The following is a 72,089-nucleotide window of genomic DNA, read 5'->3' as shown; positions in this document are numbered from 1 at the left end:
CCCGGAGACTATGTTGTTGACAGGTACCTTTAAACTTTAAGTTATTATTTGAATTTCGTGTTTTGGGAATAAGGATTAAGATTGAACTTAGAACTGTGATAGGATTGCATGCTCTACTCAGTAGTATTTTGGAGATTTAAGTTAGAAGAACTTTGACCATTGCATGTCTATAAGTTTAGTTCTTGTAGCTACTGGATTCAACTTAGAGCTCCGCTCTTTCAGGGAGAATTTTTATATCTGGTTCCGCTACAAAGGCCTTGATAGATTCAGGGGCCACTCACTCGTTTATTTCGGAGGTCTTTGCAAACTTTCTCAAGATCAAGACCATTGGGCTAGACATAGCCTTTTCAGTAGTGTTGCCGTCAGGCGAGGAGATGGCAGCCACCAATGTTATCCGAGATATAGACCTTGAGCTGCACGGTAATCTTGTTTATGTGGATCTGATTGTGCTACCGATGCCGGAATTTGACATCATCCTAGGGATGGACTGGCTATTGAGGAACAGAGTGTTGATAGACTTCCAGCGGAGATCTGTTCTTGTCCGACCACCTGGAATGGAGCAGTTCTTATTTGAGCCGGACAGGTACTTTCCTTTACCGCGCATTATTCCTTATGTTCAGGCCAGGAAGCTCATGCATAGAGGGTGTCGGGCATTTCTAGCGACCTTTTTATCTGTCCCCGAGGAACCCAGCCAGTCAGCCTCAGATGTTCCGATTGTCAGAGATTTCTTAGACGTTTTTCCCGAAGATGTCTCTGGTATGCCACCCGAGAGAGAGGTGGAGTTTTCCATTGAGCTTATGCCAGGTACGACTCCGATATCCAAAGCGCCGTACCGACTAGCACCGACAGAGATGGCAGAGCTTAAGAAGCAGATACAGGAACTTCTGGACAAGGAGTTCATTCGCCCTAGCTTCTCACCTTGGGGCGCGCCAGTCTTGTTTATTAAGAAGAATGATGGCTCTATGAGACTTTGCATTGACTATCGGGAGTTGAACAGGGTTACAGTGAAGAATAAATACCCACTTTCGAGGATTGAGGATCTGTTTGACCAGTTGCAGGGAGCTTCGATTTTCTCCAAGATTGATCTGCGCTCTGGTTATCACCAGTTGAGGGTGAGAGATACTGATGTTTCCAAGACTGCTTTTAGGACTCGTTATGGCCACTACGAGTTCTTTGTGATGCCGTTCGGACTGACGAATGCGCCAGCGATCTTCATGGATCTCATGAATCGCGTATTTCAGCCATACCTCGACCAGTTTGTGATAGTGTTCATAGATGACATTCTCGTCTACTCCAAGAGTCGGGAGGAGCACAGCAGACATCTGACCACAGTGTTGCAGACATTGCAGAAGCACAAATTATTCGCAAAGTTCAGTAAATGCGAATTCTGGTTAGAGAAGGTGGCGTTCTTAGGCCACATCGTTTCTAGCAGTGGTATTGAGGTAGACCCAGCAAAAGTTGCAGCAGTCAGAGATTGGGTTGTGCCTCAGAATGCATCAGAGATCCACAGTTTTCTTGGGTTGGCAGGATATTACAGGAAGTTCATTCAGGGATTCTCATCCATTGCCGTTCCCTCACAGCACTGACCAAGAAGAATGTGAAATTTGTTTGGAGCGAGGAGTGTCAGAAGAGCTTCGATACTTTGAAGCAAGCTCTTATCTCAGCACCAGTTTTGGCCGTGCCGTCAGGGTCCGGTGAGTTTGTACTGTATACCAATGCTTCGAAGCTCGGTCTTGGCGCCGTATTGATGCAGCATGGGAAGGTAATAGCTTATGCTTCTAGACAGTTGAAGACTCATGAGAAGAACTACCCTACCCATGATCTAGAATTGGCGACCGTAGTTTTTGCCTTGAAGATTTGGAGGCATTATCTGTATGGAGAGAAATTCCAGATCTTTATCGACCACAAGAGCCTCAAGTATTTCTTTACGCAGAAGGAGCTGAACATGCATCAGAGGCGTTGGTTGGAGCTTGTGAAAGAATACGATTGTGACATTAGCTACCACCCGGGTAAAGCTAATGTAGTTGCGGATGCATTGAGGAGAAAAGTCGCAGTGATGGCTCATTTGACGATTTAGAAACCTCTTCAGTTTGAGATACAGAGGTTTGATCTCGAGACTTATCCTCGAGGTAGAGTTCCTCGTCTATCTACCTTGACCATTCAGTCTTCCCTTTTGGACCGTATTCGCAGTGGTCAGGCAGCAGATGAGCAGTTAGCACAGTGGAAGAAGAGAGATGAAGCCAAGGGCAGTGTCTTGTATACAGTCAGCGACGGTATTGTGAGATACCGAGATAGGATATGGGTTCCTAGCAGTGATTCTATCTGAGCAGACATCTTATCAGAGGCCCATACGTCCCCGTACTCCATTCACCCTGGGAGTACGAAGATGTACAAAGATCTGCAGCTATTGTATTGGTGGCCAGGGATGAAGAAGGACATCAGGCGTTTTGTATCCGAGTGCCTGACTTGCCAGTTAGTGAAGGCCGAGCATCAGAGACCAGCAGGTTTGCTCAAGCCTCTTCCTATTCCCGAGTGGAAGTGGGAGAACATTACCATGGATTTTGTGACCGGTTTGCCGAAGTCAGCCAGAGGATCGAATGCCATCTGGGTGATTGTAGATCGTCTTACCAAATCAGCACACTTCTTGCCTATTAAGACGACTTTCACCATGGTTCAGTATGCAGAGTTGTATAACCGGGAGATAGTCCGACTTCATGGTATTCCAGTTTCTATCGTATCCGACAGAGATCCCAGATTCACTTCCTCATTTTGGAAGAGTTTGCATTCGACTTTGGGTACGAAGTTGCTGTTTAGCACAGCTTTCCATCCGCAGACGGATGGGCAGTCGGAGCGAGTTATTCAGATTTTGGAGGATCTTCTTCGCGCTTGCGTCATCGATTTCTCAAGGAGTTGGGAGACGAACTTGCCACTGGTTGAGTTCACCTATAACAACAGTTTCCAGTCTTCTATAGGTATGGCTCCGTATGAAGCACTGTATGGCCACAAGTGTAGATCTCCTGTTCATTGGGATGAGGTAGGAGAGAGAGCAGAGTTGGGTCCAGAGATTTTCCAGCAGGCAGCAGAGGTAGTAGTCAAGATCCGTGATAGGATGAGGACTGCTCAGAGCCGACAGAAGAGTTATGCCGATCAGCGGAGGAGAGATTTAGAGTTTGCAGTGGGAGATCATGTCTTTGTGAAAGTGGCACCTATGAAGGGTGTCATGAGGTTTGGCAAGAAAGGGAAGCTCAGTCCGAGATTCATTGGACCGTTTGAGATCCTTGACAGAGTTGGGACGCTAGCTTATCGTGTGGCTCTTCCGCCGAATCTGGCCGGAGTACACAATGTCTTTCACGTCTCCATGCTGAGGAAGTATATGGCAAATCCTTCGCATGTGCTGAATTTCGAGCCGTTGCAGCTTACTCCAAACTTGTCTTATGAGGAGAGACCGGTGCAGATCCTAGACCGGCAGGAGAAGAAACTTCGGAACAAGTTGGTTAAGCGAGTCAAAGTCAAATGGCTCAACCATTCTGAGGAGGAAGCTACGTGGGAGTCTGAGCCGGAGATGAGAGATTGATACCCCGAGTTATTCGGTGAGTTCTAATTTCGAGGACGAAATTTATTTTTAAGGGGGGAAGGATTGTAGAACCAGTAAATCAGTAGACGTATAAGCCATGCATAATTCTAAATTTTTAAAATTTAGTTGACTTCATTGCATGATTATTTTAAATGCATTTGTTTGAAGTTAATTATTTTATTATTTCAGTTCAGTAGCTTGATTTTTAGCATTTCAGTTATTTCATTGAGGCCGGACTGGAGTTGGAGTTTTGAGATAGAATTTAAGATTTGAGAAATATTTCCAGAAGTTAATTTAGCTAGCAAGTAAGTTCATTTAAGTTAAAAAGAAGTTTAAGAAATTATTTAAGTTAGTTGAGGATTTAATTTAATTATTTGAGGTGATTAAGAAATAAGCTCATTTAAGTTACTTAATTAAGGGTTTTATTCAATAAATTATTTGAGGGATTAGTGAAGCTTTTAAGAGTTATTAATTATCAACTAGATAGCAATATTTCCCCTTCATTTTATTTGTAGATTTTCGGCCACACCCCTAGAAGAACAAACTAGGACTTGCCAACTCACCTTTGACCCATTCTTGGTTGATTAGCATGCTAATTCTTTTAGCTATTTTTCCACCTTAATTATTTAATACTAGACCACTATCCTAACCCTTGATTGGCATGATAAAATCGGCCACTATACTCTAGAATCACCCAAGAGATCATTTGATAGCAATTCAAATTCAAAATTCAAATGCATGAAGACTTGGTCTTGATATGATCCTTATTTCTTGCACCATCCTCCTCACCCCTCATAACCACTCAATCACACTCCCTCCTCCCCACCGAAATCAGACCCCTTTTCAGTAGAAAAAACGTGAATAATAGCTAGGGAGAAAGGGAGAAAAATCGAGAACTAGAAAGAACAAGAGAAGCGCAACACCTCCTCCGTGCCGCGTCGTTGTGGTTTCGCTCGTTTCTATTTCAAACGATAACCAGGCATGTCTAGATCTCTTTCAAACCTCAATCAAGTCATATTATTAATTATTTTTCAGTACATGATCAGATTTTATTTCAAAAACCGAAATTTTCAGCAAAACAAGAAAGAAAATTTTGCACAGATTTTGTCAACTTTCATGCTTAACGTTTGGGTATGTTCCTTTTTGATTTCAGGGATGGATCGTTCCAGGGGCTCGAGGCTACTTATAGACATGTACTAGGACATGTTAGGGCCATGATAGATCATGAGTTTCAGTTCCATACATGCTGGAACGAGCACATGACAGCAACCTCCCCATTAGTGCAGAATCTTGTTCAAAAAAAAAAAAAAAATTCAGTTTGTTGTCATGGAGGAAGGATCTGATCTTGGCTGCCCCAAGGGCCTATAGCCATGGTTGGATCACTCCCCTAGCAAGTCTAAGACGTGACTAAGTCGCCCTTTTGGTGGCTTGGTCCATGGCTCCTCGGTTTTAATAAAAACATCACAACAGCCCCATGTCCCTTCGGCCCCTTCAAATTTCAGCATATGCATTTCGGTTTTGGGTTGCTTGGTATGGATCTTGGTTGGCCTATGGCCCATAGCCACGGTTCATACAATGCTCTTAGATGTCTAGATCGTGCCATGGTCAATCAAATGGCCACTAGAACGACGCAAGACATCGATCAAAGCAAAACACTACACACGCATGCACATTGGTTCTCGGTTGGAGTTTCGGTTGAGTTATGGTGTGATGCGGATTGTGGCTGGCCTAGGGCCCTTAGCCGTGGTTCAAATAACTCCTTGGGATGTTGGTAAGAGTCTATGGTCAGTGGTTCACGCCTCCAATGACCGGTAGTCTCGAAAACAACACAAGTTACGCAATGGTACAGTTGCTGGAATTTTACAGCAAGTTGCTGTGTCGGTTCGGTGGCTCGTTCGAGTTCTCGGTTGGCTTTTAGCCTATGGCCTTAAACTGGACAGTGCCCCTTTGAGTTGGGAAGGTCGTGTTTTTGACCATTCGTGATTCGGATCATTTTTGAGGTTGTACGAGAATTTACGGTACGATGTGCCAAATTGACTTTTTGTGGGGACCCGGACGCTAATCAAGTTCTTAATCATCATTGGGACTAATTAATCAATTATAAAATAGGGTCTAAATTTTTTTTTAAAATACAAAGTGGAAACGTAATGTAATTCAATTCAAATTACATATTAAACATAAAAATATAAATCTTGTACTATCTACAAGAATTCAACTAGGTTCAACTATATCTCAGTGTTGAATCCTAAGTTGCTTCGAAGCCCGGATCTCCACGCTATCTAGTCCAGCCTCGTTCTCTTCTTGACCCTGATCCTATCCCACCTGTTGCCATGCAAACATACAAACAAGACAACAGCCGGATAACTCCGGTGAGAATTACATTCTCAGTATAAATCATGTATACATGCAATCATAAAAACAATGTAACCGCATATAACAGATATGTCTAACATGTATTCAAATCAGAATATAAATCCATATCAAGAATAAATCCTATTCTAAACATGTACCATCATCATGAACATAAATCAATATGTACCATATTCAGGAACATAATCATTATGAATCAATATAACTGTCAATTAGACTCATGACATCACATTTAAGACTAGACTCAATCCTAGTCTAGGGATCCCGGTTTTCAAATGTGGTATTCCTATATCGAATTCCGTAATAGAAGGAACTCTGTTCCTATTACTCGATATAACCAAATATGGTGTTCCTATATCGAATTCCGTAATAGAAGAATTCCAATCCTATTACTCGATATAACCAACATCCGGTGTCCTGACCTATCCGTCATGGACCGTAGCTCTATCGCTAATATCCCATCTTGAGACATCGTGCAATGTGCCCGTGGCGATCCCGCCACTGTCAGGCACTTCCGTCCCAAGATGTCTACACTATCCTGTAACATCGTGCAATGTGCCCGTGGCGATCCCACCACTATCAGGCACTTCTGTCACAAGATTCTCGTCTAATACCTGCTATCTATCAATCAAAAGAACAAGTATATCAATCAAATCAATACAATAAGGTAAAGTATGTGATTTAGGGAAACTCGAGCCAAACCTCACTCGAGTTGTGCAATCCCAACTCAACATTAATTTATACCTTTATCTTCTCGCTCTGACGAAGACGAAATCCTGAATTCAACTCTGTCCATTCTCAATCTGGTAATAACAATATCGAACAGACACAATATCAATATATAACTCAATTCAGAACATGTTCTGATCAATACTCAAATCAATATACTATCTGATCAATGTCAATCGACATACAGTACCACAATACAATCTCAGTCAATCGTAAATCTGATCAATATCAATTTACGGATGTTTCGACGGTATAATAATACAGTCTCGATAACCGCGTCAATTCCAACACCACAGATATAATACCATAACTCATAATCAATTATCGGTGCAACTCATAATTTCAATAACAACACAAATCTGATATCGAATCTCAATTAATCAATTCCAAAAATCATAACAATTACATAACCAGTCTGTTCTTTATTCTGACTTCGATTATACGATGTCCACTATATCAGAAACACCATATATGATTCCTATTCAATTCTGACAACATCATAATTTCAAATCATATCTAAACGTAACAAAACTTACGTCCTGTAGAAGCCTGCGTCGATAGGAACACAGTACTGAAGTCGGATTCAAAATCAGACAGGCAGATCGATATATAAAGGCGTAAGGATTTTTCAGCCGTTTCTCTCTTCCCTTTCCTCGTTTCATATGTTGGAAATGAAGTATATATGTATATATATATATATATCTTAAGTTGCATGTAAAGATACGTGTCAACATTCTCTATGATTTTCAGTCGGCGCTCGGGCGGTCGCAAGTTACCGCTCGGGCGCGGAGCCTTCTGCCCGATACATATCTTTGTTAAACATTGGCGCTCAGGCGGTTAAAGATTGCCGCTCGGGCGCCAGACTTTCTTCCCAAACTCCAATCTTGCGATGCATTGGCGCTCGGGCGGTCACAAACTACCGCTCGGGCGCCGCATCCTCTGCCCAAAACATGCTCCTGTTGACCATTGGCGCTCGGGCGGTTATTTTCTACCGCTCGGGCGCCAATAGTTCTGTCTAAAAATTGCACCCTTCATATGTTTTGGCCAATCTGGTCTCGTAATAGCCCGTCTATAATTATATCAATTCATAATCAATAATCTCATATTAACAGAATCAAAATCTCGGGAATTACATTTCTCCCCCTCTAAGGTCTGATTTCGTCCCCGAAATCACAAGCAATCAATTCATATCAGAAGAAATGTATAATAGAAGCTACTCAGAAACTCACATCAGTGAAATAACTCTGGGAATCTCTGTCTCATATCAGACTCAGTCTCCCAGGTAGCTTCTTCGATATTCTAACTACTCTATTATACTTTCAACAACAGAATAGTCTTCATTCTGAATTATCTTTCTTTTTTTGATTCTGATCCCCGACTAGAGGAGTCATTTAAGAAGTATAATATCAAGATTCTGTTCAAAATAACATGTGATAGAATCAATCACAGCTATTGGCTATACAACATCCGTATATACTAATCAACAACTCGATAGCAAATTAATATCATTATCTGCTAACCCTATTCAAGGATATATTCAATCTTCGGCCTTCCATACCAACAGTCCTCATCCGACGTTGGCTTATTTCATATCCATTTCCGAGCTATCTTCATTTGCTTCTGAATCAGTTTCATTTTCTTTACCAGATCTCTGATCCTATCAAATCCAATCTCAGATATCACCGTAATATCATTCTCATTCCGAGAAAATCCGCAGTACTCATTGTACAACGTCTTATCTGTTGCTATCTCAATACTCATTTGATAGCTATCATTATACAATAATTCATAAAGTGACAAGACATCAGGTCACTAGTGCTAAAATCCAGCACTACAGCTCCTGGATAGCCTCCAGTATCTAGATAGTTCGCTCCGACTATCCGTCAATCTATAACCCATAGATAAAAATCATGCTATACATTCTGCCAAAAGTATAAAATCAACCAAAATCACGGTATGATATGCTTAACTCTGGCATTCAATAAAATCTGACCCCCTGTTCTGACTATCGTAATCAAGTTCTGAACAATCTGATCACTGTCTCAACTGTGCTACAACCAATCAATATACTATCTTCAGATATCACAGACTCTGAATACAATCTGTTGCAATCTAAATTCATAGCCGAACCATTCTGTATACAACAATCTCAGTTCCCAGAATATTCAATACAAATTTCAACTGTTCGATTCAATCAATCATACGCTGCGAATATATCAAAATATCATAGATAAAACGAGCATAAGGTCATCAGAACACTTCGGAACACAGGATTTATCAACCCATACACAGAACTGAAATATTCCTCAGAGAAACACATAATCAGATGTAACTCTAATTCTCAGGCAGTAAATCTTCTAACTGACATTTCAATTCTTTCAATTCAATCAATATCATTCTGTACAGAAGCCTAAAATGAAATTCATACCTGATATCAAATCAAGGCTGAAATCGCTCTCTCGGATATAAGACAAACCCGGAATTTCATCTGGAACGACTATAGCAATTCTCCTGCTACTAACAAATCATTTCCAGATAGGCTCAACTTCAGTAATCAACTGAATACATAAGAAATTACTCCATTCTTTTCGAAAATCATCGAATCATACATAATACGGATATCAAGAAATTCAAAATCGAGAATCCTTACCGTATATCATTCGTTCATTGGCCATTTCAGGTCCGAATCTTAACATCTCCTGGCAAGAATCTATAATAGTTCTGTACTTGTTAGCATATCAATATCAGTAATGTAGTCAGAATCAGACAACACAAGTACAACATAATCTAATTCAATCTCATTCCCTTTTTACTGTAGTATACAATATCACAGAATTCACTGATATCAATTCCTCTCCCCAAAAGGTACAAAGATCAATACTACAGTAATACAGACCCAGCAGATACAACATATATCAATACAACTCAGTCAAAGATAATTGTAGGGAATGCATTAGTATATATCAATATATATGCAATATAATCATAACAGATTATTACCTGCCACTATATCATCACATGTGTCCTGGGTCTGTTCCTCGATCACTATCACCAGATGATTCTGTTCCCTGAAATCTTCGGGAACCTTTCTGTGGACAGACTCTAGCAAAGTGTCCTTGCTGTTTACAGATATTGCACCGACCAGTCACTCCCTGGCACTGCTCCATTGGATGTCTCCCTCCGCAAGTCCTGCAATAAACTCCAGTATAACTCGGGCTAGAACCACTGGAGCTAGATGAACCAATCGTTCCACTTCCTAACTTCTTAAACTGTTTCTTTCGAGCTTTCAATTGTTCTTGCTTTCCACCACTGCTGTTGCCAATCTCGAGTCTGGACGGCAGTAGTTGTGGTATCGATGTGGGAAGAACATATGAAACTTCTTTTTGTCTTATCAGAACGGTTTCTGCTCTTCTGGCTCGATTCAGAGTATCAGCAAAATTACTCGGTGGTTTCACATTCACCAATGTGCGTATCTCCGGATTCAATCCCTGGATAAACTGATTAGATACAGCTGTATCATTTCTAGCCACTTGAGGAGCAAAATGTAGTAAGGTGAAAAACTGGGCCAAATACTCATCGACATTCAACTGACCCTGTTTTAAATTTGTAAACTCTGCACCTTTATCCTCTCTGTATGATAGAGGTACAAATCTTTGATAAAATTCGACCTTGAAAATTTTCCACGTAATCATGGAACCACGCTGTGCTAGGGCTTCCCTAGTTACCAGCCACCAACTCCTAGCGGCTTCCCGTAGTTGATTCCCAACCAGTTTAACTCTAAAATCATCTGTGAACCCCAGAAATTCAAATAACATTTCTATATCCTCCAGCCAATTCTCACAATCGCCTGGCACCTCAATACCTCTCAGAATCGGCGGTTGAAATGACTGAAATCTCATCAACTGTGTTTCCATCAGAGTTTCTGATACATCCATCAGATCAGTCGAAGTACTATCTCGTTCTCGTACTCTTCGAGGAGGAATATCTGATAATCACAGATGTTAGTGGTAACAGGAGACAAATCCGTCTCAATCCCAATCCTGATCAGCTTACCTCTGATCAAGAATTGGTTCTGATCCAGTTTCAACTAATACATATTACCAAATCAACTCAGATATTCAGGTAACATGTAGCTTAATAGCCAGTAAAAACATACTGAAATCTTAGCATATACAATGTAATTTCAACATTATATTCAATCATATGCTATATAAATCCATGCAGTAAAATATAATATCATACTAGCATACACAATGTAAATCAACATTATAAGTAAATCACATGCTAGCAATCACATGCAGGAAAGATAACTCAATCTACCCCGCTCACTTTATTCTACCTCAGTCTCAAGAACCTACAGTTCTAGAACCTACTGTTTTGGAACCTAATGCTCTGATACCACCTGTTGTGGGGACCCGGACGCTAATCAAGTTCTTAATCATCATTGGGACTAATTAATCAATTATAAAACAGGGTCTAAATTTTTTTTTAAAATACAAAGCGGAAACGTAATATAATTCAATTCAAATTACATATTAAACATAAAAATATAAATCTTGTACTATCTACAAGAATTCAACTAGGTTCAACTATATCTCAGTGTTGAATCCTAAGTTGCTTCGAAGCCCGGATCTCCACGCTATCTAGTCCAGCCTCGTTCTCTTCTTGACCCTGATCCTATCCCACCTGTTGCCATGCACACATACAAACAAGACAACAGCCGGATAACTCCGGTGAGAATTACATTCTCAGTATAAATCATGTATACATGCAATCATAAAAACAATGTAACCGCATATAACAGATATGTCTAACATGTATTCAAATCAGAATATAAATCCATATGATGAATAAATCCTATTCTAAACATGTACCATCATCAGGAACATAAATCAATATGTACCATATTCAGGAACATAATCAACATGAATCAATATAACTGTCAATTAGACTCATTACGTCACATTTAAGACTAGACTCAATCCTAGTCTAGGGATCCCGGTTTTCAAATGTGGTATTCCTATATCGAATTCCGTAATAGAAGGAACTCTGTTCCTATTACTCGATATAACCAAATATGGTGTTCCTATATCGAATTCCGTAATAGAAGAATTCCAATCCTATTACTCGATATAACCAACATCCGGTGTCCTGACCTATCCGTCATGGACCGTAGCTCTATCGCTAATATCCCATCTTGAGACATCGTGCAATGTGCCCGTGGCGATCCCGCCACTGTCAGGCACTTCCGTCCCAAGATGTCTACACTATCCTGTAACATCGTGCAATGTGCCCGTGGCGATCCCACCACTATCAGGCACTTCTGTCACAAGATTCTCGTCTAATACCTGCTATCTATCAATCAAGAGAACAAGTATATCAATCAAATCAATACAATAAGGTAAAGTATGTGATTTAGGGAAACTCGAGCCAAACCTCACTCGAGTTGTGCAATCTCAACTCAACATTAATTTATACCTTTATCTTCTCGCTCTGACGAAGACGAAATCCTGAATTCAACTCTGTCCATTCTCAATCTGGTAATAACAATATCGAACAGACACAATATCAATATATAACTCAATTCAGAACATGTTCTGATCAATACTCAAATCAATATACTATCTGATCAATGTCAATCGACATACAGTACCACAATACAATCTCAGTCAATCGTAAATCTGATCAATATCGATTTACGGATGTTTCGACGGTATAACAATACAGTCTCGATAACCGCGTCAATTCCAACACCACAGATATAATACCATAACTCATAATCAATTATCGGTGCAACTCATAATTTCAATAACAACACAAATCTGATATCGAATCTCAATTAATCAATTCCAAAAATCATAACAATTACATAACCAGTCTGTTCTTTATTCTGACTTCGATTATACGATGTCCACTATATCAGAAACACCATATATGATTCCTATTCAATTCTGACAACATCATAATTTTAAATCATATCTAAACGTAACAAAACTTACGTCCTGTAGAAGCCTGCGTCGATAGGAACACAGTACTGAAGTCGGATTCAAAATCAGACAGGCAGATCGATATATAAAGGCGTAAGGATTTTTCAGCCGTTTCTCTCTTCCCTTTCCTCGTTTCATATGTTGGAAATGAAGTATATATGTATATATATATATCTTAAGTTGCATGTAAAGATACGTGTCAACATTCTCTATGATTTTCAGTCGGCGCTCGGGCGGTCGCAAGTTACCGCTCGGGCGCGGAGCCTTCTGCCCGATACATATCTTTGTTAAACATTGGCGCTCGGGCGGTTAAAGATTGCCGCTCGGGCACCAGACTTTCTGCCCAAACTCCAATCTTGCGATGCATTGGCGCTCGGGCGGTCACAAACTACCGCTCGGGCGCCGCATCCTCTGCCCAAAACATGCTCCTGTTGACCATTGGCGCTCAGGCGGTTATTTTCTACCGCTCGGGCGCCAATAGTTCTGTCTAAAAATTGCACCCTTCATATGTTTTGGTCAATCTGGTCTCGTAATAGCCCGTCTATAATTATATCAATTCATAATCAATAATCTCATATTAACAGAATCAAAATCTCGGGCATTACACTCTCGAAAGAGCGTTTCATGTTTTGGCCTCCATTTCACCTAGATTTTGACCCTCATCATTTTAGGAGCGTTAGTTCATAATTTTAAACGTATTTTAATCATGACTATACTTCGGTTCAGTGTTGGTTCGGGTTGGTTCGGAGTCATGATTAAATACGAAGTCGGTAGACGTAATTGTCGCATTTTCAAACGTAAATTGCATAGTTGGTCAAGTTTAAGCTATTGCATATTCTTCATGACAGTTAGGTTGCAGCGAGCCTGGGGACGATCCAATCCAATCCAGTTGGTAAAATTACAGGATTTTTCATTATGCCAATTAATTATATTACGTGCATGAAAATAGAAAATACTTATTTTTTTTGAGATTTATGCGATATGGCTTGTGGTCAATTCACTATTATGGGAGCATTATTTTATACGGTCGCCAGTGACCGCTCAGTTCAGTTTGGTACCACCCGATCGCCAGTGACCGGCCAGCTCAGTTCAGTTTGATACTCCCCGGTAGCCAGTTACCGATCAGTTCAGTTCAGTGCAGGGGCCACAGGCGTAGACCATAATCTCAACAGAAAATTTTTACCAGTTATTTCAGTACAGGGCTCCAAGGAGCAAACATTTTTACTATGATTTTAGTTCAGTTATGCACGTATTATAATTGCTCAGTACAAGTTATTTTCAGTATGCCTCATGACATGATATTTTATCCCATGCACATTTTACTTCAGTATTTACTCGTTACCTACGATATTTGCATGTTGAGTCTTTAGGCTCACTAGACTTGATTGTTGTAGGTACTGATGAGGCCAGGGCCGAGGGCGGAGACCAGTGAGCCAGCTTGGGTCGGCAGTAGTGGCACCCGAGGACCTCAGTTTCAGCACTTGCCACTTTTTATGCTCAGACATTTTATCAGCTGTTGAATATTTTTAAATTGTTATTTTCGGCAAACTTTATTTTCTTCCGCTGCTATATTTTAAACATTGAACTTGAGTTATCAGTTGATTTTATGAATGAGGCACTCCATTTATTTTTAAAAAGAAAATTTTTAATTTTCCGCAAATTTTCAAGCAAGGAGTTTTAGGGCCTTTGCATAATTAGGCTGCAAATTTTATACCGCTGTAATCCTATACAAGTTTAGTTTGCAACGCAAAAAGCGGTTTGTTATTTGGACACTCGAGCAAGGAGATATGTAATTTTAACCACGATCACTGCAAGCTGCGCAAAAATTCAGTTTTACATATATATGTTTAAAGATCTGAAATTTTCGAATTTTAAACATCAAAATCAGTTTCAATGATCTTTGAAGAACAACCCTCTCTGATACCAATTATAGGACCGAGCGCTTGCTGCTTTACCAAAAGCTATAGCTAGTGGTAATGGTGCAACTCAAATCTTTTAAACCACACAACAGCTCAAGCATCACGGTTCGATAGCTCTACCAAGCAGGGACAATTATTGCACCCAACAATCTCCCTCCCAATAATTTCACTCTTTGCAATCAATGAGAATCGAACTCGTGACCTTGGCTCTTTTACCAATTGTAGGATCGATTAGGGGGTAATCGTTAAGCTACAATAGCTCGGTTCTTGAAATATTGAACACCGATGAATTAAATCGAGTTAGGTGTTCAAACCAAGCGGAAAATACTTGAAATAATCATTCTAGAAACCGATTAAATATTTTGTAAACCATTTAAAATATATTCAAGTTGAATGAGTAAAAATATTTTAGTTGAAGTATTTTATCAAACACTTATGCAATATTTTGGTATTTGAAGAACACATAAAATGCTTCAACAATGCTTCTTTAAAACTATGAAAATGATTAGTAAATGTAATAAACAAATAGACACGAATTTGTTTATGGATGTTTGGAGACTTCAAATGCTCCTACGTCACCCATTCTTCCCCTTGGGAAGGATATTTACTAAAAGACTTTGATTTATACAACTTTTTGTACAAACTCACTCAGCTAGGACTTACCCACTGCCTAAACTGAACTCCTAGCACTCAAAATTGTAGGCAGCACCTCACAATCAGCATATTGTTTAATGTCTCATATGCAAAGACTACATACACAAGTTTATTGTCTTTTTGCAAAACTCACTCAACTAAACTTTGAAGTTCAACTCTCTTATATATGTGTGAGTGATTGTGTGTGAGGAATTTATCATTTACAGTGTACATCTCAAATGTATCCTCGCACAAGGGCTTGTGCTCTCAACTAGCTGATTTCTTCATGCTAAGTGCCCATGCTTTGAGTCCACTTCAAAAGCTCTTGTTTGATCTTCAATATGTTATATTTATAAGCCCCAACAATGATATATACGTTAGACAAAAGAATATAACCGCTTGGAAAGTTTCTGTACTGTTTCTGAAATTGCAACGGTCAAATTCCTCTTGCTGGGCATTTTCCCGACTGGTCAACTCAACTGGTCGTTCAGTTCAACTGGTCAGCATCTGGTTCAGTTCAGTTCAGTTGGTTAGCAACTGGTTGGGTTCAGTTCAGCTGATTCAGTTGGTCTGGTTCAATTCAACTAGTTCGGTTCAGTTCAACTGGTTTGGTTCAACTGGTCTTCAGCTGGTCTTGTTCAGTTCAACTGGATTGGTTAAGTTCAGTTTCAGCTGGTGTGCTGAAATCAGCCTAGCTGATTTCAGTTTGTGCATAACCAGTAACTTCATTGTCATTTATCAGCATCTTAAGCTTCGATTCAGAATTTGACTTCTGAAGATGATTTGTAGATCATTGTCTTATCTTTTTAACGCATACTGAATCGCTTCATTTCAATAAACGAGCTGAGAGATATGACTAAAATACGGCAACTCCTCATACCCAATTGATTGCTGTTTTCGTGCAATCAGTTCGGTAATTCAGCGATCCGTTAGACCATGGTAAAATCCGAATTTTCCCAATTGACGTGCACTACGACTTGTTCCAAATTGAGTTTTCTGATCATTCGAGTTGGCGGATTGTCATTTGGATCATCTAGCTGGGAGATATCATCAAAACACCGAAGCTCGCCAGAAATACAATTTGTGCAGAATTCGGTTTCAATTTGCTTCTTGTGTTAACAACTTCACACTTGAGTAAATATGTTAGAAACACAATAACAGGTTTTGTTAACATCAAAATCAAGATTGCGAACTTGAAAAGTTCCAACACAATTCCTTCGTATATTTGGTCTGACTGATAAAGATACCAGTCTCCAGTTGCTTCACTTGCAGACCGAGGAAAAATGTCAGTTCACCCATCATACTCGTCTCGAATTTTTCCTGTATTAAGTTGGCAAATTTCTCACATAATTTGGGGTTAATTGACCCAAAAATAATATCATCAACATATATTTGCACAAATAAATTGTGATCATTTTTAGTGAATTTGAACAGAGTCTTATCAACTAATTCAACAGTAAAATCATGATCAGTTAGGAATTTTAAAAGAGTTTCATACCAAGCCCTTGGAGCTTGTTTAAGACCATATAAGGCTTTGTTCAAATGATAGACATGATCAGGAAGAGAGTGATTAATAAAACCTGGTGGTTGTTCAACATATACTTCTTCCTGCAACTGGTCATTCAGAAATGCATTCTTCATGTAAGGTCCAAAATTAAGACGACGTAATCCAACTGCATGCAAATCTAGGAAATAATGGAAAATGAGTAATTAACTGATTTTAATTGCTATTTGATTATGTGACAGACATGCTTACATGTTAAATATAATTTAATTATCATCATGCATAAAATTGTATTTTTAAGGAATATCCAAGTTGCGATCGAGGAACGGAGACCGAAGGCTGAAAAACGTAAAATATTTTTATTAAATAATTGTTTTTAATTATTTAAAATATAGTTGATGGCTTTTCATAATTTTGAAAATAAGGGTTTTTGAGGTGATTTTATACGCCGCTACGTAAATTTTATCGATGTTGGTTTTTCAACTAAAATGCGAGCTTTTTGGCAACCCGGCTGATAAATTCACAAATTTAATTAAACAAAAACTTTGTTAATATTTTATTAAATCCTAATTAAAACTAATGGACTTAGTTTAAAGGCTTAATAGGCCTAAGGCCTAGTTAGTAATTTAATTAGTGTATTTAATATATATAAAACACCTAAAACCCTACACAAGCCACTCATTCTCACGGCCACCCACTCTTTTAATTTCTGAAAACTCTCCCCAACTCTCACAAACACACGGCAGCACACATACATATCACATCCAAGGGGTTTTTTTCGAAGGTTGAAGGGAAACAAAGCCAAGGTTGCGTCCCGTTCTTCGTCGTCAACAGATTTTTGTGCGTATATAACGCAAAGGCACGCCATACATCTCCTTTTCTCATCCATCATATCATATTATTGTTTGAATTTATTTTTGCATGAAGAACATGAAATATCTTTCAGAATTTTCGGAACATTGCATGTATGCATGAGGAAAGATGACTTTTGATTCAAATAACTTGTTCTTTGCATGAGAAGGGGCTGCCATGATGTCTAGTTATGTTTAAGTAAAACTTTTATGTGAATTAAAGTCCCTCACACTCACCTAAATCACGGTAGAATCGAAGAAACAAGCAGGAACCGTAAAACTTGCTGTCACAGGGGTTGGGGTGATCGGGTTCCTTGTTCAAGGGTGAGGCACGGTCTTGGCTTGGTCCAGGGCACGGCCAGGGGCTGTCATGAGTCAGGGTGAGGGTCCTAGCCAAGCTAGGACTCGAGTAGGGGCTGGGAAAAGAGTCCTAGCCATGCTAGGACTCTACCCGAGAAGCTGTTCAGGAAGTGCGCAGGGTTCGCGCTGCTTCCAGGGGTTTGGGGCTCGGTCTAGGGTACAAGAGCCGGGTCAAGGTGATGCACTAGAGTCCTAGGAGGGTGCTCGGGTGGTTGGTTCAAGGGCTGGGCTCGTTGGTAAGGGTTGGGAAGCAAATCAAGGAGTCCTAGTTCCGTAAGGATTCTCGGCCAGCTTAGGGGCTGTTTGGGGTTGCTCGTTTTGTTGTTTGGGTTGGGTTCTTAGTGGTCTAAGGGTCCAGTAGGGTACTTTAGGATGTTGGTCAAGTTTTGGATCAAGTTGGCTCGGGGTCGAAGTTTAAGTGACAAAATAGGGTTTTTAACTAAGAAAAATTGAAAAACGGCTCACGGGGGTCGAGTCGTGGTTCATAAGGGCTAAAATAATATAAAAAGACTAAATTTTGGAATTTGGGAATTTTATATTAAGGTTTTGTTTAATTCGGGATTAAAACGTGTTAATATATCTCATTTAAATATTAATTTAAAAGTCATCGAATTAAGCTAAATAAAAATACGGGGAAATTCATGTAAGCTTCAATAATTAATTAGAACATGTTAGAGTCAATGAATTCAAGAAAAAGTCAAAATCGGGAAGTTTTACATCTAGGGCTAAAACGGTCTTTTTACACCTAAAAATTAGTAAACGTCATGGCAGTACCTTGAATGCTATTTTATGTACTAATATGATTATTTTCTATAGTTATGGATGTTTATGGAGTTTTATATTAAAATGATATTTTAAATGTTTAGGGAATTTTATATGTTTATGATTTAATATGTCAAAATGTTATTGGAAATGTTTTGAGGTTAAAATGTCATTTTACATGTTTATGAAATATTCATAATTAAATTATGATTTTTAAATGTCTATGAGGTGTTTATTATTTAAGGAAGATATTTAAAAGACATGTTGCATGCTTGGTTTCAAAAACAAAATTTTATGTAATGCATGATTTTTATAAGTGATAAGAATAAGAAACGTTGAAGGAAGTGAAGTAATTGTAACTATTACGTGGTTACATTGGTGATATCGTGAGGGTGAGGGTTATTGTCCCAGTGGGAGCCCGACGATCGTACTTCCCTTGTTACCATTAAGGATATGAGGTTTGATGTAAGAATGGGAATATCGTGAGGGGTGAAGGCCCCATAAGGAGCCCATTTATGGGAGAAGGCCCCAGAGGGAGCCCCGACGATCGTATTTCTATTCGAAAGAGGATAGGCCAAGGCTCAATTGACGGATGAGAGTGTCGCTGATGTCCCCGTCGCCCAGTACTGTGGTTACATGTAGATGGATCCATCGACTTTCGAGGTTTGAGGAAAGTCACAATTAACGATCTGAATTCAACAAAGGAAAATGTTTATGATCATGTTAAAAAGGTTTTATGTTATGTCATTTTGAGGAAAAAAGAAAGGAAAAATGTTGCGGTTTATGTAATGCATGTCATGAAAATGTTTATGTTTAAAGTTGATGCATCATTATGAAAATATTTCTATTTAAAGTTCATGCATCATAAAAAGGTTTACAAAAATGTTCATGTTTGAAGTTTATGCATCTTTATGAAAATGATATTTTAAGTACAAGTATTTTTCACTGTTATATGTTGACTGTATTACGTATTACTTGCTATAAAGATGATGGTGTGTTGAGTCTTTAGACTCACTAGGTGTGATGGATGCAGGTGAGTTTGAGGGAGGACTTGACGAATGATTTGACTGGACTGAAGGCGCACACAACCCGAGGACCAGCGCTTCTATTTTTTGGCATTTACGATTATGACTTATGATTTATGCTAAAGATTTTATGACTATTTATTTATGTTTTGAGAGATTTTTGAGAGGTTTAGTATGGGCTATACTTTTCAACTATTATTGCTTTTTAGGTTTGGTAAACCAGTTGACGATTTTATTCTTATGACTATTTCACTTGATTTTTAAAGTGCTAGTTGGATGATGTTTTATTTTAAAGGGTAAAATATTTTATAAAAATATTTTCATGAGGTTTATGTGTATGGCCGAAAATTGAGTGTTTATGTAAAAAAAAATTTCTAGTACTTTTAAATTAATAAAAAAGGTAGACGTTTCAGTTGGTATCAGAGCAAAGTTCCTGTAAAGGGTTGTGCCACCATCAGCGCCGGAAGGATCAGTCGTCAAGCCTCAAAGTTGTAAGTTTTTACATGCTTTATATGATTCAATATGATGTTACCTGCATGATGACATGAATATTATGTTTATGCTACATGTTTACTAGCTTTTTGAGTATTTATGCTTTGCATGCTTAAATTGCTAAATGAGATAGGATATGTCACATGATTAGAGAAATTATATTTAAATGCATGTTGGTTACGTTAGAATTTGGAAAACGTTCAGATAAAATGCCTCCTAGACGTGCCCCTGTCAATGAGAACCAAGGAGAGAACAGTGTTAATCGTCGAGGGAATAGTCAAGGGAATGGACCTCCACCACCACCAGATGCCGCTACTCGTGCTTTGGAAGGGATGGCTCGTCTCTTCGAGCAGCAGATACAGCAGCAGCAGCTACAGCAGCAGTTACAACAGATGCAACATCAGCAGTTGCAGCAGGCGCCTAGGCCAAATCACGACATTTATGATCAGTTCCGAAGGCTAGGGCCGAAGGAATTTTCTTGCATTACCGACCCTTTTGCTGCAGAGGGATGGATTCGTTCTCTTGAGGTACACTTTCGCTATTTAGATATGGGAGATGCGGACTGTGTGAGGTGTACCACTTATCTGTTGAGGGATGACGCTTTTTTATCGTGGGAAGGAGCTGAGCAGGGTGTTGACCTAGCTACACTTACTTGGGATCAGTTCAAAACGATATTCTATGGGAAGTATTTTACTGCTGATGTTAGAGGACGGTTGAAGAGAGAGTTTATGAGCCTCCGACATGGAGACTCGACTGTTGCTGAGTTTGTCAAGAAATTTGATAGGGGTTGTCACTTTGTACCCCTTATTGCCAGGGATGCTGAAGAGAAGTTTAGACACTTTATGGATGGTCTGCGGCCTACCATACGAGATAAGGTTATGATGATGCGTCCTGTGGATCATGCTACAGCAGTTACCTATGCATATCAGGCTGAGCAATCCTTGAAGGACATTGACTTTGAGCTACAGCGCAAGAGGCAACTACACCAAAGTAACAATCAGTCGAATAAGAAACCATATACGGGTCCTCCTAGACCTCAAGGGCCTCAAAAGCCCCAAGGTCCAGTCAAGAAGCCAGCACCACCAAAGCCACAAAATCCTGGAGCACCAAAGCCTGCGGAGAGGCAACCATGCAAAGAGTGCAACCGTCTACATCTGGGAAAATGTGAATGGGGATCATTCAAATTTTTCTACTGCAAGGAGGCTGGACACAAAGTTAACGATTGCCCAAAGAGAAAAGCGGCTACTACGGCACGAGCTTATGTTATGAATGCCGAAGAAGCTGAGGAACAGGCAGACACTACACTCATCACGGGTAACCTAGTCATTTAACATTTTTATATTGCTTATTATTGCATGAAATGTTAAATTGGTTATTAGAATTGATTTGGGAACAAGACCTAAACTAGTGAAAATTAGGTTGCATGTTCTACTTAGTTGAATTTAAGTTATGATATTAGAAGCCATAGGAAATCATGTTAGTTTTGTGCCTTATTTTATGTAAAGGATGGTTTAATTCCAAATAAAAAGTTTTACGGCCAAAATTTAAAGAACATCATATTAAAGGGGATTTGGGAGAATTTCGAAATTTTTGGGGATTTAAATGATAATTTTCCAATGTTAAGGGACCAAAATGCAATTACCAAATTTTTAAAGGACCAGGATTGTGATTTCCGAAATCTTCAAGGACTAAAATAGAAAATTTTCAAATATATAAGGGCCTTAATGCAAATATCGGAAATTTGAAGGGCTAAAATGCAATTTTTTCAAGAAATTTTTAGGTTCGACACGCAATCTACACATAACTTTGGGAATTAATGATAGTAAAATCATTAAGTTTCAACACGAAAAGATTTAATGGACATCTTTCACCGCAGGGAGGATCATCATTCTAGGTGTAGCTACCTACGCATTGCTAGATTTGGGAGCTACACATTCATTTATATCTGAAACCTTCATCAAAAGACTGAATATTACTCCTCAAGTTATGGGTTTGGGTTTCAAAGTTTCTATTCCATCCGGTGATCTTATGCTCACGTCTAAAATTGTCAAAAATCTGGAGCTTCATTTATTCAAAGATGTGGTTCGGGCAGACCTTATTGTGCTTTCTATGCCCGAATTCGATATTATACTTGGGATGGATTGGCTATCAGCAAATGGAGCTTCGATTGATTTTCGTCAGCGATCAGTATCTATTAGACCACCTAGTGGTAGGCGGCAAGGAACAAGCAAATGCCGCACATCATCTCTTGTCTATGTGCGAGGAAACTTATTAAGCGGGGATGCCAAGCTTTTCTAGCATGCGTCACCACCACACATGCATCTATCAGTCAGAAGTTAGAAGATGTTGATATTGTGAGAGATTTTCCTAGCGTCTTTCCAGAAGATGTTTCTGGCATTCCGCCCGATCGTGAAGTGGAATTCTCTATTGATCTAATGCCGAGCACAGTTCCTATATCAAAAGCACCTTATCGTCTAGCACCTGCTGAAATGAAAGAGCTAAAAGATCAAATCCAAGAATTGCTAGACAAGGGTTTTATTCGCCCTAGTTATTCTTCATGAGGCGCACCGGTATTATTTGTGAAGAAGAATGATGGTAGTATGCGTCTTTGCATTGATTATCGAGAGCTCAATAGGGCCACCATCAAGAATAAGTATCCACTGCCTAGAATTGAATATTTGTTTGATCAATTGCAAGGAGCATCGATATTTTCTAAGATTGATCTACGATCTGGATACCATCAGTTAAAGGTAAAAGAGTCAGATGTCCATAAGACAGCATTTCGCACAAGATATGGGCACTATGAGTTTATGGTCATGCCATTCGGGTTGACCAATGCGCCAGCGACCTTCATGGATCTCATGAATCGCGTATTTCAGCCATATCTGGATCAGTTTATTATTGTCTTCATTGATGACATATTGATCTATTCCAAGAGCAGAGAGGAGCATAGTCGCCATTTGAGGACAGCACTGCAAGTACTGCAAGATCGAAAGCTTTATGCAAAGTTCAGTAAGTGCGAGTTTTGGCTTGATAGAGTGGCGTTCTTAGGCCACATCATTTCTAGTGATGGCGTGGAAGTTGATCCGAGTAAAGTGGAAGCAGTGAAAGAGTGGCCAGTACCGAAGAGTGTTACCGAGATTCGCAGTTTCTTGGGACTAACTGGCTATTATCGCAAATTCATCAAGGGATTCTCATCTATCGCAGTGCCTTTGACATCCTTGATGAAGAAAAATGCAAAGTTTATTTGGGGATCCGAGTGTCAAGACAGTTTTGATAAGCTGAAGCAGGCCTTGATTACAGCGCCAGTGTTATCTATGCCATCAGGGCAAGGGGAGTATGTTCTTTATACCGACGCATCTAACTTGGTTTGGGCGCAGTTCTAATGCAAAACGACCGAGTTATCGCCTATGCATCAAGGCAACTGAAAATTCACGAAAAAAACTACTCTACTCATGATCTTGAGCTTGCAGCAGTAGTCTTTGCACTAAAATCTAGAGACATTACCTTTATGGGGAGAAGTGCAAGATATTCACCGATCATAAAAGTTTGAAATACTTCTTCACCCAAAAGGAGTTGAATATGAGACAACGCAGATGGCTTGAGTTAGTGAAGGACTATGATTGTGACATTAGCTACCATCCGGGAAAAGGTAATGTAGTGGCAGACGTGTTGAGCAGAAAGGCAGCAATTATCACTCCAAAAATCGTTGCAGTCCGAGGTACAGCGGTTTGACCTTACAGTGTATGCTAGGGTCGAGGCCCCAAATCTTGCCACATTATCAGTCCAGTCGACTTTGAGAGATAGAATTCGAGATGGACAGTCCACTGATGAGCAGTTGCAAAAGTGGAGAGCTAGGGATGAAGCCAAGGGCCGGAATTTATATTCAGTGGTGGATGGTTTAGTTTGCTATCGAGATCGTCTATGGGTTCCTAGTGACGATTCCTTGAGAGATCTTATTATGAAGGAAGCCCATGACACACCTTACTCCATCCATTCGGGAAGTACAAAGATATACAAAGATTTGCAGTTGTTATATTGGTGGCCAGGGATGAAGAGGGACATTTTGAGATTCGTATCCGAGCGTTTGACTTGTCAGCAAGTCAAAGCAGAGCATCAAAGACCAGCGGGGAAATTGAAGCCACTCCCTATTCCCGAGTGAAAATGGGAAAATGTCACCATGAACTTTGTTGTGGGATTGCCAAAGACAGTTAAAGGATTCAATGCTATATGGGTGATAGTTGATCGTCTTACCAAATCAGCGCGTTTTCTACCTATTAAGACGACTTTCACCATGATTCAGTACGCCGACTTATATATTCGAGAGATAGTTTGTCTGCATGGAATTCCTGTATCTGTTGTTTCTGACAGGGATCCGAGATTCACGTCATCTTTTTGGAAAAGTCTGCATGCAGCGATGGGGACCAAGTTATTGTTCAGTACACCGTTCCATCCTCAAACCGATGGTCAGTCAGAAAGAGTGATACAGATTTTGGAAGATCTACTGCGAGCATGTGTTATTGATTTCCAAGGCAGTTGGGAACCAAAGTTACCTCTAGGGGAGTTCACCTACAACAATAGTTTCCAGTCATCAATCGGGATGGCTCCTTTTGAGGCACTTTATGGAAGAAAATTTAGATCTCCTATTCATTGGGACGAGGTTGGGAAAGAAGAGAGATTGGTCCGGATGTAATTGAGGAGACTGCCGAGTTTGTAGTCAAAATTCGATATAGAATGAAGACTGCACAAAGCCGACAGAAGAGTTATGTGGAAAAGAGATGAAGGGACTTGGAGTTTGCAGTGGGAGATCACGTATTTGTGAAAATAGCACCTATGAAGGGTGTTATGCGATTTGGCAAGAAAGACAAACTTAGTCCAATATTTATTGGTCCATTTGAGAATTTGGAGAGAATTGGGACACTAGCTTATAAAGTGGCATTGCCACCAGCGCTTTCAAGAGTTCACAATGTGTTCCACATTTCAATGCTGCGGAAGTACATGTCGAATCCGTCACATGTACTAAACTATGAACCTCTTCAATTAACTCCAAATATGACTTATGAAGAAAGACCTGTCCAGATCTTAGCAAGGCAAGAAAGAAGATTGCGAAACAAAGTCATTCCAATGGTCAAGGTCAAGTGGTTGAATCACTCGGAAGAGGAAGCTACTTGGGAAACCGAGAGGGACTTGAAGGGTCGCTATCCAGAACTATTTGGTAAGTTCTAATTTCGAGGACGAAATTCTAATTAAGGGGGGGAGGAATTGTAAGGTCCAAAATTAAGACGACGTAATCCAACTGCATGCAAATCTAGGAAATAATGGAAAATGAGTAATTAACTGATTTTAATTGCTATTTGATTATGTGACATACATGCTTACATGTTAAATATGATTTTATTATCATCATGCATAAAATTGTATTTTTAAGAAATATCCAAGTTGCGATCGAGGAACGGAGACCGAAGGCTGAAAAACGTAAAATGTTTTTATTAAATAATTGTTTTTAATTATTTAAAATATAGTTCATGGTTTTTCATATTTTTGAAAATAAGGGGTTTTGAGGTGATTTTATACGCCGGGATGTAAATTTTATCGGTGTTGATTTTTCAACTAAAATGCGAGTTTTTTGGCAACCCGGCTAATAAATTCACAAATTTATTTAAACAAAAACTTTGTTAATATTTTATGAAATCCTAATTAAAACTAATGGGCTTAATTTAAAGGCTTAATAGGCCTAAGGCCTAGTTAGTAATTTAATTAGTGTATTTAATATATATAAAACACCTAAAACCCTACACAAGCCACTCATTCTCACGGCCACCCACTCTTTTAATTTCTGAAAACTCTCCCCAACTCTCACAAACACACGGCAGCACACATACATATCACATCCAAGGGGTTTTTTTCGAAGGTTGAAGGGAAACAAAGCCAAGGTTGCGTCCCGTTCTTCGTCGTCAACGGATTTTGTGCGTATATAAAGCAAAGGCACGCCATACATCTCCTTTTCTCATCCATCATATCATATTATTGTTTGCATTATTGTTTGCATGAAGAACATGAAATATCTTTCAGAATTTTCGGAACATTGCATGTATGCATGATGAAAGATGACTTTTGATTCAAATAACTTGTTCTTTGCATGAGTAGGGGCTGCCATGATGTCTAGTTATGTTTAAGTAATACTTTTATGTGAATTAAAGTCCCTCACACTCACCTAAATCACGGCAGAATCGAAGAAACAAGCAGGAACCGTAAAACTTGCTGTCAAAGGGGTTGGGGTGATCGGGTTCCTCGTTCAAGGGTGAGGCACGATCTTGGCTTTGGTCAGGGCACGGCTAGGGGCTGTCATGAGTCAGGGTGAGAGTCCTAGCCAAGATAGGACTCAAGTAGGGGCTGGGGAAAGAGTCCTAGCCATGCTAGGACTCTACTCGAGAATCTGTCCAGGAAGTGCGTAGGGTTCGCGCTGCTTCCAGTGGTTTGGGGCTCGGTCTGGGGTTCAAGGGCCGGGTCAAGGTGATGCACTAGAGTCCTAGGAGGTTGCTTTTTTTTTGTTCAAGGGATGGGCTCGTTGGTAAGGGTTGGGAAGCAAATCAAGGAGTCCTAGTTCCATAAGGATTCTCGGCCAGCTTAGGGGCTGTTTGGGGTTGCTCGTTTTGTTGTTTGGGTTGGGTTCTTAGTGGTCTAAGGGTCCAGTAGGGTACTTTAGGATGCTGGTCAAGTTTTGGATCAAGTTGGCTCGGGGTCGAAGTTTAAGTGTCAAAATAGGGTTTTTAACTAAGAAAAATTGAAAAACGGCTCACGGGGGTCGAGTCGTGGTTCATAAGGGCTAAAATAATATAAAAAGACTAAATTTTGGAAGTTATGAATTTTATATTAAGGTTTGGTTTAATTCGAGATTAAAACGTGTTAATATGTCTCATTTAAAGATTAATTTAAAAGTCATCGAATTAAGCTAAATAAAAATACGGGGAAATTCATGTAAGCTTAAATAATTAATTGGGACATGTTAGAGTCAATGAATTCAAGAAAAAGTCAAAATCGGAAAGTTTTACGTCTAGGGGTAAAACTGTCTTTGTACACCTAAAAATTAGTAAACGTCATGGCAGTGCCCTGAATGCTGTTTTATGTACTAATATGATTATTTTATATAGTTATGGATGTTTGTGGAATTTTTATGTTAAAAAGATATTTTAAATGTTTAGGGAATTTTATATGTTTATGATTTAATATGTCAAAATGTTATTGGAAATGTTTTGAGGTTAAAATGTCATTTTACATGTTTATGAAATATTCATAATTAAATTATGATTTTTAAATGTCTATGGAGTGTTTATTATTTAAGGAAGACATTTAAAAGACATGCATGCTTGGTTTCAAAAACAAAATTTTATGTAATGCATGCTTTTTATAAGTGATGAGAATAAGAAACATTGAAGGAAGTGAAGTAATTGTGATTATTACATGGATATATTGGAGATATCATGAGGGTGAGGGTTATGGTCACAGTGGGAGCCTGACGATCGTACTTCCCTTGTTACCATTGAGGATATGAGGATATGAGGTTTGAGGTAAGAATGGGAATATCGTGAGGGGAGAAGGCCCCAGAGAGAGCCCATTTATGGGAGAAGGCCCCAGAGGGAGCCCCGACGATCGTATTTCTATTCGAAAGAGGATAGGCCAAGGCTCAGTTGATGGGTGAGAGTGTCGCTGATGTCCCCGCCGCCCAGTACTGTGGTTACATGTAGATGGATCCATCGACTTTTGAGGTTTGAGGAAAGTCATATTTAACGATCAGAATTCAACAAAGGAAAAAGGAATAGGAAAATTTTTATGATCATGTTAAAAATGTTTTATGTTATGTCATGTTGAGGAAAAAAGAAAGGAAAAATGTTGAGGTTTATGTGATGCATGTATTGAAAATATTTATGCTTAAAGTTGATGCATCATTATGAAAATATTTTTATTTAAAGTTTATGCATCATAAAAAGGTTTACGAAAATGTTCATGTTTGAAGTTTATGCATCTTCATGAAAACGATAATTTAAGTACAAGTATTTTTCACAGTTATATGTTGACTGTATTACGTATTACTTGCTATAAAGATGATGGTGTTGTAAGGCCTGAGAATTTTATGCTATTAATCTGAAATGATTTGGGGATAATTGATATGATTATAGACGGAAAGGATCGGACCGGGAAAAACGAGATAATGCATGAAAATGTGCGAGGAACAGTAACCCTCGCGCATATGCGCGGCACAGATGCGCGGATATGCGCGACATGGGCAGAGGACCTCGCGCATATGCGCGAAGTGAGTCGCGCATATGCGCGAGACTGTACAAGCGAAGTCCAGAGGACCTCGCGCATATGCGCGGAGATGAGTCGCGCATATGCGCGAGCTGCCAAGAAGCCGAGCACCGAGACCAGTAGGTCTCGCGCATATGCGCGAGACGTGTAATAGGCGGAATGAGCCACTCGTCATCTTGCATGTACGTGGATGTATATATATATATATACACGAATCCTTCTCCCTTCAGAAGAGACGAATCGAGAAAAAGGTTTCTGAAAAAGGGTTGAAAATCCTTACGCCTTTTGTGAGAAATCCGTCTATCTGATTTTGAATCCGACTTCAGTATTGAGTTCCTATTGACGTAGGCTACAACTAGATGTAAGTCTTACTACGTTTTGATATGATTTGAAATTATGGTATTGTCAGAATCTGATACGATTCTTATATGATGTTCTGGTCATGTTAGACATCGTATAATCGAAACCAGACTGAAGAATAAATACCATATGGAATTGTTATGATTTTCGGAGTTGTTTTGGAATCGATTTGATATCAGAATTGAATTGTTATCAAATATGAGATGTTAGAATTGATATCTGACTGATATGATATTGCTGGGTATATTGAGACTATGACGTTGTGCTGTTGAATCAGAATTTGATTGAATTCTGATTATATCCAGTATTGTTTGAGTGGTGTATTGATACCGTACCCTCAATATTGTTATTGTCAGATTGAGTATTGACAGGCTTTGAGTTCAAGACTTCGACATAGTCAGAGTATCAGAAAGAAATGTATAAATTAATGTTGAGTTGGGATTGCACAACTCGAGTGAGGTTTGACTCGAGTTTCCCTAAATCACATACTTAGTTTATTACATTGATATTTGTAATTGATGAGATTGATGTTTATAGTCTATTGATTTATAGCCACTGCATGTATTGACTACTGATTCGTTTAGTCATTGGCTGATTCGCCTAGTCACCGACTGATTCGTCTGGTTATTGGCTGATTCGTCTAGTTATCGACTGATTCGTCTAAACTTTGGCTGATTCGCTTAATTACTGACTGATTCGTCTAATTATTGGCTGATTCGCTTAATCCTTGACTGATTCGTCAATTCTGTGGCTGTTTCGCCCAGACACTGGATATATGAATTATATCGATACCGTTTAGGGTTTATTCATTCCTATCGACTGAGATTCGATATAATTATCAATATCCAGACATTGGGATCCCTAGGTTAGAGTTGAGTCGAGTCTGAGACGACGCGTTGTTTGAGTCGAGTCTGTGATGACTAGTTGATTTACAGTTTTGATATCATACATGTTTGTTGATTGGCTGCATGTGAATGATATTTGATATATGCTTTTGTATATGTTTTTATATGATTGCATGTTTACATTGTTTATACTGGGATTTATTCTCACCGGAGTTATCCGGCTGTTGTCTTGTTTTGTATGTGTGCATGACAACAGGTGGGACAGGTTCAGGGTCGAGGAGATGAGGAAAGATCGTGATTAGAGTGGAGGCTCCGGACTTGGATTAGAGATAGGGTTGGACACTTGATATTAGCTGTTAAACCTTAGTTGAATAAATGTATGTAGTACAGGACTTGTACTTTTATACTGAGATGTATATATGTTTTATTTCACTACGTTCCGCATTTTAAAAAAAAATTTAGACCCTGTTTTATAATTGATTAATTAGTCCCAATTATGATTAAGAACATGATTAGCGTCCGGGTCCCCACAACAGGTGGTATCAGAGCGATAGATCCTTTAGACTGAGGTAGAAGCTAGTGGGCGGGGTAGATTGAGTTTTCTTTCTTTGCTTGTGATTGCTAGCATGCTTTACTGCTTTATATAATACATGTTACTTGACTTATCTGATTTGATTGTGTAATATGTATTATTAGGAATGAATTTGAACCGATTCTCGATCAGCAGTAAGATGATCGGAGGAGGAAACTGAAGTGAAACAGGTTTATTGGATTGGGGTACTAATCCATTTGATTATCAGATATGCCTCCTCGAAGAATACCAGAACAAGGTAGCACATCGAATCCTCCAATGGATGTAACAGCAACTCCGATGGAAACGTTATTGAAAAGGTTTCAGTCATTCAAACCACCGACTCTGAAGGGTACTGAGACATCAGTTGAGTGTGAAAGTTGGTTAGATAACATTGAGATGTTGTTTGATTCACTGGAGTAGAGTGATGAGCGCCGAATTAAATTGATTGGGCACCAGTTGCTTGATGTTGCAAAGAACTGGTGGATTACGATGAAGAGGGCCTTGGAACAGCGAGGTACGACTATTACTTGGGATGTATTTAAAACTGAGTTTTATCAAAGATTTTTCCCAGTGTCGTACAGGAAAGACAAGGGGGCGGAGTTTGCCAATTTGAGACAGGGTCAGCTGAACATTGAAGAATATGTGACCAAGTTCTCTACCTTATTGAAGTTTGCTCCCCATGTGGCTAGAAATGACGAAACCGTTGCTGATCAGTTCATCAATGGCTTGAATCCCGATATCTTTACATTAGTAAACACAGGGCGACCGAATAACTTTGCTGATGCCATGAATAGAGCAAAGGGCGCGGAAGCGGACCTGATAAGGCAGAGAGGAGCTGCAGAAATTCCTCCCGCACCGAGACCACAGCAACCACATCCCTGATTTGAGAGTGATAGTAGCAGTGGTGGAAAGAAATATTTTCTGAAGGCTAGAGGAAAGCAGTTTAAGAAGTTTGGCGGCAGTTCTTCTAGCTCCAGTGGTTCCAAACAGAGTTATACCGGAACTTACTGCGGAAATTGTGGAGGGAGACATTCCACTGAGCAATGCCAAGGAGTACTTGGTAGTTGCCACTTCTGCAAACAAGAAGGACATTTTGCCAGAGTGTGTCCACAGAAGGGTTCTCAAGGATCCTAGAGAGCCGAAGCATCTGGATCAGCAGCACCGTGGAGTAGACGATCAGCTGCTGTTCATTCATTTCAGCCAGCACCATCTCAGTCACAGCAGAGGCCAGGAGGAAGTCAGACAGTTGGCCAGCCTCCTAGAAAGCAGGCCAGAGCATTTGCTTTGACTGAGGAGCAGGCTCAGGAAGCACCAGATGATGATGTTGCAGGTAACTGTTCTTGATATAGTTATCCTGCTTTTGTATTGATGAATACGGATGCTTCCCATATTTTATTTTTGAACGATTTGCATTGAGTCATGCATTACCTGTTGAGTTTTTATCTACTGTAGTATATCTCTTTACTGGTTCGGGAGAGTTTTTATAGCAGTGAATTCTGTAAAATATCGTATACTACAATAGGATGAGAATGAGATTGAGTTAGATCATTTGGTAGCTGGTATTGTACTAGTGTTGTCTGATTTTGGGACTGCATTACTGATATTGATATGTTGACCAAGTACAGAGCTACCCTAGATTAGTTCTAGAAGATGGTGAGAATCGGACCTGAAATGGCCAAGGGATGAATAGTGTACGATAAGGATTCTAGATTGAGAATTCCTTTGATAATTCGTACTATCTATAACTTGATTATTACAGAAAGGAACAGAGGGATTTCTTATGTATTCAGTTGATTTACTGAAGTTGAGTCTATCATTGGATGATTTACCAGTGATAAGAAAGTTAATAATGTTTTCCCCGATAAGACTTTAGATTTGATTCCAATCAGAGAGATTGATTTTAGCTTTGATTTGATATCTGAAACAGATTGCATCCTGATTGAGACAGATTACATTCAGGGTGTTTTATATCTGAAGATGATATATCTGTTGAATTTAGCAGAATTAAGTCGGTATTAGTAGGCCGAGGTGGATATCAGTGTCAAACATTTGCGGTTTATGAGTTTGGCAGATCAGTACCGATGAGTGATGTTTTGAATCTGATTGAAGCTTGCTGTTGTTTTGAATCCGTGTTTGAATCAGCTAAGTAATACTGTATTGTATATGAATAACCAATCTGTTGTTCCAGATGTTCCGAATTTAAAATGATAAATATTGCCAGACAGTGTGCAATAATCTATGCGGTATGCATTTTGATAGCTGAAAAGGTGTTGATAGAATGCTTGAATCTGCATATATTAGGTGTACATGATGATGTACAGATAAGATCAGAAGATCAAGAGTTATGTCAGAAGAGTGATTAGACTGCATTGAATGCCAAAATTGACTATATCATACCATGATTTTCGGTTGATTTTGTATTTTTGGCAGAATATATTATATACTCCTTCACCAACTGTCTATAGATTGACGGATAGTCGGAGCAAACTATCTAGATACTGGAGAATATCCAAGAACTGTAGTGCTGGATTTTAGCACTAGTTGACATGATTTATTGTCATTTATGAATTATCGTACAACCACAGCTATCAGACGAGTATTGAAATGACTTCTTTCGAAGCGTTGTACGGAATGAAATGTTGATCCCCTCGTTATTGGGATGATATCTCTGAGGTTCCTGAGATTGGACCTGGCATGATCAGAGATATGATTGAAAAAGTGAAACTGATTCAGAAGAGAATGAAAACAGCTCAGAATAAATAGACTGAATATGTCAACGTCGGATGATGACTGTTGATAATTTAAGTTGGAAATTGAATATAATCCTGATGTAAATTATCAGATTGATAGGAGATGATAGTATTGAGGTATTATGAGCTATTTTGAAAAGACGATTTAGATTCTTGATCGGAAGGAAAAGTAGCTCAGAACGACGACTATTTCACTTGTGAAAGTTCAGTGGAATTAACATGGCATTGAAAAAGCTACTTGGGAAACTGAGTCAGATGTGAGACAGAAGTTTCCAGAGTTATTTCACTGATGTGTGTTCTTCGATTTAGCTTCTTCTATATACCTTCTTATAATATGATTGATTGCCTGTGATTTCGTGGACGAAATTATATCTTAGGGGGGAGAAATGTAAGGCCCGAGAATTTTATCCTATTAATCTGAAATGATTTGGGGATAATTGATATGATTATAGACGGAAAGGATCGGACCGGGAAAAACGAGATAATGCATGAAAATGTGCGAGGAACAGTAACCCTCGCGCATATGCGCGGCACAGATGCGCGGATATGCGCGACATGGGCAGAGGACCTCGCGCATATGCGCGAAGTGAGTCGCGCATATGCGCGAGACTGTACAAGCGAAGTCCAGAGGACCTCGCGCATATGCGCGGAGATGAGTCGCGCATATGCGCGAGCTGCCAAGAAGCCGAGCACCGAGACCAGTAGGTCTCGCGCATATGCGCGAGACGTGTAATAGGCGGAATGAGCCACTCATCATCTTGCATGTACGTGGATGTATATATATATATATACACGAATCCTTCTCCCTTCAGAAGAGAAGAATCGAGAAAAAGGTTTCTGAAAAAGGGTTGAAAATCCTTACGCCTTTTGTGAGAAATCCGTCTATCTGATTTTGAATCCGACTTCAGTATTGAGTTCCTATCGACGTAGGCTACAACTGGACGTAAGTTTTACTACGTTTTGATATGATTTGAAATTATGGTATATTCAGAATCTGATACGATTCTTATATGATGTTCTGGTCATGTTAGACATCGTATAATCGAAACCAGACTGAAGAATAAATACCATATGGAATTGTTATGATTTTCGGAGTTGTTTTGGAATCGATTTGATATCAGAATTGAATTGTTATCAAATATGAGATGTTAGAATTGATATCTGACTGATATGATATTGCTGGGTATATTGAGACTATGACGTTGTGCTGTTGAATCAGAATTTGATTGAATTCTGATTATATCCAGTATTGTTTGAGTGGTGTATTGATACCGTACCCTCAATATTGTTATTGTCAGATTGAGTATTGACAGGCTTTGAGTTCAAGACTTCGACATAGTCAGAGTATTAGAAAGAAAGGTATAAATTAATGTTGAGTTGGGATTGCACAACTCGAGTGAGGTTTGACTCGAGTTTCCCTAAATCACATACTTAGTTTATTACATTGATATTTGTAATTGATGAGATTGATGTTTATAGTCTATTGATTTATAGCCACTGCATGTATTGACTACTGATTCGTTTAGTCATTGGCTGATTCGCCTAGTCACCGACTGATTCGTCTGGTTATTGGCTGATTCGTCTAGTTATCGACTGATTCGTCTAAACTTTGGCTGATTCGCTTAATTACTGACTGATTCGTCTAATTATTGGCTGATTCGCTTAATCCTTGACTGATTCGTCAATTCTGTGGCTGTTTCGCCCAGACACTGGATATATGAATTATATCGATACCGTTTAGGGTTTATTCATTTCTATCGACTGAGATTCGATATAATTATCAATATCCAGACATTGGGATCCCTAGGTTAGAGTTGAGTCGAGTCTGAGACGACGCGTTGTTTGAGTCGAGTCTGTGATGACTAGTTAATTTACAGTTTTGATATCATACATGTTTGTTGATTGGCTGCATGTGAATGATATTTGATATATGCTTTTGTATATGTTTTTATATGATTGCATGTTTACATTGTTTATACTGGGATTTATTCTCACCGGAGTTATCCGGCTGTTGTCTTGTTTTGTATGTGTGCATGACAACAGGTGGGACAGGTTCAGGGTCGAGGAGATGAGGAAAGATCGTGATTAGAGTGGAGGCTCCGGACTTAGATTTGAGATAGGGTTGGACACTTGATATTAGCTGTTAAACCTTAGTTGAATAAATGTATGTAGTACAGGACTTGTACTTTTATACTGAGATGTATATATGTTTTATTTCACTACGTTCCGCATTTTAAAAAAAAATTTAGACCCTGTTTTATAATTGATTAATTAGTCCCAATTATGATTAAGAACATGATTAGCGTCCGGGTCCCCACAGGTGTGTTGAGTCTTTAGACTCATTAGGTGAGATGGATGCAGGTGAGTTTGATGAAGGACTTGACGGATGATTTGACTGGACTGAAGGCGCACACAACCCGATGACCAGCGCTTCTATTTTTCCGCATTTACGATTATGACTTTATGATTTATGCTAAAGATTTTAAGACTATTTATTTATGTTTTGACAGATTTTTGAGAGGTTCAGTATGTGCTATACTTTTCAACTATTATTGCTTTTTAGGTTTGGTAAAACAGTTGACGATTTCATTTTTTATGACTATTTCACTTGATTTTTAAAGTGCTAGTTGGATGATGTTTTATTTTAAAGGGGAAAATATTTTAATATTTTCATGAATTTTATGTGTGTGGCCGAAAATTGAGTGTTTATGAAAAAAAAATTTCTAGTACTTTTAAAGCAATAAAAAGGGCAGACGTTTCACTTCACGTCCATCTGGTAGACTTTAAAGTTCTTGAAAGATGCATAGGCAAGGAACATTTTGATTGCCTCCAGTCTTGCAACCGGAGCATAAGTTTCATCGTAATCTATTCTTTCTTCTTGTCTATACCCTTGTGCTACATGTCTTGCTTTGTTGCGCACAACTGAACCATCTTAATTCGTTCAGTGTGTTTCTGTATATCCACTTTGTACCTATAATGGTTTTAGAAACTGCTCTTGGAACTAAGTTCCAGATATTGTTATGGGTAAACTGATTTAGTTCTTCTTGCATTGCTTTTATCCAATTAGGATCAGCAAGATCTTGATCAGTTTTTTTAGGTTCCAGTTGGGAAACAAAAGCAGAATGAACAAATAAATTAAACATTTGATTTCGGCTTCTTACCGGATCAGATGGATTATCTATCACCAGATTGGACACATGTATTATTATAATAGATATTTTTAATAAATGATTTTTTATTTTAAAATTAAAATAAAATTCATAAATTTGTCGATAAATTAATTTTGTTAGAATTTGATAATTTTAATTTTTAAAATCATAAAAAATTGAAATATTTTGAAAACAATACATATTTTCCCTACAAAATGAAAAAAAAATAAAAGTATATAAATTCTTAATAAAATGAATTTTGAAATTTTAAAAAAATAACTAAAATGTTATAATAATTTCTAAATCCATATATCATTTTAGAAAATTAACGTAATGTTCTATTTGAGAAACAAAAGTTATATATTTAAAAATGTTCAAGATTTAATATTTTCAAAAGGATGGTTATTTTAGGCACCGTGTTTAAAAAATTAACAAAATTTGATATTTTAAAATATAGACGTTTCTTTTAGTAACTTCATATTTGGTGGCCAAAATTGTTATTAAAGAGTGTTCACCCTTGATTAATAGATTAATAATATATAGATTCAATTCACACACACACACACACACACACATATATATATATAATTTTGGGTTTATATCAGTTAATCATTGAGGTTTTTTAAAAAATAACGTGGGCAATGATCGTTAGGAAAAAGAAAAAGGATATTATTAAAGCAACTAAGTCAAAAATTTGTTTTACCAACTCCACCTAAATATTTTAATAGTGAATATTAACGAGTCTGGAATATGTCCCCTTTAATTTGAACTAAATACTAAGTTATCAAACAATAATTTAAATAGTATGCTGATATGTTCGAATCTTTTGAGTCAAACTCAAACTCGAGATTTAATTCAAACCGATTTAGAACCAAATTTTTTAAAATTTTCGAACTTTAAATCGAGGTCGAACTCAAATAAAATTAATTTGAGCTTTCAATTTTTCGTCACATTAGATTCGATTCAATTCGTTTACATTCATACATTAAATGTCTACTAATATATGAGAATTTAAGAAATATATTTATCATTTTATATGATTTTAATAATTTACAATGCAATAAAATAGCATCGTACAACAAAAACTCATGGCCTAACAAACTATCCCAAAAAATTAGTCGAGCTCGGGCTTGAGTTCGAGTTAGCACTCGAGTTCATGAACAGGCTTGCGAGCTTGTGAGACGAACATCCTTAAGCTCGACATCGGCTCGATAAACTGAACATACAGTTTCGAACGAGTTTTATCCTGAATCGAGTTTCAAATAACTCGCGATCATCTTGATTCGTTTACATCCCTAAAAGAGAGAGACTCATGCAGATAAATGATAGTGCATCATCCTTCGTTCGGTTCATCCGAAGGCACTTCAACTGTACTTGCATTTTCTTCTTGTCAATCGCATATCATTCACTTATCACAACATTCGAACTAAACCGTATATGAAGTATTGGCTGTAATAGTACTTGCAAGTATATGCTTATTTAATACACAATATAAGTACATAGACAGGTAAATTCATTGATTAGAATAATTTATACCAAAACATTTATTTATTATAATATAGAGTAAGTTTTTTGTGAGATAGTCTCACGAATCTTTATTTGTGAGACGGGTCAACCCTACCGATATTCACAATAAAAAGTAATATTTTTAGCATAAAAAGTAATATTTTTTCATATGTGACCCAAATAAGAGATTTGTCTTATAAACTACGACCCGCGAGACCGTCTCACACAAGTTTTTGCTTATAATATAATATAATAAAAGGTAAACTTTCCTTGCGAAACTAAGGAGGTGTATTCAATGTAGGAGATTTATTTACTTTTAATGACTTTTGTAGATTTTAAAAGTCTAGATGTATTCAATTAAGACTTTAACATACTCTATAGAAATATTCAAAATAGATTTTCATAGAATTTTAAAAAGTCAAGTGATATTCAACATTGACTTTTAAAACTCTATAAAAGTCTATAGTTCAGCAGACTTTTAATAACTTATCGAATTCATTAACATACAAATATTAAAGCCTAATGTGCAACTATAAATTGTCAAAAATTGTATTTGGTTCAACTAAAGATTTGGATGGATATTTAAAACTTCTAACTCAAACAAGATATTTATTTCTTTCTCTGTCGCTTTACATCACATCTCTTTTTATTTTCTCGCCTCTCATGTATCTCTATAACTCTCTCAAATTTTCGAAATATATCTATATTTTCATCTTTTTTTTCCAAATTTTTCATTTTTTGGCTAATTGTTCATTTAATAATTTTTTATTTTAATATCATATAAAATTTTAAATTCTAGAATTAATTTCATGATTTTTTAATTTATGATTTATACAAATTAATGTAATATTCAATAATAATAAAAGATGATAAAAAAAATTATCGCTTAATTCGTAATAATTGAATAGTCTCGCAACAACCATGATTTTTTAAATATTTTTTAGCATTTTCAATTAATATGTAAATTATGATATTTTTATACAAAATTATATCCACACAATGCTAAATAATATTCTTCTCACATTATGTTATCAATTCAAAAACAAAGTTACAGATTAATCAATTGATGCATTTTAAGAAATTTACAAATATACATACAAACCCACGTATATATAAAATATCAATTAATTATTGGTTTAAAAAAATAATAAAAAAATAATACGTTATAATTAAATATAAAATTTATAAAATTCTATAAAAAATTTTATAAAAAACTATAAAAAGATACGTGAGATTATAAAAGTCAATAAAAATCTATTAAATTTATAAAAATCTATTATTTAAAAAAATGATATACATGAATCAAACAAATGAGAAGCAGCTGCACCACACACACATCCCATTATTATCAACTAGCAATCTTCATCCTTTCCTGATTTTCTTCAGCAAATTCATCGATTTATCTCCTCAATTATCACCCTTTATCTGCCCCTGTATCTTCTTTTTCATTACAACCCTGACTCTTAGCTCGACTGTCACTTATCATTTCTTGATTAATCAATTGTATGTAAAAAAAAATTGACGCATACCCACCTATATATCCTGCATCGATTCATTCTTGATCGATCTTGTTTGGATTTCACGCATGGGAATTGTCCAAGGGGTCGTGAAAAGTTAGGGTTTTGTTCCAGGGTTTGTGTTGTTTTCGTGAATGCAGTTCAATAATAAAAAAGGATCTATGTTTGTTGCTTGATGTATTGGATCTGCAGCCGTGAGTGAATTTTTTTCGTTATCTAGGATTTCTTGTGGTTGTGTGAGTTTATATAGTCATTTATCGGTCGTTCGTTCGATTTTTTGTTCGTAATCCCGAATTAAGGCTGAAATTGAAGGATTCAACTTTGTAGGATTTTGGATAATTTGAAGTTTACGAAGTCATTATTGAATCGAATTGGTTGCCATGGATCATGTTGTGGGTGGAAAGTTTAAGCTTGGCAGGAAAATTGGGAGCGGTTCATTTGGTGAACTGTACTTGGGTATTATTTTATTATTACTGATGAGTTGTTATTAGTTAACCGTAATTATTTCATGTTTTGTTGAAAAGATTTATTTTTCTTGTACTAAATAGCAAATCTATTATGTTTATTGTTGTAGGGGTGAACATACAAACTGGAGAAGAAGTAGGCATCAAGTTGGTATGCTTGTTGGTTGTAATTTTATTGTTCCTTCTTTGTTTCTAGTGTATTCTACATTGTTTGGGACTGGGGCGAAGGCGAATTCATCTTTTGAGGGTTATCATAGTATTTGTTGAAATCCTTATTCTGCCCTCTGCAGTGCTTTTGTTTCATTAACGATTGGATGATTGGAATTATGTTTGTCATCTATCTTCCTTCACTCCTGAATTTTCTATCGTTAATAAACTTAGTAACTTCAGAAGTTTGAAAGAAAAAAAACTATCAGTTAATGAGTGATGCAATTTCAAAATTAATTCTTCCCCGTCACCCCCAAGAAGTTTAGTTAAAAGATCAATAGTTTTTATTTTTTAGTTAATATGCATTAAATGTATATACATGTCGTTGGAACGCTGCATCTTGTTAGGAACAGTAGTTTTCTACTAAGTTCTATGGACATGGGAAAATTACTCTGCTGGATTCCAACATTGCATGCGGAAAGAACACAGCTTTTTTTCCTGCTCTGCAGTAGATAGAACCTCTTTTCTGTATGATAATCAGAAACTTATAAATTATTGATTATTATAATAAATTTATTTGTTATTATCACAATTGTCAGGAATCTGTGAAGACCAAGCACCCTCAACTTCATTATGAGTCAAAAATTTATATGCTTCTACAAGGAGGAAGTAAGTTGCTCTCTCTCTCTCTCTGCATTTTTTGATAGATCAAACAGTTCATTTTGATTGACCACCTAATTGTTTATCATTTTATTCTCGTAAGCTCTTGCTAAGGTCAGTAATAAGCTAGTTGTCAGATAAAGTTTGGCATGCTTAAATACCCACATATATGCATGGAGGAAATGATGCATTAATCTCATTCCTCTTCTGAATTTGTGTTTTTCCTCTTATGTTCCTTCTGGAAGCCTTCCTGGGATGATCAGGGGTGCTGTTTTCTCTAGATGGTGTTAATTCAAACTTTTCTGTGTTCCTTAAGATTGAAATATTTACTATATCTGATCCCCTTTTTCGAGTTTTATGTAAATATATTTTTAGCTGCAAGCAGGTGTAAAAATTAGTAAAAATGTTACTGTCTAATGGGAATTTATTCCGAAATACGAGACAGATTGACTTAAGTTGATGTTTGATCTAATTCAATTGGGTTCTGTTTTTCATGCAGCCGGTATTCCTAACCTGAAATGGTTTGGGGTTGAGGCTGAATATAATGTCATGGTCATAGACCTTCTAGGACCGAGTCTGGAAGATCTATTCAACTATTGTAACAGGAAGTTGTCCTTGAAAACAGTTTTATTGCTTGCGGATCAATTGGTAAGTAGTTTGAATTTTAAGTGTTTTCTGTACACTATGGTTATAGATTTTGATTTAGTTTTAATAAGTAAAGGTGCATCTTATTTCAGATCAACAGAGTTGAATATATGCATTCTAAAGGATTTCTTCATCGTGATATAAAGCCCGACAACTTTTTGATGGGCTTGGGACGCAAAGCAAATCAGGTGTCTGTTTCTGTCATTCTTATGTTTCATATATTTGTTTGGATGATCTTAGCATTATATATGTACCGTTTTGACTTCAATTATAATAAAGGACCTTTGTCGAGACTGTCGTAATCTCGTGCTAATTTATTTATGATAAATCTTTTAATTTTATTATACCATTTGAGTATTTGTGGATGCGCTGCTCTTGGCTGCATTGAGGGTAGATTTCCCTGGATTTATAAAGGATATTTCCTACATGTAATTGTTTTGGTGCTCTAACGGTCTATATTGCAGGTTTATGTCATTGACTATGGTCTTGCCAAAAAATATAGGGATCTCCAGACGCATAAGCACATACCCTACAGGTACATTCCTATATTTTTTTAACGCCAAAGTCATTTAGTATTTGCTCATACTTGTCTCAAAAGGATGCCAAGACTGACTATGATGGTTGGAAGGTAGTACCGATGCTGGAAATTAATTACTGTCTTAAAACCAATAGTGCACAACAATAGTTTGGGATAACGTGTGATCTTGATCTATGCTGTTAAACAAGATTACCTTTGTGATTTCTAATTTGACACATGCATGATTTTTAATCTAACTCTTTCATCATGACTGATGAATGATTTAGCTCCACGAATTATCAATACCGACAGGCAACAGCTAAAATTAAATAATAAGTATGGTATTGACAGTTATGATTAAATAATAAATATGATTTTTAAGCCCATTAAAATTACGCAAGATAACATCTTAATTGCTACAATCAATGGCTGAGTAATCGTATTTATTTATGCCCTTTTTTGGTCTAATGTCTATGTTTCATTATTTGATCATTTATCTTTCCCCCCTAGTTACAGATTAATGCAGTAGAGTACACTTACGGTTGTCAGCTCTTGGGCACAGAAGGATCTGTAACCCACTTCTTCATTCCCTTATCCGGACCTGAACAATTAGAAGGGAAGAGAGGAAGTTTGATGGTTATTTCTAATCACGCTAAAATATGTCAGTAAAAGCAAAATTTGCTAAAGGGATTATGAGTATTTTTAATTATTTTTCCACTTGTCATGGCCTAATTTGTTAAGAGAAACAGACTGCTTTAACATAAATTTGGCAAGTAGTATAATTATGCAAATCCTTTGGTGGGTTGATTTCCACGTCCTAGGCTAGCAGTATTACAATGCTTGCTGGAAGATAAATTTTTGTTAATCCCTGAATAGATTTTTAACTTTTAACATATACGGAGAATCTGACAGGTCGGTTTTTTTACATGCAGACTGATTGAACTTCTTAACATTTTACTTTTAGGGAAAATAAGAATCTCACGGGTACCGCTCGCTACGCTAGTGTCAATACACACCTTGGAGTTGGTGAGTGATGGTGATTTTAACAAGAATTGTTCCATATCATTAAGTTCTTTAGAATTCTTTTGGTTTAATTGCTTCCATCTCATCGTGGTTCGCTAATGCTGGCAGAACAAAGCAGAAGAGACGATTTGGAATCTCTTGGTTATGTACTTATGTATTTTCTGAGAGGAAGGTGAGTTGAACCTGTGGATGACTTATTGGTCGGAAATGTTCTACCTTGTTTGGATCTGATTGTCTTTGTAACTTTACTTCCATACTGATATTGTTTTTTTATGTTTCAGCCTTCCCTGGCAGGGACTCAAAGCTGGCACCAAAAAACAAAAATATGACAAGATCAGTGAGAAAAAAATGTCAACTCCTATAGAGGTATATACCAAATGCTTGCATAATTAATGTGGGCTGTGGTACCGTGTCCATGTTAGAAATTTATCTTCTCCGTGATGAGCTCAAAAAGTAAATTAATGATTTAACCCAAAGCAACCACTAAGTGCCCCTTTTTGTTCGATTGGTATGCCTGTCTTGCAACCAACATCTACAAAGTGTTTTCGTTCTCTTGATTCCTTGGCTGCTGTTAGTGCTTGATGCAACAGTCAAGGTTGCTTGTCTTGAAATTGTTTGAAGACAAATGGAACCTTTTTTGTATGAAACCTTCTTTTGCATTGCATTCATTCAACCAAAGCAAAAGGATTAATTGTTTCAGTGTTTACGCCTTATTGTGGTATTGTGGATTATTCAACTATATTATTTACTTTTATGCTGGGTGCTTATATCATCCTGGGTTGACTGGACTTGTTCAGTCGTATACATACTTGTCATTTATGAGTCCTAAAAGGTCGTATCATATGGTGTGTTGCAGTTGCTGTGCAAATCATATCCATCAGAATTCATATCATATTTCCACTACTGCCGTTCTTTAAGATTTGAGGACAAGCCTGATTATTCTTATTTGAAGAGGCTTTTTAGGGACTTGTTTATTCGTGAAGGTGATGATTACCTAAACTCTATCTGTCTCTCTAGATTTTCTTCCTGTCATAAATATTTGAAGTATCTGCTTGAGTATCTTGTAGTGAAGTGTGGATGTGTTGCAATGCTTTTGCAGGTTACCAATTTGATTATGTATTTGATTGGACCATATTGAAGTATCCTCAGATTGGAGCCAGTTCCAGATCAAGAGTATACATATGCATTTTATTCTCTTCTCCAGCCTCTTTTTATACTTGATGATATGAATATAGTAATTGTTGCCTTTACCTTCAGAATCCTTCTGGCAATGCGGTGGGTGGAACTTCTGGTGGAAAACCAGGAAGAACATCTGGTAATCTCTCGGAAATCTGTGTTAAACTGATTTGTGAATAGAAAATTCAATGGGTGCATAATATGCAAATCTATGAATGTTTAGAACCTATCTTGTAAAGTGTATGACCGATGAACAGTAAACATGAATCCGGAATCAACAATTTGAATCACATTGTATTGATAACTGCAGGCAAAACATTGCAAACTAAGTGCTCTGTGATTAATGAGAACTATTGTTGTTGATTTGGATTGTCACCTCTCACATCTCGAAAACTGCAGTCATTTTAAAAAGTGTCAGAACGTGATTAGTTTCGGGCATTGACGTGTACTGGTCAGAAATTAAAAAGCGTTTGGAGCAACTACTTATGGTTTTAAGAGCTGAATACTGAGAGATATCATGTATGAATGTTTTTTCTGTTTGCAATTTTTGAGTTTCACGTTCATTTTCTCACGAAAATATATACTCTGTAAATCTACTAGTGGATATTTTATATTTTCGCTTCTTATTTGGTTGTGTTGTCTAGTGGGGCAAGATCTTCGAGATAAATTTTCAGGCGCGGTTGAAGCCTTCTCTAGAAGGAATTCTTCAGGTCCTGTTCGGCATGGAGATCATTTAAGACACAGGACATCAGATGATGTGCCTTCGTCCAAAGAAGTGGTATTTATTCCTCTCTTCTCCATAAAGATATTTCCATTTGATGGGCCTCATTTGGTTTTCCTGCATTTGAATTCTTGATTCTGATATCACTACAGCTGCATCATCAGCATACGACACGTGCTTTGACAATGTAACAGACTAACAGTTGCTCTGATTCGATAAGTTTCTTTTAATCTTTAGAAGAAATTCGATTGAAGTTCTTAATTTTATTGCAGCTACCTGATTCAGAAAAAGGCCGTACTTCTCGAAATGGCAGCTCTACAAAGAGAGCAGCCGTTTCAACCAGCAGGCCAAGCTCCTCTGGTGAGGTCACTGATGGCCGCGCTGGTAGACTGGTCTCGAGCAGTGGTCGTATATCTTCCGCACAAAGAATTCAACCCGGTATTGATCCAAAGCCATCTCGTGCTGCTATTACTAAAGGCTCTCGTGATGACCCTCTTCGTAGTTTTGATTTCCTCTCAATAAGGAAGTAACACAAATTGGAATTGGAAATGCTAATGTTGGAGCAGACAAAGCTCGATCTATTTAAATTACATCTCCGGTGATATCTTATTGTGTTAGAATGGTAAATGTCTGATGCGTCGGACACCACCACTATTAGGTAGTAGCTCAACACGAGTCGCTGCTCCTCCGACAAATTGTCAAGAGTTCTATGCACAGCAGGTCTTGTTTTCCAAGATCACAGTAGATTTAACATGAGTCATGCATACCTTAATCATATTTTAATGTGATGATTTTGAATCATATGCTTATTCTTAAATTTCAAAAAGATTTGTTGGTTTACAGTAGTGCTGCGAGTCTATAACAATTAGACTTGACTTGAGAGGTTTAACAAACATCACATCTCAAAGTTTTTTAATTATACCAACCAACCAATGTTAAAGTTGGTACGAAAATAGAGGTTCTCCGATAATCCGATCCGTAATAATGCAATGTTCGAATCTAAACCATTGGGTTTATAGTTGGTTTTAGGGGTGACGAAGGTACGATTTTACAGTTTTTAAAAAAAAATTTCAAACCAAATTGTCATATGCAGGTAGTCAGTATTTTGAAAAATAATCATGGTTTTATTTGAAAAATTAGTCTAATAGTTTTGAGCGATTTCAAGTGGTTGATGTCGGTTTACGGTTTTTTTAATGAAAAATATTAGAACATATATTCTAATTTATTTGAAAGAAACAATAATATAGTGTCTTTAAATATAAAATATAATTGAAAATATATGAAGATAAAAATAGATAAAACAATAATCAAGATTCAAAATTAAGTTAATAATTTAACACAACGTATTCAAACAAAAATGATATTTACATTATTTTATTTTTTTTATTTTTACTTTCAAACTTCAAACAAAATATTATAGTAAAAGAAATCAATAATCTAATAAAATACTAATATGAAGAACAATTAAGAAGAAAGATAAGTTTTATTTGTAAGAATAATAATTTTGAAGAGAGTTGAGATATAATGAATGACAACATCTTTATTTGAATACATTGTTTACAAATTATTATAATTCTAAACCAAATATTATGGCAAGCGGTTTAAGCGATGTTGTTCTTGGCAAAAAAAAATAATCGAACCACGTATGGAGTGCGGTTTATGATTACTATTTTTAATCGCGGTTTTTATAAAATATTATGAAAAACGGCGTTGTACAATTCGATTCGAGCGGCTCGGGGGGTTAATAAAAAAAATTTGATCACCCTACCCCTCGATAAGGGTGATCACGGTGCAATTTTGCGATTTTTTTTAAAAAAATTCAAACGAATTGTCATACGTGGTCGGTTAGTATTTTGAAAATTAATCACGATTTTACATGAAAACTTAGTCTTATGGTTTTTAGTTGTTTCAAGCGATTGCGGTCTGTTTACGATTTTTTTTAATGAAAATATTAAAACATATATTCTAATTTATTTGAAAACAACAATATAGCATCTTCAAATATAAAATATAGTTCAAAGCATATAAAGATAAAAATAGATAAAACAATAATCAAGATTCAAAACTAAGTTAATAATTTAGCAACACAACATACTCACAACAAAAATGAAATTTACACTATTTCATCTTTTTTTTTTTACTTTCAAACTTCAAAAAAAATATTGTAGCAAAAAAAATAAATACTCTAATAAAAGACTAATATGAAGAATAATTAAGAAAAAGATTAGTTTTATTTGTAAGAATAATAATTTTGAGAGTTGAGATATAATGAATGACAACTTCTTTATTTGAATATGTTGTTCACAAATTATTATAATTCTAGACCAAATATTTTGGCAAGCGGTGTATGCGATGCAGTTCTTTACAAAAAAAAATAACCGAACCGCATATGCGATACGGTTTATGATTATTATTTTTAATCGCAATTTTATAAAATATTATGAAAAACGATACGGTACATTTGATTCGGGTAGTTAATAAAAAAATTTGATCACAGCTGGTTGGTATTGTCGGTTGGAAAACCAAAACATCGGGGTGAGTGGCAAGCCAAGCTTGTTACAAAATCAATGGGGTTAATTAAAACTTGCATGGAACCAAACAGTTCAAATAAATTTATACCAAAAAAAAAGTAACTGCTGAATGAAAAAATTCATTTTGAACTGAAACGTGCATAAAAAACCAACTGAGCATTGACACATTGGATTGAGTATTATGTGGATTTTGAATATTTTCCATCCAAGCAGAACGTAGAACAAGTAAAATCTGGAATGAAAAACTCACACAATTTCGAAAACCATAAGATAAAATTGTAAAAACCAGAAATTAAGCAGCAATCTCTTTTTTATGCTTTGCAAGCTCTTGCCTTACTACTCCAGCTCTCTGCAGTTCCACAGAAGCATACAGTTAGAAACTAAAGCAGCTTACATGGCTTTTTTTTTTCTACCAAGTGCAAAGCCACGCCCGACATGCGAAGCCCCAGGTAGCAAGCCAGCTTGAGGGACCTTCCCCCAAGAAAAATTAATATCGCGTGAGCCATTGGCCCACATATCAAATAACACAGCTTACACGAACATGACTAAGTAAATAAAAATTTACACAGTATAACACCCTAATTGCGACCACCAACGGCTGGGTAAACATATGGATTCCCTTTCCAATTCTTCTAGAACAAGTATTTTTAAAAAGTAAAAAAATCAATCCATTTGTATACTTTGAAAACTAACATAATATATGTAGGTGCGTTACTATATGATAGTACATACCTTGATTTTGGCCAACATTAATTTGAATCTCTCAAAATCGTTCAAGGATGCCCTTCTCTTTTGTACTATCAACTTTCTCCCCCAGGAACTCTTTTCCCATTTCCCCTTCACATCTGTCAGAAGAGCCAAAAGTTTAAATTTCACCATTAAATGCAAGCAAGATATTGTAGGGTTTTCTAGTTCAAAACACTCACCAGCAGCTTCCATTGCAGCAATAAGGGTCTTCTTCTTAGGAACTCTTTTGATGTCAATCTTAATATCAGTGAGAGATAACCTCTTGAAATTCATATGGCTTCTTATTGTATCAGGGGAATCCACAAGCGCCTGCCATTGAACAAAATAGCTTAAATGGTAGGGAAGACACCGAACTTTCAATCCATTCAGAAGTTACATTAATAAAAGCACTGTCCAGAATGATCCCGATGTATCCAGGCTCTTTATGTATGCCCCCCGTATAACAACCCCACCATTGCAATAATAAATATAACTTAAAAGGCTTGTGCAGTTATTATTGACAAATCAAAAGCAAAAATAGTTCAACACGAGTATTCTTCTCAACATCGATGAATTGTAAAAATATTCCTTACAAGATAACCCTAATTCGTCTTATGATTGATGAACAAGCACTAATCATTTGCACTATACCAATTGACTAAGGAAGCACAAAAAAACTTGCCTAAGTTGTCCTTAAAACAAACTAATAATCTAGATTGTAACAGCAAGAAACCAGTCGAGAGTAGCTAAGCCTAATAAATTGATCAAATGAGCTGAAATCCCAAGCAAATAACAAGAAGCATAGAAAGAAATTGAATTACGATCCCAATGTCACTCGTGCTTAATAAGCTACCAGATCAAAGTAAGCTCCAACAGGAAGAAACATCGACTAAAAATTTAATGCAAATTCAACGGCAAGATTATATTACATCAGGATGGGATTTAAGTTACACCAAAATTTTTGTAATTTTTATTTAAAAATCCTCTAAATATAATATAACGTTAACTCGCCTCCTTCCCCCCCCCCCCCCCAAAAAAAAAAAAAAAACGGATTCAGAACAAAAATATGAATTATAGAGGCATGCAAAAAATGAACACTACATACTCGGTTCTGGTCGATGACGTCAACAATGACGACAAGCCTGCCATATTCCTTCCCGTAATTCACGAGTGCTACTCTTCCAATCTCCACGTATCTTTTGAACGGCTACATAGAATCAGCAAAAATATATCCGAAGTCACGCATTTTGCATTCAAATCCACAGTGATCAACATAAACACAAAAGCACATATTTTCTAGTAAAAAAATAATGTAGAGAAGATGATCATTTCGGGAATTCACCATTTTAGGCGATCTCTGTGCGAGCGTTAGTGAGTGAGAGGAGTGGCGGAGATTTGGAGGGAGAAGGAATTGCAAAATTAGGGTTTTTGATGGAGTTTTTATTCGCCACCTGGATTGTTTTACAAAAATCTGGGCTTTGGGCCTTTAATACCGGTAGAGTTTTGGGCTTCATTTGTTAAAATCTTTTTAACACGTATTTGTTCAAATGCCGGGTTTATGCGTGTATGGGCTTTAGCTTTCAGAATCAATTATTTTTATTTTTATTTTTGCAAGAGAATAAATGTGTGTGTGTGTGTGTATATATATATATATATTAAACATGAGACACCTGTACTAATTATTTTTGCTGTCAATATGCCCCAAAATCAGATTACATATCTAACCTAGAAAGTTAAGCAACCATTTCCATTGCTAAAGGGAAAATATGTCAAAATCAAAATTACTCTCCATCTACTATATGATTGAATCTATTATCATATCCAATTTACAAAAAATTACAAAAACCGATTATCAACTTCTTTCACTCCATATTATTTATGTTTCTATATTCTTTATCTTCCATCAATTCAGAGATTATGACATCAAATATTCTGAATCTCCAAAATTATGTGATAACACTAATGTTATTGTCATTACATACAACCTGTGTTGTATTTTTGGACAAATCATATTGATATTGGACGTTATTTTATCTGAGATCATACGATGAATAAGGGCATCCGACTAGAACAAGTGGCTGACATCTTCAATAAGTCATCGTCAGACTCTAAGTTTTCATATTTTTGCAGTATTATTAGATTAGTATATTTAAATTAAATGAATAAATTTAGGAGAAATAAAAGTCAATTTGGTAAGCAGTAAGTCAAGCGGGTACACAACTCGGGATGCTCCAGCTAAATTTTGTGGAAATTTGATCTTTCCATATGCTCTGACTGATTATCTTCTAAATTACAGTAATCTTCTTGAATAGTCAAATATGTTTAAAATTTAAATTCCAAGATTTATTGCATAATCATTTATTATTTGCATTCAAATTTATTTATTTTTTACGTGAATAAATGTGAACTGCCAAAAGTCATTATCCTACTTTTCAAAATTTCAGAAAGAACCACATACATACAGACACATGAATTGACATTTTTGTGTCACTTATATTCTCAAACTTTGAACCTCCGTTTTCTCTTCTGAACACTAGGGAGATTTTACGCATATTTTTTCCTTCCTCTCGTGATTTACAACCATCTACAGATCAACTCAGGCCATTTCAGTTTGCTCAATACTTCAAGATGAATAGTTACTCCATCAACACCTTGGTGGACCTCGAGTCCATTCTTGCTATCAAAGATGAAGCCATCGTAGTCATATTCAGAATGTTGGAAGATTATGATTTGCGGATGTTCTTGGGATGTAGCACCAAAGTTTCTAAGCTTGTCCTCAATGAGTTCTTCGACTCTGCAAAAGCCGAACATGGAGTTATTATCTGCACCATCCAAGTGATTCTGTGACGAACCGTGTCTTAAAATACTAATACTTTAATTTTTACGGAAAAATTTAAAACTTTTTATTAAATAATTTATTATAAATTTAACTCATATAATAAATCACGGTCACTACTAAAATAAAATTAACATTAAAACTTCATCATTTAAAATACCAAAGCCATCAAAATCCCAAGTTTAAAACCTCCACCATAATTTGAAAAACTCTAACATAATATAAAAATTTCAGCATACTGGTCACCAAAACCAGTGCAATAAAAGCAGAGTAAATATTTTTTAAAAATGTGCATAATAAAACTCGTGAACTACAAGGTCCTTGGGTTTGCACTGGCACTGGCTCGAATCTGCTTACTACTCACCACCTCCCGTCTCCTAAACCACATCATCTGCATCGATCAAGTCTCGTGAGTCTAATGGCTCAACATGCATAAATCGTGAATATCAAGTAACACGTAATAAAAATTCATGCAATTTTAAGCTAGCTCGTACATAGCATAATATAAACATAAATACGTATAACTCGCCTTTCCTGCATAGACATTTTCATAAAATCATATTTTCTTACTCGTCATCGTAATCGTAAATCATTTTACATAGAGTTCTGTTCAATGTAAGTGGTCTATACACATAAATCGTTTGATCAAACAAACCACAGTACTAGCCGACAGGGATCACCACAGCCTTTGGACTGAATGTTCACTCCCTAACATAACATAATTCCTCCGAAGACGTTGGAGAGATCCTCAGGCATGTTCTCCAGCTTCCAAACCCGTAATATAATTTGGTCACAAGACAAATCACATATCTCAAAAATAATTATTTTGCGCGTAATATGTACTTACATACATCGTGAACCTCGTTGGATCGTCCTTGGACATGATGGCCTAACACACTAAAATTTATGCTCAAAACATCTCCTAAGGTGCATTCGGCACATACGACTCCCGAATTAAATAGAATCACTTAGGACGTACCAATCGACTCGGGACTCGACCTATACATAAAACACATCCTAACCTACTTCCCAAGGCCCTAGACCAACCCCGAACCATGCTGAGCCCCGTACCATGCACAACGAACAATCTAGACAAAAGCTTCCCAAAGAGTGACGCTAGGACACTTATGAGTTCCGTATGACTTCCTATCGATTCTAACTCGAACCAAGGCTGAATTATGGGGCCCGAGGCCATGAGGTTGCACTGACAATGAGCGGCTCTTGGTAGGCTTCTAGGCGAAGGGGACATGAATGAACCGATATCACATGGAAGGAGAGAGATTCCCAAACTATTCAGATATGGGACTGTGCAGTTGAGAATGATTTAAAAGATTTTATATGTACTATTAATATCAAGAAGGTGCATCTTCTTTTCGGTAGCTCATCACATAAGAACTCCAAAGTTAAGCGTGCTTTCCTTGGGGTAATTTTGGGATGGGTGACTCCCTAGAAAATTTCCTAGGGTGCGTGTGAGTGAGGACATAAGCACGCTAGGAAGATTCGTCTTGGTACAGTAGGGATAATCGTCGAATCTGGAGCGTTACATGAACAAAGCCCTAGACTCGACCCTTAGACATAACTTAAGCCTCTGGTGCAGCCCGTTCCAGCACATAACACACGATATCCCCTTAGACAACCTAGAAATCGGGAGCCTAGTCGCACCCACCCCCTCCATATGCGTGCATGGCGCGTTTCCAATTCCAGCCGCTATTCCAACAAACCAGCACTTAACCGACCCACACCAGGATTACCCTGGGACCCTAAGACCCCACTTGGACCCTAGCCATGGGCCCTGGTCTAGCCTAAAAACAAACCCGAAACCACAATAGCCGCAACCATCCTTTTGCATATGGTGAAGCCTCCTTCGACTTCTAGTCCACCAGCGGCTTATCGGCACATCCCGGACCACCAAATGACACCTAAACACATCCCCTAATATGACATACGTAGCAGCAAGCCACATGATCGGTCCAGTGAAGACGGCGATTAAAAACTCTAGAAAACAAAGAAGTTCATGCATAATATGTATCGAAACGAGTTTTAATCAAGTTCTAACATACATGTTGGAAAATGAATTTCGGAAGTTTGACACACTAAGCGCTTAATAGATTGAACTAACTGATCAGGTAGACTGATAGAAACTGATCTAAAATACGCAAACTATCGGTTGCCCATAACTGAGGATTAGTACGCAGATTTTCAAAGGCAACTTGTTGGAAACTAAATTCCGGCGTTTGACAAAATATGAATCAACTGAAAATACGAACCAACTGATCGAGTAAACTGAACTCAGCAACTGGACTTAATAACTGAAATCAACTGACTGATCAGTTGGAAACTGATCAACTGACTGATCAGTTGATATATTCAGCCGTATGCTAAGCACCCTTCAACTAAACATATCTCGGGAAAGAACAATCAACCGTCAAGAGACATAGAAGATTGCAACGCCGCACTTCAATCAATACAGCTTAGAAAAACGCATTTCGGCGAAAGCAATTAAGACGCCGCTGTTGCGTGTTTTCACTACCGCAAGTGTACGGTGTCAAGTTTTAGTACTGGTTAGAGTACAGATATCGATCCCACGAGGAGTGTGTATAAAAAATGTATATCAGTGCTCGTAATTAAAATAGTCTCAACTTTATTTAGAAGAATCAAATAAAAGGTTGGGTTGTTTGAACGAATTAATTGAAAACAATGAATTAATTAAATCACCGAATTGAGAAATAATAATGAGAGAAAATATATAGAGAAATGATTTCACAAAGTTTCCACGATAAATATTCACAGTTGAATTTATATTCCTGAATTCCAATTATTTAATGGCCAAGAACACTTAGGTTATGTTATTCCCCCTTTCCTAAGTGACGAATAACTGTATCTATCAAATTCGATTCAATTATTCCTAATTAGAATCTAAATTTCATAGATAAATGCAAACAATGTTCTTACTAAGCCTCGCTAAAGTTATACGCCTTCCGAACGCTATAAACATTTAACGATGTGTTCTACTGATCTATAATCCTAGTCCCTCTCCCGAGTTGTAGAATTAATCAAACAACAAACAATTTATGGCCAGTAAATTGCAGTGCAATAAACACAGAGAAACACAAGTAAACATGAAATGGAATTCAATCTTATAAAATAACCACGTCAAGTCATCGTGTCCACTAAGCTACATCATTCTCTAGAATGGGAAATTAGTTCATCACGAAATCGAAGTAAAAACGACGCATATTCAAAATTTTAGACATTGACATATGAGAAAATAGAAACGCAAAAGACAGATAACAAATCCGAAGTGTCGTCTCTGTCCCCAGATTCGTCGCTCTTCGTCTTTGTAATCGATCTTCGCGTGTCTTGCCTCCGTCTCGCCTTCGCTCCGAGTTTTCCCTCTGTATTTTCGTCCAAAACGGCGTGTAACCCCCCAAGTATGACCTACTTCGCGCAATTTATAATATTCTGGACGCATGGCGCGCGCGATGGCGCGCGAGCTTCTGCTTGTTGAGTCGTACTTGCGCGCGCGCGGTTGCGCGTGAATTCGCGTTGACGCGCGCTGCTCTCGGGTCTTCCTACTGCATCTGTTCGCGCGGTAGCGCGAGAAGTGGCGCTGCAGCGCGCTAGCTTCTGTCGATCCTCTTGCTTTCATGTGCGCGCGGTAGCGCGAGATGCTGCGCGGTGGCGTGCGTCTCTCTGGTCATGGTAATGGCTGAACTCGTGGCTCGGTTCTGTTTTCTCGGTTCACTAGGTTGCGCATCCACTATTTTCTACATTCCTGAAATGACAACAAAAACAACTAAAAACGCATAATTCTGTTCGAAACCAGCATAATTCAAAATGGATTCTAATATAAATTAAGTGCAAATCTTGCACTTATCAGCCACATCACAATAAATGAAGCAAACAATGTCCAAGGAATAATAAAGTAGAAATCAACGGATACAAAGATTCAAATTCATCTCAAGTTACCGTTGGAGAAAAGAAGCTTATAAATATGACAGAAGAACAGCTGAAGAAAAGAGAGAGTCAACACTATTCAAAAATCTTGCTGTCACTCTGTCAAAATCTCAGCTCAATCTTACTTGATATATTCGTAGCAGTTAAGGCTACAATTTGATCTCATTAGCAAGTTGTAATAATCGTTGAAATTCGATAATGCTAGGATCAGTTACGCACTGAGAACATTCTGTAATACTAAGAGTTTCAGTTTTTGGCAGTGTTAAGTCCAAACTGAAGTGGGTCAGTACAATTCTTGTATTTGATCAAAGTCTTTTCGTGGATATCCTATCCTTGAGATAGAAGGGGTGACGTAGGAGTAATTAAATTCTCCGAACATCCAGAAACAACCCTTGCCTATTTTATTTCAGTTTCGTATTCTATCTTTCAGTCAGTTATTTTCCGCAACTAATTTAGTTTAACTGATTGTCATTGACCAACAAGATTCCGAGAATCAGTTTGTCACCAAACTGAACTCAAAATTCGAAAAGATCAGTTTTAATTGTGAGTGTTTATTCAACCCCCCCTTCTAAACACTCTTGATACGTTAATCGATCCTATCACAACTGGACTAGCAAACTGAACTACGCAGACAACTGACTGATCAGTTGTAACTGATCAGTTATTACAAACAGTTGTGAGCTTATCAGCAACATCATATCAGATGATCTTTCAGCAGTACACGTCATCAGTTAAGGAAAAGGACGTTCAACCGACAACTGTACAAAAGCTGACTGCAACAAGTAGTGGGATCGCCGCATTTCAGAAAAGCTGTAGTGTAAGATTGTCAGAAGAATGTTGACATGGCAAACAACGGATAGAAAGTTTCAAATCACATTCAATATTACCATTGGAAGAAAAGCCTATAAATATCAGAGAAGAGCAGCTCAGAATGTATCTGAAGGATTCTAAATCAAACCTATTGATATACTATTCTTTCAACTGAACCATTACTCTGCTGAAATCTTTGTCCACACTTATTGTATACATTCATAGTATTCAAGGCTATACTTCAAGCTCACAAGCACAAACTGTTATTACTTTAATACTTGATCTTGAAGAGATCAGTTGAGCTAAATTATTTCAGTCCATTCGAGTACTGTAAACTTGTTTGTAACTAAGAGTTTCAGTTTGGCATTGTTAAGTCCATAACTGAAGCGGGTCTGGTCTGTAAAACTCTTTGTATCGATCATAGTCTTTTAGTGAATATCCTATCTTTGTGATAGAAGGGGTGACATATAAGTGTTTGAAATCTCCGAACATCCGTAAAATCTTGTGTCTTCTTATTTCAGTTTTATTATATATATCAGTCAGTTTATTTCTGCACTTTTACTGTTAACTGATTGATATCGACTTACAAGATCCCGAATATTAGTTTATCACTAAATTGACTCACAAAAAAAAGGTTGTGAAAATTGTTAGTATTCATTCAACCCTCTTCTAAATAATCTTTCACCTTTACCTGATCCTATCAATACATATAATTAAATTAATGAGTTTTAATGCATATTTAATATAAAAATACAGTATGTAACATGATCGATGCATAAAGGAAAGGATTAGACATGCCTTTAGGTTAAAACACACGAAATATCGACAAACAAACGCGTGAGAAAACGGAGCCGAAGGGAGACAGATTGCTGCGTTTAATGGCTTGAAAAGTGACGAAATTAATCAAGGATCATAGTTTGAAGATGGGATAAGTTTTCAGATGGACAGAAATTGAAAAAAATAAAATCCCAAGCCTTGAAAGTCACGGCCAAGTTTGTGTCTGTGTGTGTGTTTGTGTTTTTTTTGTGTGTGTTGGTCTGTGTTTTTGGTATTTATATGTGTGTGTGTTGTGCGATGTGTTTTGAATAAAGGTAGATTTAGGACTCTTGTATAGATTTAGGACTCTTTTATAGACTGATTAGGATGTTTATTATGTGTTTAGTTTAATTAAAACACCATTAAAATTACTAATTAAGCCTTCACAATTTAAATTACTAATTAAGCACTCCTACTTTGAAATTAAGGGTCCTACAAATTTTAAATTCTTCCATTAATTAAATACTACCTTGTTTAAATAATTAAATTATAAAAATAATTATTAAAATATTTTATTTCGAGTGAACGCATTTAAATCCTTTATTTCTGAATTTTGCTAATTAAAAATGCTTAGCGTTTCTATTTCACTCGATAAATTAAGATTAGCCCTAAAAGTTCTAAAATTTATAAATCCTTTAAAATATTGTTTTCTTGACTTAATATAAAATTATAACTTAAAATTTTATCATTTTAATCGTCTTCGGCCTCCTTTCTCAGTTCGACATCAAATATTTGTCCGAAAACTAAAACTCATGAAAACATTTTAAATTGCATAATAAAATAAATAAATATATAATTAAAATAATTTAACACATAACATGCATCACCTCAATATTAATTAAATACTTAAATTATTTCAATCATACATGAGGTTTACGTGTACTAGTTTTTGGCACTACAGATTCACTTCAACATATCTCAGAAATTGTTTGTAGAGACCTTTGACCATCCATCTACATGTCTATCTTCTTGCTCAGAGCTTCCTGAGGGAAATGCCACACATTGGAGGTCAGAGTTATAATGGCCCGAAAATTCGTGTTTGAAAATTTGCGAAAAAATTAAAAATTTTCTTTTTAAAATAATTAAAATACCTCATTCACAAAATAAATTGATAAATCAAGTTTAATGTTTAAAAATAGCAGCGGAAGAAATTATTGTTCGCAAAATAACAAGTTTAAAGTAAACCAACAACAGATAAACTGTTTGAGCATAAAAATGGCAAGTGCGGTAAATGAGGTTCTCGGGTTCCACTACTGCCAACCCAAGCTAGCTCACTGGTCCCCGCCCTCGGCCCCGACATCATCAGTACCTACAACAATCAAGTCTAGTGAGTCTAAAGACTCAGCATGCATATATCGTAAATAACGAGTAAATAATATAGTAACATTGCATGGGAGTAAAAATATCATGTCATGAGGAATAACGTGAAGAATAACTTGTCATGAGCAATTATAATACGTGGATAACTGACTGAAAATCACAAGTGAAATATTTGCTCCATAGAGCCCTGTAATGAAATAGCATGTAATAATTTTCTGGTGAGATTATGGTCTACGCAAGTGGCCCCTGCACTGAACTGAACTGAACTGACCGGTAACTGGCGACCGGGTGAAATAATGAACGTCTGATCAGACTAATGCCACAGTATACTGGGTGGAGCTGAACTGAACTGACCGGTAACTGGCGACCGGATAATACAATGCTCCCATGATAGTGAAATGGCCACAAGCAATATCGCATAAATCTCAAAAATGAATATTTTATATTTTTATGCACGTAATATAATTAAATGGCATAATGAAATATCCTGTATTATTTTACCACATGGATTGGATCGTTCCCAGGTTCGCTGCGACCTAAATTTATCGTGAAAAATATGCAAATGATTTTCTTGACCAAACTTTGTAATTGAATCCAAAAACGAGAAAATTACGCCCAACGACTTCGTATTTAATCATAACTCCGTGCAAATGATTTTCTTTCGAGAGTCAATTTTGCACATCGCACCGTAAATTCTCGTACGACCTCTAAAATGATCCGAATCACAAACGGCCAAAAACATGACCTTTCCAACTCGATGAGGCACTGTCCAGTCCAACTCCATAGGCTAAAAGGCAACCAAGAACTCGAACGAGCCACTGAACCGAAGCAGCAAGTTGCCGTCACAAAAATACAGCAGCTGTGCTTTGGTTTCCTTGCGTCGTTTGCGAGGCTAATGGCCATTGCGGCTTGAACCACAGACCAGAACCTCTTACCAACACCCTAAGGAATGATTTGAACCATGGCTAAGGGCCCTAGGCCATCCACAATTTGCACCACACCCGAAACCAATCGATAGTCCCACCCGAGAGCACCCTTGCATGCGTGTGGTGTTTTGCTTCGTTTGCTGTCTCGTGTCATTCTAATGGCCATTTGATTGATCATGACACGATCTAGACATCTAGAGGTATGGTATGAACCATGGATAAGGGCCATAGGCCAACCAAGATCCACACCATTCCACAAAACCGAAAGTTACACTTGCTGTAAAATGAGAAGGCCGAAGGGGGAAGGGGCTGTTCTTGTGTTTTGATTTAAAAACCGATGCAACCATGGACCAAGCCTCAAAAGAGAGACTTGGTCATGTCTTAGACATGTTAGAGAAGTGTTCTAACCATGGCTATAGGCCCCTAGGGCAGCCAAGATCAGAAACTTCCTCTATGGACAGCAACTCAAAAATAATCGAGCACAAGATGACACTTAATGGGGTGTTGCTGTCATCTCTGGATTTTGGCTTGTATGGGACTCAAACCAATGGACAAACGTGTTCCTAACATGTCCTAGGACATGCCAAGGAGCAGCCCTGGAAGCCTGGAATCGAACCATACCCTGAAACCATTGAAACAATGCAACCCGTGAAGCATGTAATGTAGGAAAAACTGTGCAGAAATTTGTGTACAATAAACTTGCTGTAAATTTCGGTTTTGATTGAAAGGTCATGATCATGTAGTGCTTAAAATTCATAATACAACTTGATTGAAGAGCAAAGAAGAACATATGCATGCCTGGTTTCGTTTTGAAAAGAAAACGAACGAAACGCAACGACGCGGCGCGGAGGAGACGAGCGTTTTCTTTCTTGCTTGCTACACGATTTCTCTTGTTTCTAGCTAGCACCTCTCGATTTTTTTTTCTCTCAAAAAGTCTCTGAATTTGGTGAGAAGGAAGGGTAATGGTGGTTAGGAGAGTGAGGGGAAGGGGTTGCAATATAAGTGGGATGGCAAGACCAAGTCTCCTCTCTTTTTGAATTTGAAATGGTTGATATCAAATATTTCTTGGAGGGATATTAGAGGTGACCGATTCTTCATGTCATCACAAGTTTAGGATGATGATCTAGTATTAATAATTAAGGGTGATTAATAAATGAAAAGATTATCATGCTAAGGGATGACAAGGAAAGGGTCAAAGGTGAGTTGGCAACAAAATTGATTAATCATCTAAGGGGGCCGAAAATTTGAAATAAAAATGAAGGGAAATATTGTTTAGTTAGTAAATTTTTAAACCTTAAGATCCTTACCTATCCTTTAAATAATTTAAGGAATTAACACCAAAAATTATGGAACCTAAATGAACTTATTTCCTACTTACCTCAAGTAACTTAAATAATTCCTTAAAGCTCCTTTTAACTTAAATCAACTTATTAGCTAGTTAAAATAAACTCGGGGAATGATTTCTTAAATCTTAAATTCTATCTCAAAACTCCAACTCCTGTCCGGCCTCACTGAATTAACTGAAAAGATAAAAATTTAAACTACTGCATAAAATAATTAACTTTAAAGAAAAGCATTTAAATACTCATGCAATAAAATCATTTTAATTTAAAATACTAGAATTATGCATGGCTTATACGTAGCCTAATTTACGGGTTCTACAACTCTCCCCCCTTAAAAAAAATTTCGTTCTCGAAATTAAAACTTACCGAATAACTCGGAGTACCGACTCCTCATCTCTGGCTCAGACTCCCACGTAGCTTCCTCCTCTGAATGGTTGAGCCATTTGACTTTCACTCGCTTAACTAGCTTGTTCCGAAGCTTCTTCTCTTGTCTGTCTAAGATCTGCACTGGTCTCTCCTCATAAGACAGGTTCGGAGTAAGCTGCAACGGCTCAAAGTTCAAGACATGCGAAGGATTCGCCATATACCTCCTCAGCATAGAGACGTGGAACACATTGTGTACTCCGGCCAGATTCGGCGGAAGAGCCACACGATAAGCCAGTGTCCCAACTCTGTCGAGGATCTCAAATGGTCCAATGAATCTCGGACTGAGCTTCCCTTTCTTTCCGAACTGCATGACACCCTTCATAGGTCCTACCTTAACAAAGACATGATCGCCAACGGCAAACTCTAGATCTCTCCTCCTCTGATCTGCATAACTCTTCTGTCGACTCTGGGCAGTCCTCATCCTATCACGGATCTTGACTACTACATCGGCAGCCTGCTGAATAATCTCCGGACTCAACTATGCTCTCTCTCCTACTTCGTCCCAATGAACAGGAGATCTACACTTGCGGCCATATAGTGCTTCATACGGTGCCATACCTATAGATGACTGGAAGCTGTTGTTATAGGTGAACTCTACTAATGGCAAGTTCGATTCCCAACTCCCAGAGAAATCCATCACACAAGCACGGAGAAGATCCTCCAAGATCTGAATAACTCGCTCTGACTGCCCATCTGTCTGCGGATGGAAAGCTGTGCTAAACAGCAACTTCGTACCCATGTTCGAATGCAAACTCTTCCAAAATGAGGAAGTGAATCTGAGATCTCTATCAGATACGATAGAAACTGGAATACCATGAAGTCGGATTATCTCCCGGATATACAACTCTGCATACTGAATCATGGTGAAAGTCATCTTAATAGGCAAGAAGTGCGCTGATTTGGTAAGACGATCTACAATCACCCAGATTGCATTTGATCCTCTGACTGACTTCGGCAATCCGGTCACGAAGTCCATGGTAACATTCTCCCACTTCCACTCGGGAATAGGAAGAGGCTTGAGCAAACCTGCTGGTCTCTGATGCTCCGCCTTCACTAACTGGCAAGTCAGAAACTCGGATACAAATCGTCTGATGTCTTTCTTCATCCCAGGCCACCAATACAATGACTGCAGATCTCGGTACATCTTCGTACTCCCTGGATTAATATAGTACGGCAACATATGGGGCCTCTGATAGAATATCTGCTCGAATAGAACCACTGCTGGGAACCCACATCCTGTCTCGGTATCTCACAATACCATCGCTGACTGAATACAAGATACTGCCCTTGGCCTCATCTCTCTGCTTCCACTTTGCTAACTGCTCATCTGCTGACTGACCACTGCGAATACAGTCAAGAAGAGAGGACTGAATAGTCAAGGTAGATAGACGGGGAACTCTACCTCGAGGGTATGACTCTAGCTCAAACCTCTGCATCTCAATCTGAAGAGGTCTCTGAATCGTCAAATGAGCCATCACTGCGACTTTTCTGCTCAATGCATCCGCAACTACATTAGCTTTACCCGGGTGGTAGCTAATGTCACAGTCATAATCCTTCACAAGCTCCAACCAACGCCTCTGACGCATGTTTAGCTCCTTCTGCGTAAAGAAATAATTGAGGCTCTTGTGGTCGGTAAAGATCTGGCACTTCTCCCCATACCAATAATGCCTCCAAATCTTCAAGGCAAAAACCACGGCGGTTAACTCTAGATCATGGGTAGGGTAGTTGTTCTCATGAGTTTTCAAATGTCTAGAAGCATATGATATCACCTTCCCATGCTGCATCAATACTGCGCCCAAACCGAGCTTCGAAGCATCAGTATACAAAACAAAATCTCCGGGCCCTGACGGCATGGCCAAAACTGGTGCTGAGATAAGAGCTTGCTTCAAAGTATCGAAGCTCTTCTGACACTCCTCGCTCCACACAAATTTAGCATTCTTCTTGGTCAATGCTGTGAGTGGAACGACAATAGAGGAGAATCCCTTAATGAACTTCCGATAATATCCTGCTAGCCCAAGAAAACTGCGGATCTCTGATGCATTCTGCGGCACAACCCAATTTCTGACTGCGGCAACTTTCGGTGGGTCTACCTCAATACCACTGCTAGAAACAATGTGGCCTAAGAACGCCACCTTCTCTAACCAGAATTCGCACTTACTGAACTTTGCGAATAACTTGTGCTTTTGCAAGGTCTGCAGCACTGTGGTCAGATGTCTGCTGTGATCCTCCTGATTCTTCGAGTAGACGAGAATGCCGTCTATGAATACTATCACAAACTGGTCAAGATACGGCTGAAATATGCGATTCATGAGATCCATGAAGATCGCTGGCGCATTCGTCAGACCAAACGGCATCACGAGGAACTCATAGTGGCCATAACGAGTCCTGAAGGCAGTCTTGGAAACATCAGCATCTCTCACCCTCAACTGGTGATAACCGGAACGCAGATATATCTTGGAAAATATCGAAGCTCCCTGCAACTGGTCAAACAAATCCTCGATCCTTGGAACTGGGTACTTGTTCTTCACTGTAACCCTGTTCAACTCCCGGTAGTCAATACAAAGCCTCATGAGCCATCCTTCTTCTTCACAAATAAGACTGGCGCGCCCCATGGTGAAAAACTCGGGCGAATGAACTCCTTGTCAAGAAGTTCCTGAATCTGCTTCTTAAGCTCTGCCATCTCTGTCGGTACTAGTCGGTACGGTGCTTTGGAGATCGGGACCGTACCTGGCATAAGCTCAATAGAAAACTTCACCTCTCTCTCGGGTGGCATACCAGAAACGTCCTCAGGAAAAACGTCTAAGAAGTCTCTAACAATCGGAACATCTGCGGCTGACTGACTGGGTGCCTCGGGGACAGATACAAAGGTCTCTAGAAACGCCCGACACCCTCTATGCATGAACTTCCTAGCATGGACATAAGGAATAATGCACGGTAAAGGAAAGTACCTGTCCGGCTCGAATAAGAACTGCGTCATTCCAGGCGGTCGGACTAGAACAGATCTTCGCTGGAAGTCAATCAAAACTCTGTTCCGCAATAGCCAGTCCATCCCTAGGATGATGTCAAACTCTGGCATTGGCAACACGATCAGATCTGCATAAACAAGGTTGCCATGGAGCTTAAGATCTATGTCTCGGATCACATTGGTAGCTGTCATCTCCTCACCAGAAGGCAATACTACTGAATAGGCTACATCTAGCCCGATGGTCTTAACTTTGAGAAAATTAGCAAATACCTCCGAAATAAATGAGTGAGTGGCCCCTAAATTTATCAAGGCCTTCGTAGCGGAACCAGAAATAAATATTCTCCCTGAAAGGTTGGAATACTAAGTTGAACCCAATAATCACAAGAACTAACTTATAGACATGCAAATGTCAAAGTTCTTCTAACCTAATTCCCGAAAATAATACTGAGTAGAGCATGCAATCCTATCGCAATTCTAAGTTCAAGATCTCAATCCCGATTCCCAAAACATTAAATCCCAAATGTAAACTTAAAGCTTAAATGTACCTATCATAAGCATGGTCTCCAGGTTCGTTTCCTTGGCATGGAGAGCAAAAACTCTGCCTTGGGTAGGCAGATTCCTCTGAGGGCACTGCAACAACATGTGGTCTGGACTGCCACACTTGCAACACTTCCCTGAGCCAAACATACATGCTCCAGGATGGCGACGTGAGCACTTAGGGCAAACTAGATGCTCAAAAGTCCTCGGGGCTGGGCGTCCCCGCTGCTGCTGCTGCTGCTGACCTCTGTTTCTAGGCGGCCCGTGAAAAGGCCTCTTGTTCAGCTGCTGATGCTGCTGAGGAAGAGGGCGGTGTGGTACCTGGACTGGGCGCTTGCCTTGGCGATCTCTCTCGATATCACGCTGATCATGCTCTGCGGTTAGAGCTTTGGAGACAGTGACTCATAAGTAGTAGGGTCAGACACCCTAACATCACGGCGCAAGATCGGCCGTAGACCCACCAGGAAATGCATCAACTTGGCTTTAGCATCATTCGCGATCAGGGGCACAAAATGACAACCCCTCTCAAACTTACGGATGAACTCCGTAACAGTCAGATCTCCCTGTCTCAGGCTCATGAACTCAGTGGTCAACCTGGTGCGCACTTCCTCAGTGAAATATTTGGAGTAGAATACCTCCGTGAAGCGCACCCAACTCAGTGTAGCCAAGTTCAGGGCTACTGATGCTCCTTCCCACCATAAGCGAGCATCTCCTCCGAATAAATAAGTGGCACATCGAACTCTGTCTGCATCCCCAAGCTCCATGAACTCGAAGATAACCTCGAGGGACTTGATCCAGCCCTCGGCAATCATGGGATCCGTCGTCCCTAAAAACTTCTTAGGACGCATCTTCATGAATCTCTCATAGACAGCCTCGGGCCCTGTCGGCCTGGTCGCCAAAGCATGGTTCCCCGCAAACTGTGCGAAGAACTGAGTCATCCCAGCTAGCATCTGGGCATTCGTGTCAGGTGGAGGGGGTGGTAGAGGTGGTAAATCTCTCTCCTGCCTATGCTCCTCCCTGTCCTCTTGGCGAGGCTCATCATTTCTAGTGCGTTCGAGAATGCGTCTAGGGGTTATACTGTTCCATACATAATCCATACGTAACCAACATGCATAATTCCATAATTTATTTAAATTTAAATACTGAACAATAAATCTGGACGTAAAATATATGATGAAAACATGCTGTTAAATAATTCATGCTTTGAATAAAATGCGTAAATGTAAAACTTACAAACCGAAGACGTGACTTCATTAGCTTCTCGTGGTCAGTAGTAGTACAACCCTTTACAGAACCTGGCTCTGATACCAGCTATAAAGGCCCGAAAATTCGTGTTTGAAAATTTGCGGAAAAATTAAAAATTTTCTTTTTAAAATAATTAAAATGCCTCATTCACAAAATAAATTTTATAAATCAAGTTTAATGTTTAAAAATAGCAGCGGAAGAAATTATTGTTCGCAAAATAACAAGTTTAAAGTAAACCAACAACTAATAAACTGTTTGAGCATAAAAATGGCAAGTGCGGTAAATGAGGTTCTCGGGTTCCACTACTGCCAACCCAAGCTAGCTCACTGGTCCCCGCCCTCGGCCCCGACATCATCAGTACCTACAACAATCAAGTCTAGTGAGTCTAAGGACTCATCATGCATATATCGTAAATAACGAGTAAATAATATAGTAAAATTGCATGGGAGTAAAAATATCATGTCATGAGGCATAACGTGAAAATAACTTGTCATGAGCAATTATAATACGTGCATAACTGACTGAAAATCACAAGTGAAATGTTTGCTCCATAGAGCCCTGTAATGAAATAGCATGTAATAATTTTCTGGTGAGATTATGGTCTACGCAAGTGGCCCCTGCACTGAACTGAACTGAACTGACCGGTAACTGGCGACCGGGTGAAATAATGAACGTCTGATCAGACTAATGCCACAGTATACTGGGTGGAACTGAACTGAACTGACCGGTAACTGGCGACCGGATAATACAATGCTCCCATGATAGTGAAATGGCCACAAGCAATATCGCATAAATCTCAAAAATGAATATTTTATATTTTTATGCACGTAATATAATTAAATGGCATAATGAAATATCCTGTATTATTTTACCACATGGATTGGATCGTTCCCACGCTCGCTGCGACCTAAATTTATCATGAAAAATATGCAAATGATTTTCTTGACCAAACTTTGTAATTGAATCCAAAAACGAGACAATTACGCCCAACGACTTCGTATTTAATCATGACTCCGTGTCAACCCGAACCAACACCAAACCATCATTTAGTCTTGATTAAAATACTCTTAAAATGATGAAATAATGCTCCTAAAATGATGCAAGTCGAAATTTTGGTGAATGGAGGCCAAAACATGAAACGCTCTTTCGAGAGTCAATTTGGCACATCGCACCATAAATTCTCGTACGACCTCTAAAATGATCCGAATCACAAACGGCCAAAAACATGACCTTCCCAACTTGATGAGGCACTGTCCAGTCCAAGGCCATAGGCTAAAAGCCAACCAAAAACTCGAACGAGCCACTGAACCGAAGCAAAAAGTTGCTGTCACAAAAATACAGCAGCTGTGCTTTGGTTTCCTTGTGTCGTTTGTGAGGCTAATGGCCATTGGGGCTTGAACCACCGACCAGAACCTCTTACCAACACCCTAAGGAATGATTTGAACCATGGCTAAGTGCCCTAGGCCAGTCACAATTTGCACCACACCCGAAACCAATCGAAAGTCCCACCCGAGAGCACCCTTGCATGCGTGTGGTGTTTTGCTTCGTTTGCTGTCTCGTGTCATTCTAATGGCCATTTGATTGATCATGGCACGATCTAGACATATAGAGGTATGGTATGAACCGTGGCTAAGGGCCATAGGCCAACCAAGATCCACACCATTCCACAAAACCGAAAGTTACACTTGCTGTAAAATGAGAAGGCCGAAGGGGGAAGGGGCTGTTCTTGTGTTTTGATTTAAAAACCGATGCAACCATGGACCAAGCCTCAAAAGGGCAACTTGTACACGTCTTAGACATGTTAGGGAAGTGTTCTAACCATGGCTATAGGCCCCTAGGGCAGCCAAGATTAGAAACTTCCTCTATGGACAGCAACTCAAAAATAATCGAGCACAAGATGACACTTAATGGGGTGTTGCTGTCATCTCTGGATTTTGGCTTGTATGGGACTCGAACCAATGGACAAACGTGTTCCTAACATGTCCTAGGACATGCCAAGGAGCAGCCCTGGAAGCCTGGAATCGAACCATACCCTGAAACCATTGAAACAATGCAACCCGTGAAGCATGTAATGTAGGAAAAACTGTGCAGAAATTTGTGTACAATAAACTTGCTGTAAATTTCGGTTTTGATTGAAAGGTCATGATCATGTAGTACTTAAAATTCATAATACAACTTGATTGAAGAGCAAAGAAGAACATATGCATGCCTGGTTTTGTTTTGAAAAGAAAACGAACGAAACGCAACGACGCGGCGCGGAGGAGACGAGCGTTTTCTTTCTTGCTTGCTACACGATTTCTCTTGTTTCTAGCTAGCACCTCTCGATTTTTTTTTCTCTCAAAAAGTCTCTGAGTTTGGTGATAAGGAAGGGGAATGGTGGTTAGGAGAGTGAGGGGAAGGGGTTGCAATATAAGTGGGATGGCAAGACCAAGTCTCCTCTCTTTTTGAATTTGAAATGGTTGATATCAAATATTTCTTGGAGGGATATTAGAGGTGACCGATTATTCATGTCATCACAAGGTTAGGATAATGATCTAGTATTAATAATTAAGGGTGATTAATAAATGAAAAGATTATCATGCTAAGGGATGACAAGGAAAGGGTCAAAGGTGAGTTGGCAACAAAATTGATTAATCATCTAAGGGGGCTGAAAATTTGAAATAAAAATGAAGGAAAATATTGTTTAGTTAGTAAATTTTTAAACCTTAAGATCCTTACCTATCCTTTAAATAATTTAAGGAATTAACACCAAAAATTATGGAACCTAAATGAACTTATTTCCTACTTACCTCAAGTAACTTAAATAATTCCTTAAACCTTCTTTTTAACTTAAATCAACTTATTAGCTAGTTAAAATAAACTCTGGGAATGATTTCTTAAATCTTAAATTCTATCTCAAAACTCCAACTCCTGTCCGGCCTCACTGAATTAACTGAAAAGATAAAAATTTAAACTACTGCATAAAATAATTAACTTTAAAGAAAAGCATTTAAATACTCATGCAATAAAATCATTTTAATTTAAAATACTAGAATTATGCATGGCTTATACGTAGTCTAATTTACGGGTTCTACAGTTATCCAGATTTTGGAGGATCTTCTCCGTGCATGTGTCATCGATTTCTCAGGGAGTTGGGAGTCGAAGTTGCCATTGGTAGAATTTACCTATAACAACAATTTTCAGTCGTCTATAGGCATGGCTCCATATGAAGCACTATACGGTCGTAAGTGTAGATCGCCTATTCATTGGGATGAAGTAGGGAAGAGATCAAAATTGGGTGCGGATATTGTTCAGCAGACTGCCGATAGTAGTCAAGATCCGTGATAGGATGAGAACTACTCAGAGTCGACAGAAGAGTTATGCGGATCAGAGGAGAAGGGATCTAGAGTTTGCCGTTGGCGACCATGTTTTCGTGAAGATAGCACCTATGAAAGGTATCATGCGGTTTGGGAAGAAAGGAAAGCTCAGTCCGAGATTCATCGAACCATTTGAGATCCTCGACAGGGTTGGGACGTTAGCTTATCGTGTTGCTCTTCCGCCGAATCTGGCCGGAGTACAAAACGTGTTCCACGTCTCTATGCTGAGGAAGTATATGGCGAATCCTTTGCATGTCTTGAACTTTGAGCCACTGCAGCTCACTCCGAACCTGTCGTATGAGGAAAGACCAATGCAAATCTTAGACAGACAGGAGAAAAATCTTCGGAACAAACTAGTTAAGCTAGTGAAAATCAAATGGCTTAATCATTCGGAGTAGGAAGATACGTGGGAATCTGAGCCAGAGATGAAGAGTCGATATCCTGAGTTATTCGGTAAGTTTTAATTTCGAGGACGAAATTTCTTTTAAGGGGGGAGTGTAATATCCAAGCTTGGTGAACGGTACGGTTTAAGATTTCTTATGTTTATGGACTATTTGGTTAAGTATATTTTAGATGTTAAGAGTTGTGATTTATGGTTTATAGTATTGTTGGTTATACTTGATATGTGATTTTATTGTAGTGTCGTTGTGGTTTAATTCATGGTAATTTGTATGTTGTGCCAATTGGTATGAGGCCAATCGGAGTGGTTAGATTAAACTTAGAGGTGCAACTTTCTTGTTGAGAGTGTTGCCGAATTATGAGGAGAAGCGACGTTACGATTCGATTTTTAGATGCAAAGCTTGTTGTTGGCTTCAGGGGAGACTGCACCGGCGCTGGAGAAGACACTGCACCCGCGGTGTTTGGGCAGAGACAAGAGCGCACCCGCGGTAAGAACTCAGCGCACCCGCGGTCGTCGTTTTCAGATTTTTGGATGTTGTCCAGTACACGCAGCGCACCCGCGGTGAATGAACAATAAAGTCGTGTTTTCGGTTTAAGTGATTAAATACAAGGTTTACTCTCATTTCTCTCATTTCTCACCTCCACTTCTCGAAAATTCAGCTCAAACGAGAGCTAGGGTTCTTATTCCTTTCTTTGATTTCTTTCATTCTAGCTTCTTGTTGGATTATTGAAGTGAGAACAAGGTTCTTTTGGTTTAAAGGAGCTAAGGTAAGCTTATGGTTTAGTTATTCTTTGGATTTTGGTGTTGGGGAGAAATCATGGGTTTGTTGATTGTGTTGGTTTTATGGGTTCTACGGTATGGGTTTGTGATTATTAAGTTGTTGATGGTTCTATGCATGGTTTATTGTTGTAGGATTTGTACCAAGAGAATAGAATCAAGCTTTCTATTGGTTGTAAGTGGAATTCATTCCTTGTGCTCACATGAAGTATATGTATTGTATTTCAATGGTTTTAACATGCTATTCCCTTCCACTTGATTCATGTTATGTATTGATATACTTTGTTGTATATTAGAGGCAATTGTATGTCTCAATTTTGTCAAAGGGAATACAAAAGAGAAGAGTCTTCAAAGTGTTTGTTTTAATGCCAAAGAGAGAGTTCAAATTGATTTATTGGATTGATAAAGAGATAGTAAGAGATTGCATGCAATTAGTTGATCAACGACCATAGGCTTATATCCCAACAGAGTAATTGATTTATATCGATGGGATATAGGTACAGAGACAGAGATACTATTGAAATATCAATCCACTAGAGAAAAGAGAAATATCATCGTTATTATTCATGTTCTACTATATTATTCATGTTTAAAGAGTTAGATGGTATTTAATGATTTCAAAGCCATGTTTTACAGAGTATGATATGTATACATTGTTATGTAAGAGTTTCACTTGCTGAGTTTATACTCGTTTCAGTTATTCATGTGATGCAGATAAGAGCGACGAGCCAGGACGTTGATTGGAGTCGGGGTCATATGCATACAAGAGATGGAAGGAAGAAGATATTTTGCTAGCATTTTGACATGATAAAAAATGATATTTTGTATTTTGATGCAACACTTGATTGATCATGTATCTACTTTTGATTGTAAATATTTTATGTAAAGAAAATTTTAAATCCTTCTTCCCTCTAAGTAAATTTTTAATTTTCCGCTGTGTTATTTTATAAAATCAGTCAGATGTGTTACATTTAGTGGTATCAGAGCAACGTTCTTCAGACCGATGCATATGACTTCGTCTACTTTCAACTGTCCGGGTATGTCTTCTTCTACATCTATTTATTGTTATCAGTTGATATGTATTATGTGAGCACATTGTAGGATTTAATGCCTCCTAAGAGAAAGGCTTCAGAGGGTGAGGATAGCTCCTCATCGAGAGTTGTCGATGAGTTCGGCAAATTACTAAAAGAGCAAGCCAAGGTTCACAGTGAACAGATTCAGCAGTTGCTCCGTTTGCAAGGTTCAGGTCAAGGTAGAGGCCAAGGGAGAGGCCAAGTGGTTCAAGCGGTTGGGACTGATGGGATCTTTACTGCTTTTAAGAGGATGGATCCGCCTGAGTTTGCAGGAAGCACTGATCCATTGGTGGCCGTAGAGTGGATCAAAGCACTTGAGGCGATATTTGATCATCTCAAGTATGAAGACAAGGACAGAGTTGGTTGTGCAGTAATTATGCTTGTCAAAGCTGCACGTATTTGGTGGAATGCTACCAAGATAATTGTTGATGTTCCGGCATTGAAGTGGCAAGATTTTACGGATCTTTTCTATGACAAGTATTTCCCAGATGCACTTCGAGCTCGGAAGGTGACTGAGTTTTTAGAGCTTCATCAGGAAGTATGAATGTTGACGAGTACATTTTGAAGTTCGATGAGGGCTGTCTGTTTGCCCCCTATATTGCCTCGAATGACAAAGACAAAGGTGCTCATTTCATTAGAGGACTTCGAGCGGAAATCAAGAGAGACATCAATATGTCTAAGGCGGTGACATTTAAACAGATTGTGGCTAAAGCCTTGTTAGCCGAGCAAGATGAGAAAGATATCGCTAGAGAGAGACAGGCGAGGCAACAGGCTATTGCTCAAAGAGGTCAAGGTTCGAGCCAAAGAGGGAAAGGCAATTTCAAGGGGAAAGGCAAGATAGAGCCGAGTTCTAAAGCACCGATAGTTCCATTTGATCATGAGAAGCCGTTGTGTCCCAAGTGCAGTAGGCATCATAGGGGAGAGTGCAGATTTGGTACTCACACTTGCTACCGATGTGGCACTGCAGGCCATATTGCCAAGGACTGTCCAAGAGGATCGAGTAAAGAGAAGGTGCAGGGTCGCATCTTCACCATGACGAAGGAAGGTATAAACCATGATTCTTATGTGATCTCTAGCACTATTTTAATTTCAGGCAGAGTAGCTACGACATTGATTGATACAGGTGCTACTCATTCTTTTATGTCTGAACTATTTTTGAGATCTTTGGGTTTAGTTCCTTCTATTCTTCCCCTCCAGTTTAATGTTGTATTGCCTTCTGGGAATGTGTTGTGCTCGACGTCTATTGTCTATGCGTGTTCTGTTCAAATTGATGAACGAGTGGTTTTTGCTGATTTGATTGTTATTCCGATGGTTGCGTTTGATATTATACTTGGCATGGATTGGCTATCAACTTACCGTGCAATGATTGATTGCGTTGCCAAGACTGTGAAATTTGCAGATGATGGAAATAAGGAAGGTATGCTCGCCAGTGCAGGTACTTCGCTGGTCCTTCCTTTTATATCATGTCTTGAGGCTAA

At 38.1% G+C, this 72,089-nt stretch overlaps 2 protein-coding genes across 7 annotated transcripts; one reads left to right on the top strand and one right to left on the bottom strand.

The window, feature by feature from the left end:
* The first annotated feature begins 39,027 nt into the window (after nt 1-39,027).
* On the top strand, nt 39,028-45,412 carry LOC142530311 (casein kinase 1-like protein 10). Of its 6 annotated transcripts, none has more exons than XR_012816119.1 (15): nt 39,028-39,670; nt 39,789-39,829; nt 40,425-40,494; nt 40,985-41,133; nt 41,223-41,318; nt 41,595-41,665; nt 42,612-42,673; nt 42,779-42,842; nt 42,952-43,036; nt 43,527-43,653; nt 43,770-43,843; nt 43,928-43,985; nt 44,246-44,365; nt 44,491-44,624; nt 44,840-44,983. XR_012816119.1 is itself a non-coding variant. In XM_075636091.1 (15 exons), the coding sequence occupies exons 2-15, from the start codon at nt 39,595-39,597 to the stop codon at nt 45,095-45,097; spliced, it is 1,365 nt and encodes a 454-aa protein (XP_075492206.1). In that variant the 5' UTR covers nt 39,028-39,329; nt 39,542-39,594; the 3' UTR covers nt 45,098-45,412. The 6 variants fall into 6 exon arrangements, 4 of the variants coding, with proteins under 4 accessions (XP_075492206.1, XP_075492205.1, XP_075492204.1 ...); XR_012816118.1 differs by having other exon boundaries at nt 44,157-44,365; XM_075636091.1 differs by lacking the exon at nt 44,246-44,365 and having other exon boundaries at nt 39,028-39,329; nt 39,542-39,670; nt 44,840-45,412.
* Nucleotides 45,413-47,201: 1,789 nt separating this feature from the next.
* Nucleotides 47,202-49,295, bottom strand: LOC142531054 (large ribosomal subunit protein eL14z-like). Its single transcript, XM_075637056.1, has 5 exons — nt 49,167-49,295; nt 48,930-49,031; nt 48,025-48,154; nt 47,831-47,943; nt 47,202-47,447 (listed from the first exon to the last, which is right to left on the bottom strand). The coding sequence occupies exons 1-5, from the start codon at nt 49,167-49,169 to the stop codon at nt 47,391-47,393; spliced, it is 405 nt and encodes a 134-aa protein (XP_075493171.1). The 5' UTR covers nt 49,170-49,295; the 3' UTR covers nt 47,202-47,390.
* Nucleotides 49,296-72,089: the final 22,794 nt, after the last annotated feature.

This window comes from Primulina tabacum, chromosome 17 (assembly GCF_025594145.1).
Source record: "Primulina tabacum isolate GXHZ01 chromosome 17, ASM2559414v2, whole genome shotgun sequence".
Taxonomy (NCBI): Eukaryota; Viridiplantae; Streptophyta; class Magnoliopsida; order Lamiales; family Gesneriaceae; genus Primulina; species Primulina tabacum.
Note: the sequence above shows the minus strand (reverse complement) of the source record. Positions and strands in the feature narration are given on the sequence as shown.

Coding starts and splice junctions, on each gene's coding strand:
- LOC142530311 (XM_075636091.1), top strand. CDS start 39,595: ATGGATCATGTTGTGGGTGGAAAGTTTAAGCTTGGCAGGAAAATTGGG. Junction 42,843..42,951: donor ATGTATTTTCTGAGAGGAAG/GTGAGTTGAACC, acceptor TTTATGTTTCAG/CCTTCCCTGGCAGGGACTCA. Junction 43,844..43,927: donor GAGCCAGTTCCAGATCAAGA/GTATACATATGC, acceptor CTTTACCTTCAG/AATCCTTCTGGCAATGCGGT.
- LOC142531054 (XM_075637056.1), bottom strand. Junction 48,155..48,929: donor ACGTCATCGACCAGAACCGA/GTATGTAGTGTT, acceptor GTTCAATGGCAG/GCGCTTGTGGATTCCCCTGA. Junction 47,944..48,024: donor TGCTGCAATGGAAGCTGCTG/GTGAGTGTTTTG, acceptor CTCTTCTGACAG/ATGTGAAGGGGAAATGGGAA.